Consider the following 70,229-nt stretch of genomic DNA (forward strand, 5'->3'; position numbering starts at 1 on the left):
TGTCAGGTCAGTTCTTTACTGCTCACTCAAACCTGAGCTTTAACTGATCATTATAATAACCCAGAGCAAATGATCTTGTGTTTGTCAGGTCAGGTTCTGTGTTTTAAAGTGATCGGCTGCTCTGGAGGGAGTGTGATGTTCAAGTGCATGAAGACAAACAAGAGAGAGTCTTCTGATCAGCTTAAAGGAAAGTATTTCTGCAGAAACAGAGACTGTACGACAGGAATCAGTACTGAGATTCAGCACCGCTGGGTTTATAATGAGAGATTCGCTCTGTATGACGATGAAAAGAGAGGATTCTTCTCAGTGTTCATCAGGAAGCTCAGCAGAGAGGATGATGGGAAATACACATGTGGAAACAATCAGGAATGGAGTCGTGATGTTGATTTAGTGGTGAACAGAAGTACATATGATACTTTATAACTGACTACTTTATTAACCTTGTATTATAATAAAACTTATTTAAAGGTGTACTACAGAAAAATCAGTTATTGTTCAAAATCATAACTCATCATCACTATTATAATAATTCACAACAGTATAATAATGATTTATAATTTGAGCTGACTGAAATGTCACTTTAACATCAGTCATATTTGTGAGGACACAGAAAGAAGAGCGTCTAAATGTCACTTATTCATTTGACATCTTATTCTGGACTTTTGACATTGTTTGATGTATATGACAGATCTCTCTCATGTTTAGATCACAGGTGACCATACACGACATAAACCTAAACACATACACAACACACGCTCATTTAAATAACTCTGCAAGAAACATGACACTGTATCTGTCACACAGAGATGGAGATAGAGAGACTGAAGTTCCCTGTAGTGCATCTTTAATAATGCTAATAATATTTTAATATTTCTGTGCATGTCACAATGATTTATTGAAATCATTTTCAGACTCTTCTTCTTGTGGGACGTCTGTTATCCGATCTGCATATAAAGGTCAAACAATCACTTTCAGCTGTGAATATGATCCCAAGTTTGAAACACACACCAAAGTCTTGTACAGAGTGAATGGAGATCCTGTGTTTGTGCTGAAGATCTCTCAATCATCACAATCATCTGAAGAGAAGTTCATCCTGTCTGACAATCAGAGAAATCACTTTACTGTGACCATCAGAGACATTTCTGAAGAGGAGCGTGGAGTTTATTTATGTGGAGTGGAGAGAGACGGAGGAGATACACCACCTTCAGAAACATCAGTTACTCACATAACCTTCATTAAAGAGATTCAGCTGAAGGTTAAAAGTGAGTTTTGATTCATTTTTAATGTTAAAATCTTTATAAATTATCTAAATAAGTAATGTAAATCTCTCCTGACTGTTAAAAATGCAATAAATCTTGTCTTGCAGGTCAGATAACTTCTGTCCAGGTTGAGGCCTACATCAGTAAATCAGTCTTCATCAAGTGTGAATTTCCAGAAGAATTCAAAGAAAACCAGAAATTCATCCAGATACATTCATCACAGGAGATCTCTGATGAACAGAATCAGTGGATTCATCATGATAGAGTTCATATGTATGATGATAGGAGTTCAGGAGTCTTGAAGGTTTTTATCAGTGATTTAACTGAAGCTGATGAAGGAACGTACAGATGTGGAGTGAAAACTGTTAATGATCATCTGTTCACTGAGATCAGACTGAAGATTAATCAAGGTAAAGAGTTTCTGTCTGAGTCTGTTTTTGGACAATTTCTATCAGTTAAAATGAGAAAATAAGATTGAAAATTCAGTTTTTTTATTGTTTTTGTGTATAGTTGATCATTTCCCTGAATCAAGTGAATCAGCTGCTGTTATTGGTGAAAGTGTGAAACTCAGCTGTAATTCCCCTGAGAAACAGCAGTCCATCAAACACATCTGTAAAGAGAACGAGCAGAAGATCTGTCAGAGCATCAGTTCATCAGAGAAGCAGCGCTTTGAGTTTTCTGACAGTACAGCAGGAGTTTTTACAGCGAGCATCAGTAATGTGAGCCTGAGAGATGCTGGAGTTTACTGGTGTGGAGCAGAAACCAGACACCAGCATCTGACTTCTGTTTCTCTCACCAATAAACATCAACTGACTTTAACCAGTATGTACAGACACCACAAACCATGCAGTTCAGTCATAGATGCATGTATTTCACAGTGAATAAATACATCTCTGTTCTCTTTGACTATCAGTGCCTCCAGTGATCGGACGTGAAGGAGATTCAGTCCAGATCCAATGCCCTTATGATGAAAAACACAATGAAGAAATGTGTCTGCGCAGAGGAAAGTGTTTGAGTAAAGTAGTAAAGTATCTGTGTAAAGGAAAGTGTTTCACTGAAGATGCTCAAATTATCATTCATTCAGATGAAGATCATGTTAAAAACCCAAGGATTTCAGTAAAGGACGACACTGAACTCAATCTCTTCACTGTGACCATGACTGAGCTGAGAGCAGTGGATGCTGGGAAATACTGGTGTGCAGTGAAAGATGTGTTTAATCTTCCCATTGAGCTCATGATCATCAGGAAGGACGGTGAGGATTAATCTCAATGTTTCTGTCCATTCTGTTCTCAGACTCATCATATTTAATGTTGTTTTCTTCAGCGGTCGCTCATGAAGCGTCTGTCGGAGGATCAGTGTCCATCAGCTGTAAACACATGCGGTGTTTCTGCAGAGGATATCAGCCCAATATCTGCTTCAGAGACGGAGTTCATGTTTCATCAGATAACAGCAGATTCTCTCTGCCTGAAGAAACCTTTTCTGTGAAGATCAGCGATCTGAGAGCAGAGGATTCTGGGAAATACTGGTGTGCAGAGGAGAGCTCTGGGTCCTTCATAATCACTGAAGTTCAGCTAAACGTGATCAGAGGTAAAACACTCTTAAACTAAAAATTAATACTGAATTACTTGGTAACGTACCAAAACTGAACAGAAAAATATACTGCAATCTTCTCAAAATTAGAATAAAAACAGATTGTTTGAAAATATATATTTAATATATATATTAAATATTTTGTGTGGAGCACAAAATGTCTTCTTTTGTGCTCCAGTGAAGAAATAAATTCAGACAAGAGTCATATAAAGTCATGATGCTGAGCAAACGATGACAGAATTGTATGTTTGTAGTGTACTGTCTCTTTAAATCAGCATGTTGTGTAAAGTCTGCGTCATCAGTCTGATATGTGTGAACATGTGTGTGAACAGTTTTCACACTAGTTTTACACCACAGACCACTGTTTGTGTGTTTAAGTAAAGCAGAAATGAAAGCTGGCTGTTTTTTTGTGTTTTACTTCTGTAAGGTTCAGAAAGCATTTGTAATACAGATATGTTTCATAGCACTCATTTTATCAAAAAATGATACCTTCCGATCATTCCCGATCAGTTGGACCTGATGTTGCATGTTTTTGTGGAGCATAAATTGAGTTTTTTCTTTTCTTTTTTTTTTTCTTTGACACAGCTGTTTTCCTTAAAATGAAAATACATACTCAATCTAAATATAAATCTTTTTAGCTCTTCTGTTATTGCACATATCATATTCAGACAGGTTTGACACTGATGAAGCAAAACAGCACATTTTCTCTGTAATAATGATCATCACACATTATCATACAGCTTAGGAAGACTTCAAATGTTTCTTCAAAAATTTTCTAGAAACATTTAGTTTTTTCACAGAAGAGCTGAATAAATGAAGACATTTTTGACACCATTCGACTTACCTGTTTCCTGGGTTGTTTCCCTTTTGGTGTAATGAGTTAAAAGTGATATTATGACACATCAGGTGTATGTAAGAGCATGAATGTTTGTCAGTGAATGTCATGGACTGGCCTTATTTCTCAGTGACAATCCCTTTTTTGTTTGATTTTAGAATTCTGTCTGCCTCCAGGAGCATGAAGAGTCTCTCAGTGATGCTACGGTCTCCTCTTTGACTTTCTCACCATTGCCATTTCATAAATATCTGGTGTCAGAAATCAGAATTAGATTTTTGCTTTTATATCTAAAGATTTTGTTATAAAACTTGTCATGTCACAGAAAAACTGCAAAAAAAGTAAAATAAAATAATAATAAAATAATAATAATAATAATAATAATAATAATAATAATGAAGGTACCAAGCAGATGTTAACACAGCTGAAATATTTCTTAAAGTGACCCTGTTGTGATTGTACAGCTTTCTAAAAAAATACAAATTTGATTTCTTTTGCTGAAAGATGTCAGCAAGCTATAATGTTTAAGTGTTTTAGTTTGTTTGAAACCTGAATTTGTTTCTTTAGTTTGTAAAATGTGTGCAAGAATATATTTCGAATGGTGGACATTTTCTTTTAATAAATAAATTTGATGTCATACATGTCAGTTTACTTTATTCATTTAATCAGGAAGTCTCACAGACAAAATAAATAAAATTCTACGAGAGAGAGAGAGAGAGAGTCATGCAAACTAACAACAGAGGAATAGATGTAAAATAGCCGGTACAGCATAATTGAGATATTTATACTACAGGGCTGTTGAATGCTTGAATCTGATTGGCTGATGAATGTTTTAAGTGTTCATTTATTTTCAGAGAAACGCACGGCGAAAGTAGTTCTTGACCGCATAACATATACATATCAGTTTTGCAGTGTGTCTTGTAGCTGTATGTGAACATAAATCTCCAAGGTTGTGAAGCCGACAGTGCACGACAAAAAAATAAATGTTTTGTCTATAAAAAAAAAAAAGAGTAGCTAACAATTGCTTAAATGAATCGTCAGGAATTCGAATATTATTCTGTTATAGCTGTACATCAAAAAGTAACACATGCATAATGTCTGCACACATCCTACATAGCCAACTTGCCTTCCCACAAACAGTAAAACTTCCACGTGGTTAACATTAAATTAAATTAAATTTGTTTTATCACATCTTATACTTAGCACAAACTTGTTAACACAACACGTACCACTAAGAAATGTCCTGCTTGTGAATCAGTCTCTTGTAGATCAGCCAGTACAAAGATTTATACAGCAGACTCTGGCTCAAATTGGTAAGGGAAAAACTTCTCTATGTACTGACAAGTCTCCAGGGCAGTCTTTACATTTCTTTTCTGACATGCCCTGTACATGGTAGACCAATCCAGAGCCAAACTCTCTACAGCTCTAGACTAATCACAAAGGACTGTGTCATCTGGCCAATCACAGCAGTGAGGGCTCACGGATAGCCTCAATTATATACAGTATATACAAAAAATAACGAAAACTTTGATGTGAGCGATCCAGAGTGATTTTCTAAGCCCTTTTCCTCGCTCAGGCAGGAGAGCACCAATAATCCTTTCAGCAGTCCGAACCGTACTTCTTCTGATGTCTGATTTTGTCATGCCATGTTCCTCTCTCCTGTGGTGTGCCACAAGGTTCTGTGCTTGGCCCTCTGCTGTTTAGTGTGTATATGCTTTCTCTTGGCAAGATTATTAGTAGTTTTAAAAAATTGTATCATTGTTATGCCGATGTCATCCAATTATATATTTATTTTAGTCTGGTAAACTAGACAAACTGTCCCTTCTTAAAAAAAATTTGGCCTCCTTTAAAAAAGGGATGTCAGACAATTTTCTGCAACTAAATAATGATAAAACTGAGGTGATGATTATTGCCCCTGACAACATTACTTCTAAAATTAGGCAGGCTATTGGGGGTTTATTATCCTCTGATAGCAGAGACATAAGAAATGGGTGTCATTTTTGACAAATCTGTTTGTTTGAACATTCATGTAAAATCTGTAGTTAATTCATGTTTTTTCCATATAAGGAACATTGCTAAGATTAGATCTATGGTTTCAATAAAAGAAGAGATGGAGATGATTGTTTATGCATTGATCTCTACATGGTAAGAGTATTGCAATGTTTTGTACACTTGTTTGAACAAATATTCAATTGATCGATTGCAAGTTGTACAGAAAGCGGCTGCAAGGCTTTTGACTAGGACCAGCAGGAGGTTGCTTATCACTCCTGTGTTTAAAACCCTGCATTGGCTTCCCATAGGTTTTAGAGTGCATTTTAAAATTTTTGGTCATTACTAAAGCCCCTTTCACACTGCACGTCGGATCCGCAATATTTCCGGAACATTGCCGGGTCGCCTTCTGTGTGAAAGCAACCACGTCCCGGGATTGATTACCGCATTGAACCCGGGTCGGGGACCTAGTAACATTGGGGGGTTCGACCCGGGACGAGCGCTGTGTGAACAAAAGCCAGATCTAATTCCGTGTCGAAGTGATGACGCGTGTTATCGCACGACTCTTTTACCGGCTGTTTTGAAGGAAGATCAACGTTCTCGACGAAAACATGTGCAAACTGTAATGAAGCAGAGATCAGTTAGTTCCTCACTTTCCGCACTGACGCAGAGATCGTTCGCTTGCTTCAGTGAAAGTATAACGTGCCTAGCGTTGTCGACTCGTACATTACACGCCACGCGCTGATGTCACGTGTAGTTACGGGATCTTCAAGGGGTTGTGTGTGAAAGCACGCACATATACCGGGTCATCACTGGCAGTGTGAAAGTGCAAAATCTAGCGACCCGGGAACAATTGCAGGAACACTTTACCTGTGTGTTTGCTGGAATGGCAGTGTGAAAGGGTCTTTATGGAGCCCTGCATGGTCAGGCACCCGCTTATATCCAGCATCTATTACATGCACACTCCGCTGGCTGGTCTTTGAGGTCTTCTGGCATAAACATTTGAACTATTCCCAAAACAAGGAGACCCTTAAGACAAGGGGTGACCATGCTTTCTGTGTCGTGGCTCCAAGGCTTTGGAACGGTCTACCCTTATCATCGAGAACTATGGGTTCTGTAGAATCTTTTTAGAAACACTTAAAGATATATCTTTTCGGACAAGATTTTAACTAACAATATGGTCTGATTAAAATTGTATTGTAAAGGACTTTGTGACTCCTTAGCTGTGAAAGATGCTATATAAATACGTTTTGCTACAAATACATTGTTTTTACATAAATAATAAAACATAACCCTAAGAAAACCTTCTGATAATTATAATAAAGTAAATAATCTAAATAAAATAAATAATACAGCATAGACTGATAAAAAATATTAGAATGCTAGATCAGAAAACATGCTAGAACAGATAAAAAATGCTGAAAAGAGAAAGAAGTAATTTGTGTGTGTAATTGTAAGTACATTGGTTTTTAGGGTTGTGGAGTGGTTGAGTGTTTGTGAAAGATCTTCATCACAGCTGGAGTTTGGCTCATTCCAGCAGAGATGAACAGAGAAGGCAATTATTTATGCCTTATCGTAAAATAAAAATAAAGTGGCAGTAATTTAGTGATTGTAGCTGATGTCACATGGACCATTTTCTACATTTCTGAGCCTTGATTGTGGTGGTAGTAATGCTGCTGTCTATGGAGGGTCAAAGAGCTCTCGGAATGCATCGAAAATATCTTAATTTGTGTCCTGAGGATAACCAACGAATTACAAAGAAACACTGTGAAACAATTAAATAATTATTACATTTTTTTAAGTAAAATAAAATAAATAAAAACTATTATTTACATAATATAAATTATGTATAAATTATTTACAACTTCATTTTTTATATTTATTAAAAAAAATAATTAAGGCAAAGAATCCTGGGATGTCATGATTTCGTGCTGTGTTCAAGTCCTCACTGGAAGTTTGAAATAGCAAGTCCTAACTATAAGAAGTGTTCAGGTCACCCTGCAGCCCCAGACCGGTGTCCCACTGAAGCTCAGCAGGGTTGAGCTGGTCAGTACCTGGATGTGGACTCCTGGGAACACTGGGTCACTGCTGGAAGAGGTGCTAGTGAGTCCAGCAGGGGGCGCTCACCTGAGGTCTGTGTGGGTCCTAGCGCCCCAGTGTAGTGATGGGGACACTATACTGTCAACAAGCACCGTCCTTCAGATGAGATGTTAATCAGAGGCCAGTGAAAATACCAGAATGTCTTCCACTTTGACATTATTAATGGATTTTTTCTTCATTCATTATTATCATTATTACTCATGATTCAGCATTCACTCATTATTTGAACAGACTAATCGAAATCAGATAAAACTACATGAAAAACAACAAACAACTTGCCAGATCAATGCTATTCCAGATGAACAACCATTAGATCATGTGACATCAATATACAGTAGCACACTACTGTTAGGAATAATGCTTACTATTTCACACACTACTTAAAAAGAATAAAAATAGGCATTTTGAAAATTTGCATTACAGCACTTTACATGTTTTTATTCATAGTTTTCAATAATCAGAAATTCATTAATCAGAATTTGTTCTCAGTACATTAGAACTTACCACAATCCTGTGAAAATATCTGGAAGGAAGCTTTGTTTTGCCTCCAGGCTGGTCTTACATAACGTCAAAACTATGAATTGTTTTGTGCTGAGTCATGTCTTATTACTCATTTATAACTCACTTTTGTTTGAAGTGTCTTCTAAAAAAAATAAATAGATTCAGTAGGTATTGAGCTAGTGGGTCTGTCCAAACAGCCATGGAGTTGCAGATCTGATATGGATCGTGCAGACTCTGGGTTTGTGTCCGAGTGAGTCACGAGTGAAGTCCTGTCTGACTCACTGCTCAAGTTCTTATGAACTTAATCCAGTGACAGAAGAGGGGAAACCAGCCAAAAACTCTGGTGGAGCTCCCGTTTGACTCCCTGGGATTAGCACACAGCCAATTTAACAATACAGATCACCCAGCGACAAGATCTGAGCACATTTAACAGTAATGAGCAGATCGCAGTTACCAGAGGCTGGATACCTGACTGAACAGATTGAACAGCTCAAAGAATATAAATCAGTGGCTTTATGAAGTTCACCTGCTCATGCATGCATGTTCGTGTCTGTATACGCTGCAGCAGCTCAATGCATCAAGTCATACAGACATGCAAATAAGGATGTGAGCGATGTGACTTCACTGGTGTCCGAAACGGCCGATTCCTTGGGATTTTGAAGCTCTATCAATATCTATCCATCCATCCATCCATCTATGTGTCTGTCTATCTCAGACTGAATACCACACACATTGAGTAATATTAACACCTGCATTATTTTGAGGGCAGGTTAGCAGTTTCCCACAAATCTATCACACATGTGTTGCCCTCCGCCTCTTCCTTTCAGTGAGTCTATCTGTGATAACTGGAGTTCCCCGATTGTTCCCTCTGTAGTTAAACTTATGAGTTTGCTATGTGGTCTAAATGTCACTACATCTTACTCCCTTTTCCTTTGAGGAACATTTTTTGACATAAAAAGGCTGTGATTAGCTGCACCTGGCAGGCAGGATATCCTCATAAGTGCTTTGTACTGTAGGAGTCTTTCCAAAACGTGACATTCTTTTAACATTAACAACGATTGATAAACTACTTTCACTGTTCTGCTATCAATAATAGCATTGTAGTGATGTTATTTGTGTTTTCCAGTGGTTGTTTTGCACACTCGGGTGACTTTTAGTGTCACAAATGCACACAGTAAATGACTCAAATTGGCAGCTTTAATCATTCAGCTCGAGGGACTTGCAGTTTAATATCTGCAACCCATGAACACGACCTAACACACAGCCAGAGAGGAAGGACAGGAGACGTGATGAAGCACAAGCACATTCAGCATAACTCAACACACCCACATCACTTTGTTTTTTTTACATTAGTGTCGGGACAGATTTCAACATAAATACACAATTGTGAAATCTGGAAGTGGTTTCCTGACAAGTTTACTCCTTTCAGTCGGACCAAAATGAATGTCAGATGCTCTGATTGGTCAGTGTGTTGCATGACTCCGCTGTTACATCACATTTTGGATAAATCTGGGCCTAAGGGCGGTTTATCCAGTTTTTTGGTATACTCACTGCCTCATGTACGTGTGCTGATGGTGCCATATGACGGACCTAAAAATAGCAGCACTAAGTGTGGAATGTTTTCCACCCACACTTGACTAAACTGTTTCTACTCGCCCACTGATTTCCCCAAAATGTGCAACATCTCCTAACATCCTCATGTTCATACACATTAGCAACTTAACAGGATGTATAACTTTCACAATTTTTTTTTTTTTTTTTGCATTTTACATTTATCAGCAATTATCACAATACTATATCTGATGTCATATACAATGCAATTGCAAGAGGAAAAGAGGAACCAAAGCTCGTGTTTGAAGTTCGGACTGCTTTGAAGTCTGTTTTTGTGAAACTAACTTCCACATTCTGAGACGAAGCCCTACGAAATCCCAAAAAACGCATGACGTAAGTGATCGGCAGTGTGTGTGAACTTCAGGTTGAAACTCTGACTTCCCCTGACTCTGACCGTCAGCCTAAATACTGGCTAATTCATACCCAGAGCGCTTCATGCCTGGAACAGAGTATAATCTGATCTCATTTAAACTAGCATGACTTTAGTGGAAGTGTTCCAGCGGTGTAAATGATGAGTGACTCAAGACGTTTTACACAATAAATATAGATTTTAGAACTGCGATTTTACCGTAATTTTCACATCACATGAGCACTGCTCTTTATTTGTACTCTAATCCCTGATCAAACGCGGCTAAACCACTGTAGCTCGCCGTAAACTATTGTAATGTTGAAGACAAGTACCATGTGATGTCATAAAATAGTTTGAAATAGACTGAAATTGTATTTAATCTGAACACTTGTTCAATAAAAAGACATTTTAAGTTTAATTATAACAAAACAAGCCAACAATTTTTCAAAGCTACACATTACACACTGAGCAAGGGAAGTGGTGGCCTAGTGGTTACAGAGTTTGGCTCCTAATCCTAAAGTTGTGGGTTTGAGTCTCGGGCTGGCAATACCACGACTGAGGTGCTCACCGAACCCCAAACTGTGTGTGTGTGTGTGTGCGCGCGTGTATGTGTGTGTGTGTGTATCATATCAGGACACAGCTCTGTATAATGACATGGGTATGACACAGGTATTACAAGGAGAGGGTGACTTATGAGGACATAACCCATGTCCCCATTTTTCAATACACTTATAAATCATACAGAATGAGTTTTTTTGAGAAAGTAAAAATGCACAAAGTTTCCTGTGAGGGTTAGGGTTAGGTGTAGGGTTGGTGAAGGGACATAGAATATACAGTTTGTACACACTTTACACAGAAACAAACGTGTGTGTGTGTGTGTGTGTGTGTGTTAATTGCAGAGTGTGAATTCTGGCTATACTTGTATGTCACTTTCAAAGGAAGAACATTAGGCTTTCAATGTGCAAGTGTAAGCAGTTATTGTGTCTGAAGAATGAATCTCGTATTTACATCACATGTACTTCTGCACTTTGTTGTTTCAGAAGAGAGAAGGCGCCAAAGTGCAGAGTCTGTGCACTGACCAAACATTCGGTCGGTCTGCAATTTACTCAACTCCCCCTAAATAAGATAACGATTAATGATTAAAAATCTTGAACTAAAATCACCAAAATATATTGGTTCTCATATAACTCTGTTGTTCTTAGGAAAACCTTTCCTTGTGTAGAGTTGAATAAGAGACAATGGAGATCAAATGCATGGATGGTTGTCAAGCCAATGTAACCAAAAAAACAGATAAGACTGAGATGGGAAAAAAAAGTATTCACATGAACTCCCAAACTGATGACTGAGCTTTGAAAATCCTGCTTACTGTAAAAACCATTGAACTGCAACTCGTAGTTTCTGATGGACAGACGGATGTATGTCTGTTTTTTATTTTAGAGCTGGGTTTTCCACAATGATTCTTTTTTTACTTTTCCCCAAAGTACAATCTGATCACGGGTGTGGAAAATATAAAACGAAAAGACCCATCCACATTCAGGAAGCGCTGCAGAGTCACTTTCAAAAGGGAAGCTGCCAGAAATCAAGGATACTGAAGTCCTCATGTGACAACTGTAGAGAGACAGATTAAAGAACTAACTAAAGCACACAATAAAGAGCGCAGTAATATTTGTTTTGTCTACAAACACCCACACTTAGAGCTATGAAGATAAGAAAACCAGTACTGTCGAACAGGTCAGTGATGTCATACAGGATGTGACAGGAATAAACAAGACTCTGAGAAAGTGACTTCCTGTAGGTGTAGACCTGCTCCTGCACCTGTGTGGATGACATCACTTCCTGTAGACGCCCAGGGGCATAGCTTTTCACAAAATTCAAAAGCTAAATCATGTTGAATCAACTTTCATATGCCGAAAATACGTCATCACACAAATGGAGATCAGGGAATGATAAAAATTAAATGTGCCTCTTGGGACCACTTTAAACATTGTTTAAGGAGGAACATGTGCTTTTAATGAAACATCTGTTCAAAATTTATGCTACACATTAGAACTAACCCTAAAATTAAACTAACCCTTTGTGGAGTCTAAAGGACAGACTAATGCTGCGTTCACACCAAACGCCAACGTCTAGCTTGCTGCTTGAAAACTTTGAATGCATTCGTAGAAAGCAAAAGTTTGAAGCGAAATTGACATGCGCCAGAGGCGAAATCCGCTTCTTGTGGGAGGGGCAAGTGCTAGCGGTTGTCTGTTTGCAAGATGGCTGATGTTGATCGAGCACTCGGGGCTTTTCCACTTTTTCCTGCACACGTCCTCTGAATAAACACATTATCTTGTTAGCGAAAAGTAGCTGTAGGCTATATTAGGGGGAAAATAGGGAGGCTGCGGGTCGATAAACGTGTATGTGATTCAAACATTAAAGGGGGGATGAAATGCTCGTTTTCACTCAATCTCCTGTTAATCTTGAGTACCTATAGAGTAGTACTGCATCCTTCATAACTCCAAAAAGTCTTTAGATTTATCATATTCATAAGAGAAAGATAGTCTGTACCTTCCCAGAAAAACACAAACGGCTGAAAGCGTGACGTGTGGGCGGGGCTAAAGAATCACGAGCGCCAGTAGGCTTTTGCGTTGAGAGCGTTTGGAAACTGTGAGATTACCGTGAGGGAAAAAACATCATCCAAAACAAACCATATTTAACAAGCCGTATATTTATGATCCAGAATCAGATCCCGAGGCTGAAATTGAACAAGAGCAGCGGCAGCAACGACTAAAGCAGGACGTCTCTATGTAGTATGTATTGAAACTGTATATATTTGCTTAGCGGTTTTGTAAAATGACTAAGTTCCACTTTACTCACCGCATGCGGTTCCAACACACGATCGTGACCCTTTTTCGTTGGGATTGCATCATCCTTAAGAAATAGACGATGTGCAAATCCGGCGTCAAACTGGGCCTTGTTTGTAAAACAAGCATCTTCGAAATGCAGGGAACAAACACAAACACTTGCACATCTCCGTTGATGCTCTGTAAAAATAAACTCCATCCACTGGTCCCTTAATGCTGTTTCTCTTTTGGTAATCTGTGCAGGGTTGTCTTGCCCTGGCAACCAAAAACACACTCCTTTTGTGACATTTCGCGACGCTCTCGCTCTGATCAGTGAAGTCTGTTGTGCTCTCAGTGCTCTGCTATACGGGAGCGCGCTCTTCCGGCAGAAGTGCCTCAGGACCCATATAAGGAAATTCTGCTCCATCTAACGTCACACAGAGCCATACTCGAAAAAAACTTTCCGAAACTTGTGACAAACCGGAAGGAGTATTTTTGGAACAGAAATACTCCTTCAAACGTACAACTTAATTTTTGAAACTTTGTCCATGTTTAGCATGGGAATCCAACTCTTTAACAGTGTAAAAAACTCAGTATGCATAAAATAGCATTTCACCCCCCCTTTAAATGTGTATTTACAACACACTCTTCCAAGCGAGTAGGGCTGTCAACGAATATTCTAAATTCGAATATGTATTCGAATAGTAAAAAAAAAAAAAACGAATTTCGAGGGTGAAAATTAATATTCGAATAAAAAAGAAGTAGAAGAGGCGTGGTTGTCTGCTTTGCAAGTGGGCAAGCTAGCGAGCCTGAGGGTTCAGGGACAGGTCACAGGAGTCGCACTGTCTGGCACAGCATCACTGCTGAAAGTTGACGCGTCTTCATGGAAGATGCCAGCAAGTATACAGCCCAACTCAACCGCAGCAGAGAAAGTGAGGTAAAAATGTTGACCCGCAAGATAAAAGTTGTATGCAAGCTATTTAAGATACAGTTAGCATACCATTCGACCACTAGCAACATGAGGTCACATCTCAAAAATGTGCACCCAAATGAGCATGGCATAATGTGTGGAACTCCAGCTAAACAGTCACGTCTTGACACGTTACTTTGCATCGTCCGCCACAAGCTCTTTGTCTGCAACACAACAACAGGCCATAACGGACAAAATAATTTCGTTCATTTGTAAGGACATGAAACCGATCAGTAGCCTATCGCGGATGGGGCAGGCTTCAGGGAGTTCTGTCAAGCAATGGATCCGAGGTTTGATTATTTATCGTTTCATGTCAAGGAAAAGTTCCATATTCACCATAGCACTGCTCTCTCAAAGCATTCAATGTCTTTTCTATATGCTGTAAAACTTCAATTAATATTAATAATATTTGTTTCAATCACTGAATGAAGCCTGCTATATTTGGGACAACAGTCGCGACCTTAAATTGCTTTCACAAAAATGTGTTTGTTCATTTAAACCATTATGCGCAGAGAACGTGAGGGTGAGAGCGTGAGGTCTGCAGTCTTGGCCATTAGTTGATTTCCTTGTTTTTGTGTAGGTAATACGTTGTCATATATGTTTAAACTTAAATAGACTATCTATACAAGTAGTTAAATCTCTTTGTATTATTTTGTACTGTTATTGACGTAATGCGCGTCATTGACAACATGCGCAACCAGATGTTCGAATAGTTCGAATATTCGTGTATTTTTTAGAGGGAATATTCGAACGTCATTTTTGAGCAATTTTGACAGGCCTACAAGCAAGGTCCTTTTTATTCCTGAAATATGTACTTGCGTGTGATACTTGTGTCATATAGCTCCAGTTGACTGCTCACTGCAGTCGTTCCTCCATGTTGAATGAGTGACTCCTGAGCAGGCTCCTGATTGGTTTACGGGCACGAGTTGATGCCAAAGTTCAAATTTTTCAACTCGGGCGGTTTCACGTCAAACGCTAAATGCACAAAAAGCACCATTCGCGCATAACGCACGTATCGCACCAGACGCTTCAAAACCTTAAAAAATAACACTTTAACTTTATTAAAAACAACATTCGTTCATCCATATAAAAAAAATCTCACTATCTGTGGTTCAACGATAAAAAGACCAAATATATTGGTGGTGAAGTAGTGGGCCTCGGCCGTGGGGGCAGGAGAGCGGCCAGAAGGAGTATTGAAGATACTGCACATTGTGCTTCAGCTCTTGGATTTTTTTCGAATCCTACCCATAATCTATTATTATATCGGTTGGAAATGACAGCTGATTAACAAGGGTGTAGAAGCACCTAATCCTGATTGTAAATCTAAAACTGACATTTCTAGATTTGCTCTAAGGCTGCGAGAGAAACCCGCTTCGAGCGATCACGGACTGCGAGAAAACACCGGCTCCAACACTCAAATAAATAACTTTCACTTAGCTCTCATGCTTATGATGTCAGACTTTTCTTAGAATCAGGTCCCAAACTAATACTTGAATGTCGAAATGCTAAACATCAATTACTTTATTAGAAATCAGTTACTATATTGAGCTCATTTCAGAGTTCTGTTGATGTGAATGAGTTTAGCATCTCTTGTATAATGTAGGCTACTTTAGGCCCTTGGCAGCTTCAGTCCGTGCTACGTTCTGTGAACAAAATCCAAATCTAATGTAAGTGTGCACACTAATATAACTTGTAGACACATGTCTGACTTTTACAAAAAAGAAAGCAACGGACTTTGTGAAGGAGGTGTTCTGGTATTGAGTGTCAGTGGGGGGACACATCAAATAACGAGCGGAATACAGAGCCAGTCACAGAAACTCACACTTCACTCTCCTCCCGCTTTCCATCTCCGTTTGCGCAAGAAACGGAAAGTCGATCGGTTTTTCTCTAAACGCCCCTCTCTCCGCGTCCGGGTCTCTATCTCTCTCTCTCTCTCCCCCCCTTGGGCGGAGGAGGAGGTGACAAGGGAAACCCGTTAGTTCCTCCTCTGTTGCGTCTATATAACCCTCTGATGTCTCCCCTCGAGCAGAGCTGCACCTGCCGTGGATGTATAGCGCTTTAATCACATGCCGTTCCTCGAGATGTCCGCGTCCGCAGATGTTGAGAGCCAGTCGCCCGCCGCGCGCTCTCGAGGCCGGTGTCTGGACACCTTCCTCACCGTGTCCGTGATCGCGCTCTTCATCCTGTTCGTGGGAGCGGGAGTGGGAGCGCTGTGCTTCGCCCAACACATCGAGAAAAAGATCGACGCGCGGCCGACGCGAGACTTAGACGGATCTGCTGACGCGTTGGTCGCGTCGACCGGAAACGCGTATAAGGTGAGTCGGCTGGATTTAAATTAATTTATACCATAATATTGTGACATGTGTGCCATGGCTTTACCACAATTGGAAGAGTTTAGTTATTCAAAATAGATTTAAATAAATTGCAAATACCATCAGATATTTACGTTTATCTGTATAGCGCATTTTGCATAAATTTAATATGATTAAGTAACGTTTATCAGTTGACAATAACAGTTGTTGATATAACGTTAGATAAAGGTTCCAATTAGAGCGACTCTTTGATTAAAGATTGTTTCTACCCAAATTTGGGTTATGGACTAACCCAACTTTTAGGTTAAAAATTGAATTTAAAAATGTAACAACAGCTCGGTTAGTCCATATTTTATCCAAAATTGGATTGAACAACTCAGCATTTTTTATAGAGTAACAACAATACAATTTTTTTTAAAGTGTCATTTTTTTTAAATTACATAAAGCAAACAGATTGATGCCAAAGGTGTTCAACAAAGCATTTTTTTTAAAGAAGAAAAAACTGCATCTGTGTTGTGGTGTTTAAACCAAGCAGCCAAAACACTGATCTGAAGAACATGTAGCTGATGTTTTCTTTCCTCTGTCTTCTTTTTTCTAGATGCAGAATTTTGTTTACCTGAGGGCCACTGAAAGTAAGTTTCACGCCATTATATTTCACATTTTGAACTTTAAGAATGCTAGAAAAAATCTTGGAGTCTCATACACAGTGAACTCGTATTGAACCCGGAAAAAACCTTAGCACATCGACTTCCTCTGTTAAAGTCCTGGGACTGAGCGTGTCTCTTTGTCTCCGCCCTGCAGGTGAACTCAAATCAGGTGTGATGGCGTGGGAAACTTTCGCTTATGGAAAGGGTCAAACCATTGGCTCTCTCTACAGCTATGACATAAAACAGAATGTGCTGAACATCAAGGGAAAAGGAAGCTACTTCCTGTACGTCCAGCTCAACTTTACTTGCACTGGACAATGTACATCTGGCAAGTTCACGGTCAGTTTTTACAATAAGCACAACAGCGAGGAGCTCAGCTGCACCGTCTCGCTGCCTGAGTGGAAGAAAGAAACGCCTCACAGTCAGACGTGTTGGCGAGTCGCAACCTTTCCAGAAAGTGAAAGCCGCCTCATGGCCAAATCACGGATTGAAGGCACACTAAACAACTGGAAACTGGTGATGAATGACTCTGGCTTTGGGATGTTTCTGGTGGACGGATTAGGAGCGCTGCTTCACACATGATCCGCAGAAGCCCGACCGAACTGCTTTGAGGCTGCTCGCGTCACTTCCTTCTACTCAGGACTTGTTTCTAATGCTCTAACAGACAGGACTCCACTAATGTCCACAGACTCTATTGGCTAATTTGGCAATGCCTTCAGCTACCAAAAAGAGTGTCTCTTTCACCTTTTAGCTACAATATTCAAATGCATTCTGCCAAATTTTGCAGATTTTACTCTACAACAAAAGCTCAGAAAATGCAACGACTTCTAGAGACTTTGACTGGGCTTGAACTTATAAGCAATGCTTCTTAAGCACTATTTATAATTTAAATGTATTTATATGTGTAACGTAAAATATTTGCAATATTTATATTTGTATTTTGTGTATACTGTACATAGTGTGTATATCCACATCTGTAGACATCACTACGTGTGCGAGGCGTCTGACCGAACCCTTTCCTTCACTGATTGCATGTACTGTATTATTCTACTGATGTTTAGGTGCATCACAGAAATGATGAGTGAACTTTGACCCGCACATCAACACTAGTGCCTCGGTTGGGTCTGTACCCTTCGCCGTATGTTCAAGAACTCAAAAAGCTGCATGTGTGAATGTACATGAACATCTCTTCATGTGTTGTGCGTCTGGTGTGAAGGAAAGCACTGTATGAATGCTAACAAACTCAGGAACTCTAGAGATGAATGTAATGATGATTGTGTGAAATGCTTTATTTTGTAAACGGAGGATATAATAAAAATGCAAAAAGTTCATTTTACATAACTGTGGGCTGTTTGTTGAGGTGAGATGATGCTGCCGCTCTTCGGTGTTACTTATGTTGCAGTTTTATTTGAGCATCACCGGATGTTTCTTCCTAAAATAAAACAGTAGAACAGACACAGATGACTCAGAAGCTGGCATCCGGTATTGGTTGCAAAATTAAAATAAATATGTGTGTGTCCCTGCAGCACAAAAGCAGTCATGAGTAGCACAGGTATATTTGCAGCAATGGCCAACAATACATTGCATGGGACAAAAATAGCAATTTTTTTCTTTCATGCCCAAAATCAGTAGGATATTAAGTAAAGATCATGTTCCATGAAGATATTTAGTACATTTCTTACTATAAATATATCAAAACTTAATTTTCAGTTAGTAACATGCATTGCCAAGAACTTCATTTGCACAACTTTAAAGATAATTTTCTCAATGTTTTGAATTTTTTTTCAGATTCCAGATGTTTTTTTAGTATTTTATAAGTAGCTTATTTATTCAGCTTTAAGATGATGTATAAATGGGTTTGACTACTTTTGGATCACATGGATTTCACGCGGGCCAAATGTGGGCCGGATCTGGGCCAGAATTGCTTGCTGTCTGGGATTCAGGTCATTTGATGAGAAATGTTGGAGATCCCATATAAGAAATTCTGGGATTCCAGCTAATTTAATTGGAACATGAGGACAGAAATCTTCATTTGACTGCGTTTGATGTCTGAGATGCTACTGAGATCTGATGTGTGACTTTCCTATGACTAGATCTGATCAGACCCTGTGGGAGGAAAGTTCTGCTCTAAATCCAGGCCACTTCGCTCACGTCACTTTCTGTCAGAGGCGACAGAACAGGTTTCAGTCCTCACCACATACTGACACATCCGCTCGACACACAAACAAACAAACAGCCCGAGTTTGCTTGAGACCACATATATGTTTTCAGCAGATAGTGTAGAAGTACAAAATGACTAAAGTTCCAGAGATGAAACAATGCATGTGTGTCAAGTTCTTCCAAATAAAACTTGCAGACACACTTCACGCTATGACATCATTGCTTTGTTTCTCTCTACCGGATGTAAAAGATTTGGGCATAGAGGACAGAGCATCCGGAAATGCCATTAGTCAGTGTGATATATATGACTGTAAGGCAGCAAAAGTGCAAGACTTCATGACACTGAATGTGCAGGAAAGGCTCCACCGAAGACATGCTCCACATGAGTCAAAACTGACTTTCCCAATCCACGCTCCTGATCTCGCTATCAGTGATTCGTCACTGCACACTGTTCCAAAGAGCAAAGAGTCTCTGCTTCTGATACAGCTATGATTTCTGTCTGATACCACTGATATCTTGTCCTGTTTCATCTGAAAAATGAGTGGTGAATGTAGAATGAGCTGTAAGTGACACTTCTCGTCAAGTGATTCTTCATAATGCTGACTGTTTGTAGTTGGTTTTTCTTTTCTAGTTAGTTAGGGTTGTGTTGTGGTTAGTTAAGAAATGTTTGCATCCTTTTAAAAAAAATAGTATTTTTCTCTGGCGCCTTCTTTTTAACGCCTCCAGGTAGCTGTTTCTGGAAACCCTAGAAGAACTGTTTGACAAATTCACATGACTCAAACAAGAATGAAATCGGACATGGGCCATCTCATAAATGTTGTTTCAAAGTGTTAAAATGCCTATACATCAGGCTGGACCAGTCTTGTGCAGTCTTTCTCCCATTGGGCTAATATAATTGAACCGTATTAGTACTAGATGACTACCATCTTTGCTCAAGTTCACTCTGCAGTCAACTTAGTAGGAAAATAGAGGAAAATAAATAAAACATTATTTGAGCTTGTTTTTCAATAATACATTTATAAAATGACCCATATTAAATCTGCCAGCTATCAGATCTGGCCCATCTCCAGCATCTCCAGTTTCTCTGGAAATTGTTACAAGGCAGGAGAAGATCTGCATGACTAAAGACGTTGAGAAAGAGCCCAACCGCACATCTACTGTAACCACGTCCAGTAGTCTTCCTGTCAGAAGGGCCACGCTTCTCATCAGGCGCACACTTTGAGGAGGATTTCACTCTTTTTCGGCACAGTTACTGAGACTCATGACACATAATAAACAGTGCATGCACACGTAACATGATGATTTAAGAGATGTTTCACTGGATGTTTAGGTGGAGCCAGTGAATGTTAGATGTCGAGACCAAGAGAAGATGAGCCAGCTGGATTGAAACACCAGAGATTCTGCTTCCAAACAAATCTGCTCCAGCAGACGTCCTTGTCCTGCTATGACCTGCTTCAGAAATTAAAAACAGCTGAAAAATGTTGATGCATATTTGAACAGATCTGCAGCTGAGTCTCAGTGGTTCTCTTCTGCCATCTGTTGATGGATGTGGACAAGTGAAGCATTGGCTTGGTATTTTCAGCTCAGGAAACCTGCTGCATCTTTGACTGTCTTCTCAACAGGACCGGGACCTGCACTCTTAAAAATAAACCCAGCTAAAACTTTTTAATGTTCTGGGAATGTTTTCAGCGGCATGTTCTATTTTAGTTCCCAGAATGTTCTGCTAAAAGTTAGGATAACATTCTCCAAAAACATTCTAAAAATGTCTATTGATAACATTGTTACAACATTATTCTCTAACATTCTAATAAAGCTTCCCATCACACTAGATGTGGACATGACATCGCTCAGAAGTCAAATGTTGGTTGAAAGTGAAAACCCAACCTCTGTTTGGTGTCAAACTCTAGCGTAAATAACTCCAGAAACAGTATTACCAACTTCACTTATTAAAAACAAGATTTATTTCTGTCATAAATGTAAAAAAGTTCTTATTGAGATTAACAGAGGTGTTGATGGTTTATTGAAAATAATAGTTTAGTTTGATGTCACCATTATGGTGATCAGTACTTAGGCAGTATGACTCTTTCAGTTACGGTTCATTTAACTGCTGTAATTATGTTTGTTACAGCAAAAACAGTGAGAGATAAATGTCATCAGATGAAGTTGGTTACTTGCTGATGTTACAAATGTTCAATTTGCAAAGCATTCTGGGTGCCATGTATGAGTTTTGTATGATGTACCCAGAATGCATTGCAGCATGAAGCACGTCACCATTGTTGAGATTCATACACTGAATCTTGATGTTTGTGTGCCAAAGAAAGGTTTTTTTTTTTCTTTAAACCCTTGAAATTATCTGCTTTAAATTCAGCAGGGTCTCAGGCTGTTGACCCATTGAGTCACTTTCATAAATATTATGCAACTGACACCTTTCATTAGATTGGGTGACCAAATCACATAGGTAATGAAATATTAATCATCAGCCAGCAACCAGCGTTATCTAACCTGATGTTCTCCTGTTGTTTTTGCCTGAACAAAGATTAGAGCAGTTAAAGAATGACTGTGACGAACCAAGTGTCAAATTGCACAACTAAAGCCAACACTTATCACCATTATGGTGACCTTAAAGCAAACTATTACTTTTAAACAGACATCCAAGTCTAACTCTGCTTAAATCTTTATTAGGATGTTAGGGGATAATGTTCTAATAATGTTATTAATAAACATATTTAGAATGTTTTTAGAGAACGTTATCGTATCTTTTGAGAGAACATTCTGGGAACAAAAATAAAACTACCCGCTAAAAACATTGTTAGAACAATCCATAGTAATGTTCTTAGAACATTTTTACAACAACAAAACAAAATTCTAGCTGGGTTAAGGTTCCTAAAGAACTTTGAAGGTGAAGATCATTTTAATCCTCTAAAGAACCCCTTTCCACTGTGAAGAAGCTTTTGTGGAACCGTAAAAGGTTTCCATGGATGGTAAAGGTTCTTTTGTGGAACCACTGATGCCAAAAAAAAAAAAAAACTATTTTTAAGAGTGTGCTCCAGATCTTTTAACCACTAGACCATCACTGTTTGTTTCACAGTGTTCAGTGATGAATCTTCAGTGTTTTCTCAGTGCAGACTCTCCAAAGCCTGTTCACAGCTGGTTTCAGTGAGAAGAACGTGCTGATGTTTAACATGCATGATCAGCCCAGCATCCCTCTGTTGTTAGGTCTGGGTAAAGGTTCTCTGATCATGGTCTTTAGTGGAACAGAGGCTGATACTTGGAAAGAAACGAGCGGCTCATTTTTCTTTCTTTCTCATGCCACTCGTTGCTCTCTCTCTTTCACTCTTTCTTTCTGAGTAATGGGAAGGAATTAGAAGAGAGAACGGCTGGTTGCATGTAAAGGCAGAAAGTTTCTGGAAACTTCCACCAAGATGCTAGAAAAGTGCTGAATCAGAAGCGCAGGCTCCACCGCCCCCGTCTCTCACTCTCAGTCTCTCGTTCTCTCACTCATGCTCAAAGCTTCCCACAGAACAACAGCAAACACTGTGACAGCCACAACACACAGATCCAAGAGATAGCTATCTCTCTGTCTATCTATCTATGTACCTATCTATCTATCTATCTATATGAATATCTGTCTATCTATCTACAAACCTGATTCCAAAAAAGTTGGGACACTGTACAAATTGTGAATAAAAACAATGCAATGATGTGGAAGTTTCACATTTCTATATTTTATTCCAAATACTACATAGATGACATATCAAATGTTTAAACTGAGAAAATTGATAATTTTAAGGGAAAAATAAGTGGATTTTAAATTTCATGGCATCAACACAAATCAAAAAAGTTTGGACAAGGCCATGTTTATCACTGTGTGCATCTCCTCTTCTTTTTATAACAGTCTGCAAATTTCTGGGGACTGAGGAGACAAGTGTCTCAAGTTTAGGAATAGGAATGTTGTCCCATTCTTGTCTAATACAGGCTTCTAGTTGCTCAACTGTCTTAGGTCTTCTTTGTCACATCTTCCTCTTTATGATGCACCAAATGTTTTCTATGGGAAAGATCCGGACCGCAGGCTGGCCATTTTAGTACCCGGATCCTTCTTCTACACAGCCATGATGTTGTAATTGATGCAGTATGTGGTCTGGGATTGTCATGATGGAAAATGCAAGGTCTTCCCTGAAAGAGACGATGTCTGTATGGGAGCATATTTTGTTCTGTAACTTGGATATATCTTTCAGCATTGATGGAGCTCATCTTTCCAGATGTGTAAGCTGCCCATGCCACACACACTCATGCAACCCCATACCATCAGAGATGCAGCTTCTGAACTGAGCAACGATAACAACTTGGGTTGTCCTTGTCCTTGTCCTCTTTATTCCGAATCACATGGCGTCTCAGTTTTTCATAAAGAACTTCAAATTTTGATTAGTCTGACCACAGAACAGTTTTCCACTTTACCACAGTGCATTTTAAATGAGCCTTGGCCCAGAGAAAATGCCTGCGCTTCTGGATCATGTTTAGATATGGCTTCTTTTTTGACCTATAGAGTTTTAGTCGGCAACAGTGAATGGCACGGTGGATTGTGTTCACCGACAATGTTTTCTGGAAGTATTCCTGAGCCCATGCTGTGATTCTCATTACAGTAGCGTTTCTGTATGTGATGCAGTGCTGTCTAAGAGCTGAAGATCACGGGCATCCAGTATGGTTTTCAGGCCTTGATCCTTACACACAGAGATTGTTCCAGATTCTCTGAATCTTTGGATGATATTATGCACTGTAGATGATGATAACTTCAACTATTTTTCCTCTGAGAAACTCCTTTCTGGTATTGCGCCAGTATTTTTTGCCGCAGCATTGGGGGAATTGGTGATCCTCTGCCCATCTTGACTTCTGATTAGGTCAACTTATTAGGTCAATTGCCAATTTAATTTATATATCTGTCTGTCTGTCTGTCTGTTTATCTATCTATCTATCTATCTATCTATCTTTAAATGACATGCATGGCTGTTGGAGGAAGTGACATCAGACTCAGAGTTCTTCTTCCTGTCATGCTCAGGTGTAGTGTGAGCAGCTGTGGAAGGAAACCACCAGGTGTATCAAATGCCATGTCACCAAGACTGCACAGTGTGCTAATGAGTGTACGAGAGCATCTAGTGTGTAGGCGTCTAGACCTTACACTCCTTCTATAGCCACATTCAGTCCAGGAGCCCTCAAATAGTTAACTCCTGCTCTCAAGGGACTTTCTGTTGGCACTTATGTTTGAGATTTCTGCACATGATAAGACACAGAAAGAAACATAATCTCGACGTAGATCATTGTCTTCCAAATGCTTGAGTGAACTGAAGCCCTGAGATCTAGTTGAAGAAAATCCTGCGAGATCGAGTAATGCTCACACATATTAAGACGTCTCATATTGTAATTCAAGGTTCGTATCGATATGTTTGTAAACGTGAAGTGGAAGTCCCTACGGTAGTGAAACCCTGCAAGTGTTTGTCCAGCACCTTCAAGCTGAAGTGTGCACTTTATACACACTAAGGCACTTTTCTCACTTCTCTTTTTGCTACATTCTTGTGACTGAGCTGACGTCAAAAGGAGAAACTCGTGTTAAATTGTTTCTTTTCTCCTGGTAAAGCATCTAGTATAATGACGCAAGTTTTACAGGACACCACAAATGGCATCTTGAAAAACATTTTTTTTTTCAAAGTTGTAAATAAAAAATGAATATATCATGATCCCCTTTATATATTCCATTTAACTATATTTATTTCACTATTATTATTATTATTATTATTATTATCTATATAGCTTGCGTCTAGTATGTGTATTCAGTATTGTGTCTTGTATTGTGAAGCATTTTTGTCAACATCAGTTTTTTTGTGCTTTATAAATAAAATGTGTTGATTGAGTACATTGTACAAGAGAATGCTATTTGCATCTTTCTACATCAAACATTTGTGTTTAATTCGATGTGTTACCATGCCTTTGTAATTATTTGTGAAACATACTAGGCAATTTTTTTCAGTGTGCAAATATAACATCTCACCCAGAATGCATGTGTTTCTGACAGATATTAATAACTGAACGATCATCTTCAGCAGTTTCAGCAGTTTAGCAGTTGTGTCAATTGCAATGCAAATCAACTCGTCAGATTGATGCATGTGCACTTAGTTTCTTGTGCAAATTGTAGACAGGTGGATTTACTCTTTTGCATGAGCAGTTTGCTTAAATGAATTAGAAATTCACATTTGGTGTGAACAGGAAATGTATTATTTTATGGAGGAAAATTAGCCAAAGCTATTGAGAAACTCAGTTCTTTTGTAATACCAGTATCTGCCAGTGGGGGCGAATGGACCCTCACACACCAGCCAAACAAGACCCCCCCAATCTGACCTGTGGGTCACAGAGTAACATCAGCTTGACTCACAAATGTGGGCAGAATACATTAGCAGGGATTTTCTACTCTCTATCTGAACGCGGAAAGAAAATCGAAAAGAAACTACACAGCCATTCGTTTGTGGGCGCCTGCAGGTTTTTTTGGAAACTTCCGTTGTGAATGCAGAAATGCGCTGAGTCAGGAAAAAACAACCGCTGCCCCCCCTCCAAAAAACCCGTTTGTTCCTGTGCTCGGTCTTATTCCAGCGCGCACCGCCACATCCTGCCTGTCCCCACACATCTCCTGCTTATCTGTGCTTCCCTCCATCTCTCTGTCTCTATCTGTGAAGCACACTGAGGCTGAACCGAGAGATGGAAGAGAGGAAGATACCCGTCGTTGAGCAAGACTCTTGTGACTCGCAAGAGAAGACTCTGACAATGCAATATTTTATTATTATGATTTACATTTAATCAATATGACATTACAGTATGCACTTTTATAAATAACAACAAATAATGTCACACCCCCACTCCTCGCCAGAAGCTGAACGCACAGCTGAACGTTTGATCGATTCAAGTGCACGTTGAACGCACTTAAAGGAGGAGTTCAGCCATACATTTAAACTTAACATTACAGTGAATGAGAACCAAACAGCTGATAAAAACATCACAATAATCCACAGCACTCCAGTCCATCAGTTCACATCTGGAGAAGACAAAAGATGAAACACATCCAAATATGAAAATATGAGTCCGTAATTCATAATAACACTTCTGCCAAAAGTGTTCTGGTCTGAATCAGGAGAGAAATCTGCACAGATCCAGCAGCGTTTAAACAGCTCTAAACTAATACGTGTCTGGATGTTGATGTGAGAGACAACAGGAGAAGCACTTTTTCACCGGAGGAAGTGTTATTATGTATTATACACTGGAGAGCCTATGGTTTATAATCATACATATATATTCATCTTATAATAGATAAAATATGGATAACAAAAATTGTCTGAAACATGTTTTCTTAAATAAGAATAAGAATAAAAATAAAACATGATTACATGATTAAAGGAGAAATAGCATTTGATCTGTCGGTCAGAATTCAAATATATTTTATTCACCTGAGAAGTCAAAAAAATAAAAAAGCACAATTCTAATATTGCAAAGATTGATCAAACATGTAAAATATACTCTATAAACTGGAATGAGAACCCGTGTGTGATTTTCTCACAGCAGTATGTCAGTAATTAGACCATGAAGGCCCCAAAGAAGTTCTCGTAGACTTCTCCATACACCAGCGAGCTGTTATTGACCTTCACGAACACACTGTCTCCTTCAAACAGCTGGAAGACGCCTCCCAGGTAGCTGTTGCCCCTCCACTGGGATTTACTGGGCACGCAGATGAACCTACAGAAGAGACACGATGAGCTTTACTCTTGCGGCTGTGGTCTGAGGAGATCTGTGTGTGCTGTGGAGTACCTGGAGCTCTGCATCAGCTCGATGGCCTTGGAGCTGTACCTCTCTGTCCACTGCATCACCTGGTGCTTGAAGAAGCTGCAGTTCTCCATGTGAGAGATCTTGGAGAAGATGTAATAGTAGCCGTCCTGCTGGACGTACAGGCTGTTGTTCTTGTACTGCAGACCCCTCATGAAGACGGGGAAGCTGTCGGCCCTCCAGTGCAGGACGCCGTTCCCACCGGACACGGGCGAGGCGACTACACACACACACACGTCATGCAGGAACCACTTTTAAATCTACTTTTAGAAATATAATGGCTGATGCATATGAAGAAAAATACTCGGCTGTGTGTGGAAGGTGTTTACGTACTTTGCAGAAATGCTGCAGGTTTGCTCTCAGCTTTGGGAGGCTTTGCAGGCAAGACCTCATTAAAATCTGTTGAGAAAACAAGCCGAATGAACACTGAACACATTGTGAAGAGCAGCACTTCAGTGACGGTGTGTGTGTGTGTGTGTTTACCAACCATGAGAGCTTCTGGGAAACGAGGACTTCTCTCCCTGCGGATAAATATTTACAGCAGCGTTAATACGATAGACAAACACACGTTCATGTACGCACTTGTGTAAAAAATATACTCACTTTACTATATTCCAGTATCTGGACATCTGATGTTGGCTAGAAAGAGAAAAGAAAGAAAATATTTGATGTTTTTCACATATTTTTCCTATAGCGTCTTGGCATTTCAGATGGGAATATATAAAGTAAATAGAGGCCTGTTCACAGCCGTTTGAACGAATGGCTTTTAATGCATTCAGACTGACGCAAATATTTGTGTGTCATCAGTGCATCTGATCTTCAAGTGTGCTAATCTCTTCTCAGTCGCACCGCTAAATAAAATCAGCCAATGCCGAAGGCAAGGCTGTTCAATACTGAAATGTTTGGAATCGAGTCTTGAATTGAGAATCGATTCCCATTGTTGTTTTCAACTCTTTTTTTGATTCTTGTTTTTAAGATTGAAGGAACCTTTCCCCAGATGCACCACTGATCTGTGCTCAAGACATTTTCTTTCAGAATTATCATTGGCTGGAAGAAAAGTAAAAAAAACTGCATTTTATTAAAGTTGCGTGCAGAGCTTAAAATTGTGAACAACATAAGCCAGCTCTACTGTAATAAATAACCTCTCAATTTTTTTTTTTAAACTAGTTCATTAGAAATATCTATCCGAAAGAACCTTTTCGTGGAAACGAATCAGTCTTCTTAACACTTTTAGTGAACATTTGTTGAATTAATGAGTGCTTCTTGATGGGACTGATTCCAATCTGTGGAAGAGAGTCTCGATTCCCAACGCCTCAGAATTCAATCTTTTTGGAATCAGAGTTTTATAAACATCGTAACGAATGAATGAACGGCTGTTTGGAAACATGCAAATGATGTTGAACATCCTGCGTGTCAGAAAAGGAACATCAAGTCCAACTTCGGTTAAATTCTGTATCTACAGTGTGGGTGATGCTAATTTTGTCACCGTTTGTAACCACTCACATTTGTAACGACGCATACTTCGCACACACAGATCACACATGTGCACTGAATTTGCTTTGCACTAATCATTTGTTCCACGAGGTGGCAGCACTGGAAGAAAGCGAAACGCAAGAGACGGAAAACCAACAACAAAGAGACGCCTGTGTTCATGTGTGCTATCAAATGGATTATACTTTGAAAAGCAATGCATTTGAGTGTTGCTAGTGTACGTGTATAAATTACTTAGTGCTTTACATAGTGGTTTATGTCCTGGAGTAGAGGGCTGTTCAATACCAACATTTTTGGGATCGAGTCCGATTCTGATTCCTGGTTCCCGATTCAGTGAGATTTGATTCCAAGAATTGATTCCCCACTGTTGTTTTCAATTCTTTTATTAAAAGCCTCCCAGTCCTATAAGATCAGTAAGGATGTATGGAAAGTAATAGTCCTCCAGTTCATGCACTTAAGTCTTTTCCAGGACCGTAACACACTGTAATTAGTTTTGATGGAGGATATTACGCTCTTTACCAGAATGAACACCAACTGATTTCAGTACATGGAGCTGAAACCTGTATTTCCAATGCCCTTTACTGCGTGTTATGACTGTATAAGGTTGGTGTTTTTTTTTTTTTGGGTTTTGAAAATGTCACAGTGGCTTATGTGTCTGACCTGGGTGTGAGTGTGCAAACCCTTATATATGTTTACAGGAAATCTACACAGTGATCCAAAACCATCAGCAATAATCTGTGGGGGTTGTGCAACCTAGCGGTTAGCAATCAGGGCTAGTTACCCAATGATTCAAACCCTCAGCACTTGGAAAACCTCAGGGCTACTGGTGAACTAGACCTGCCACTGACCAAAAGATGGGTTATCCAGTCATTACTGACTCTAGAACAGCAGAGGAGTGCCTTATTTAACAGAAGACGCTGATTCCTCTGATCAGGGGTCAAAGAAGACAACGCAGAGTGAGATTATGAGACGTTTGGCAGCACCCAAACAGAGAAAGATGGGAGCATTCCCTGCAGTGTAAGAGGAAGTGATGTCTGCAGTCATTGCACACGCGTGTTTCATGAGCTCTTGTATTATCTGAGACACACTCTATGATCACAGAAAAGATTAGAAGCACTGTGAAGTACACGCGTCCCTTCAGACCAGATCAGTCAGCAGCACGAGAGCATCTCCATCTTCAGTCCGAGTGCCGTCATCAGGGATCTCTGTGCTCTTCTGGAGCTCGTGTACACACTCAGGACTCTAGATGTTGAAGGAGACTTCATGTCATGTGTTCATCTCCGTTTTAAGGGTCACACTTGTGATCCTCGGGGCTCAAAACTGGTCAAAGATTACTGACACTAATGTTGTTCCACGTGTTTCTTTCTTCACACTCACACACTCTCTCACACACACACTCACTCACACACACACACACGCACACACACACATACACACTCACACACACACACACACACACACACACACACACACACACACACACACACACACACACACATACACATGTTTGTTTTTGTGTAAAGTGTGTTCATCCCATAGGCGTAATGGTTTTTATACTGTACAAACTGTATATTCTATGTCCCTACACCTAACCCTAACCCTCACAGGAAACACACTCTCACACACACACACACACACACACACACACACACACACATATATATGTTCTAACTGAGACTTGTTATAGTCCTTGCATATCATTGCTCTTTTGTTGACCTGACTGCTTCTATTGTCCTCGTCTGTAAGTACTGTAGCTTTGGATAAAAGTGTCTGCTAAATGACTAAATGTAAATGAATGCACTTTATTTTATTCAATAACATTGCTTCATTAATATTCTGTATTTTGAAGGAATTTAATGGTCCTATATACTTTTCTCTGATAATTGTTGTATAGACACGTAAAGCTGTGTTTAGATTTTAATTTAAATTATTGTCAGATGTACTTTTATGAAGTTTTGCATTTGGATATATTTGGGCATAATTGAAGACTGGCAGATTTTCTGTTTTCTAACCAGGTTTGCATCCTTTCTTGTTTTAGTTTTTCCGTATGTGTGCATGTGCAAAAGTGCAAACATTTAGCAAATGAAAAGCAGAGTATTTTGCTCTAACATGAGTGTTAACTGAGCAGACGTACAGTAGTAACTGATGAGGAGCACGTGCACGAGGACTCACCGTAGACCTGCTGTACAGATGCCAGATGAAGCCAGCCTCGATGAAGACCCCCAGCAGAGCCACGGCCAGCAGCAGGTAGATGATGAAGAGCGCCGGGCCGTCCCTCCTCACAGACACCGGGGGCGCGAGCGCCTGGCTGTCCACCACAAACACCTTCATGTCTTTATTCACACTCTCAGCTGTGTCCACCATGATGCTGCTCCTGTACGACTGACCTCACAGCTTCAGACGCCAAACCTGCCTTCACTGCAGTGTGTGGGAGTCCATCCTCACCGCTAGCACATCATCTGAGCTGCTAAGAGAGACCTGACATCCTCTGACCCTGAGCCTCACTGAGACACAGACACAGACACAGAGAGAGAGAGATGACCGCCCACTGCTGAGAGAGGAAGGGTGTGTGTCTCAGAGACAGAGCGAGAGAGAGAGAGACAAAGAGAGAGAGAGAGAGAGGGAGGGAGGGAGAGAGACAAACACACACACACACTGAGAGAGAGAGAGAGAGAGACAGAGAGAGAGACACACACACGCACACACACACTGAGAGAGAGAGAGAGAGAGACAGAGAGAGAGACACACACACGCACACACACACGGAGAGAGAGAGAGAGAACTAGGGAGGGGTTCAAGAAACTAAAATAAGGAAGTTTCGGCTGTAAGATGATATATATCTGTCACTACATATTTACATCTGTCTTCTGAAACCTTTTGTTTGGTTCTTTTGTTCTTTATGTCATTGTTATTAAAAAGTGACAATATCTTTCTTACTGCATACAAAGTAACTTTTTATTATTGTTACTTATAAAGTAATATTATCCTACTTAACACATAAAATGTAACTGTTTATTATTAAGATATTACTGCTTAAAACAATACTGTGTAATCTCATAGAAAGGGACTTAAAGTAACAATGTTGTGCTGTCATGAAAAATAGCTTTTTATTACTTAAAATGTAGCAGTCATACTTGTTGACTAACAAAAAAAAATTGTAGTTGTTTAAATTAACAATATTTTGTTATATGAATAGAAAAGTAACTTTTTATAAAAATAATATCCTACTTGCACTTTAAAAAGTGACTTTTATTATGTTGCTGAAAAGTAGCAATATCCAATTAAATAAAAACTAACGTTTTTATAATTATTAAAGTAACAATGTTGTGCTTATTCCATAAAAAGTAACTTTTTTTACATCATAATATCCAACTTATTATAAAAAAGTCACTTTTTTTCTTTTTTCTTAATGTAACAATATTGTTCTAATATTCTAAAAATTTAACTTTTAGAATTATTGTTAATTAAAGTAACAAAATCCCAATTATTGAATAAAAGTATCCCTAAGAATATTAGGTTCCTAAAGTAACAATATTGTGCTAATTTCATAAAAAGTAACTTAAATTGTAACAATGTTCTACTTAAAAAAATGTTACATAACTGTTACTTTACATGAAAAGTAACAATGTCTTAGTTATAATATCAAATGACAGCTAGTAAAGTATGAAAGGGGAAGTAACTGATGTTATGTAATTTCATTTCTGTAAATGTGTGATGAAATGTTAAACAGGTTTGTTTGAAGTTTCCTCACTGCAGTCCTGAAATCCTGTTACGTTTGTGTTAGTGTGCGTGCAGACGATGCATCAAGAACTGCACAAATATATAGTCATCCGGAAAAAGCATCTAACAAGAGAGGTGACCACAGGTGCTCTCGCTTATCTGATGACCTAGAGACTAGTGCATTCATGCACCTATATAAACCCACGCACACACACACACACACACAGGTCTGTGATCTGCAGTGAGGCAGGAAGCCGTCGGCGTCTCTCATGATGCGCGTCTGCACTGACCGTGAATCATCTCTGCACACACACTCTCACACACCTGCACTCATGAAAGCGGACCAGCGTCTGATCTCTGCTCAGCTCTGAATCTGTATTTTCACTCGCTCTGTGTGTGTTCAGAGTTCACCAGCTCAGTTTAGTGTTTTCAATCACATTTCCCAGGGTTTTCTCCCCTCCCTCACAGCGACGCCTGTACTGTACACTGTACACCTGCACTTATTTGTTTTTGTGTACCGGTAGTTTCATTTGCAGTTGAAGCTTTTATGTGTGTGATGTAGAATACTCTTTAGGTTTTTTTTTTCAACTGCTTACAAATCTAAGAATTGCACACACAAAATGAAAATCTCTTGCAAAATGAAGCACATCTCAATAGCAAACAGTTGCAAACACCTTTGATTTTAGTGTCGTACATCAAAAACTGTGTGCTGTTTAAAAAAAAAAAAAAAAAAAACACACCAAAATCAGAGCCGATGGCTGAGAGAAGGTGTATGGTTTTGCAGATTTGGTGTGTGCCTTCAGAAATTGTTTGACAAATGAAGATTATGAGTAAGCAGTTGAAAAAACTGCTATAATAAAGACAAGCATGAGCAATATAATGATGCTTACATAATGACAATAATAATAGTTGTAGCAATAATTATAATAATAATAATAATAATTCAACGAATTGTCTGTCATTTTATTGACAGTAGTCAACATCTGAAGTGGATTAGAAAAAAGTTAATCAGAGACAAGAACGCATTTTGGTTTCAGGACAACTTTGATGAAAGGTTTTGATCCACTACAGATGTTGATCAAATCTCTCTCTCTCTCTCTCTCTCTCTCTCTCACTCACACACACACACACACACACACACACACCAGCAGGAGTCTGGTTTGGTTGTGCTGCCATCTAGCGAGATGACATCCTATCAGCGCACTAAACAAGATCCCCTGATGCTCTGAAGGAATTACTCTTTAGAGATGTGACTGACAGTATCAAGTAATTATAGCTTATATTATCCCGGTTTAAATCTAGTTATATATGTTATCTCATATACGTTTATAGATGTTCTTATCCTTACATCTATAAAGTGTCTTGTCGATAATTGCTTCACGCTTCAGAGTATTTCATGTGTCTTTGACCTGGGATGCGTTCAGCTCTGACAAAACAATATGTGCAAACAATGCTCTTTGTGAAGTGATGTTGATTACGTAGTGCATCTGTCTCTTTAACACCGCGTGCTTTATAAACATGCTGATTGGGCTGAACTGTTTGACACACCCACCGAACAAGAGAAAACATCTCAATCCCCGTTGCACACCTTTTCTATGATGATTTCGTTCAAACCGGAAACCGTAACATCGGTGCACACGGTTTCAAACTGGTCTGATGTGTAACACGCGTACTGCGCGCTGATTGGCTGCAGCGCGGACACTCGGTGTGCTCTGATTGGCTGAGCGCCGCAGCGAAAGTTGAGCTACGGAAGCGGAACACGTCCGTCGCTGGACGGAGGCGTTTAACGGAGTTACACACGCCGTTCAAAGAGGCTCTTTCTGCGCGTTACAGCATGGATGGCGTGTCTCTGCTGGGATGCGTCGCGTTGTTTGTGTTCTCCGTCAGCGCGTTCAGTCCCGCGGACAGCGAGTTCACGTTCCTGCTGCCAGCTGCCAGTAAAGAGTGCTTCTACCAGAGCACCGTTCAGAACGGCAGCTTCGAGGTCGAGTACCAGGTAACGACGTTACGAACACACACAGCGAACGGAGAGCGTTACGAGCACACATCCTCCCGGTAACGGCGTGAGGACGCTCAAGAAGAGTGGCGTGGTTTTCAAAACGATTCCTACATCACTCATTGAGCGTTCAGTTCCTGAAACATTTCGAACGTTACTCTAACATTTTTCGAACGTTCAGAGAACATTCAAAAGTAGCACTCCCATAATACTTGCAGAATTACAAAATGTACTGAAAAATACTATAGTGTTTTTAACCATACTGTAGTAAAGTGTATTGTACTGTATAGTATTACAGCATACAGTAATATTAACTGTAGTGAACTGTGTATAAAGTAATTTGTTTATATTACTACAGTTGTTATATTACCAAAGCAACTATAGAATAATCACAACAAAACAATTCAAGTATTTTATTATAGTATGGTTCAAAAATTCTGTAGTATTTAATACAATTCAATTTAGGCTACTATACATGACTGTAGTATTTTTTCATGTGGGGTTATGTTAGAAAGCCCAGCTGTAGCAGAGTTTGTGTGTGTGTGTGTGTGTGTGTGTGTGTGTGTGTGTGTGTGAAGGGTGTGAGGTGTTTGTTTATGGTGTATCCTGGCTCAGTTCCGTGATGACACGTTCAGACAGCATCCACAGATGTTATACCAGTTTTTAAGTGAATGATGCTGTGTGTGGTTGCTAGGGTGCTGTGCGTGGTTGCTAGGGCGCTCAGAGTAATATGTTGTGCTGTGTTTGTGCAGGTGATCGCTGGAGCAGGTATGGATGTGGATTTCTCAATCCTCTCTCCTCAGGGGATCCACCTGGTGTCGGAGTTTCGTCGCTCGGACGGCGTTCACATGTGAGTGTTCACTTCTGTCTCAGTCACCAGGTCATTTGGGGATTGATCTATTGTATGTTAATGTGGTAATTAATTAGCTAGTGCACAATTGGCACTGTTTTTCTCACAGATCCTAGTTCTAAACTCAATTTAATAAATGTATCAATTATTATTTACTCGCGTGTGATTGGCTGCCGCTCTGGCGGTCTGCGGTAACTCGCGTGTGATTGGCTGCCGCTCTGGCGGTCTGCGGTTACTCGCGTGTGGTTGGCTGCCGCTCTGGCGGTCTGCGGTTACTCGCGTGTGATTGGTCTGCTGTTTTCAGGGTGGAGCCCACGGAGGCGGGAGACTATCAGATCTGCTTCGACAACAGCTTCAGCAGGTTCTCTGAGAAGATGGTCTTCTTCGAGGTCATCCTGGACAGCTCAGCCAATGACGCGGGGGCAGATGATGAGTGGGCGGGGCTTGGGGAGCCAGAGAACCTATTAGAGTACAAGCTGGAGGACATAAAGGTGAGTGGATGTGTAGATATTCTGGATGGATGCTGTCTGACTTCCTCAGAAACACAAACTCAGTTCCTCAGTTTGTTAAGACCTGCACATCAAGTCTTTGGGGCTTCAAACTAGATAGTAGATATACTAAAATCTCAAAATGTAAAACATCTTAAAGGCTTTGACTTTAAGTGGTGTTATTTTGGCATTGTTTATACTACATAGTATATATTAATATTTCTATTAACATTATTTGTTAATATCATTTTATGTGCTTTTGTCATTTTCATTAGTTTTTTTATATATATATATATATACCTATATATATATAGATATATTAATATCTATATATTTATTTTCTCTATTATTTTCTCGATTTCGATTACCAAAACAGTTTTGATAAATTCAGTGTTGTTATTGTTAATTAAAACTAAATTTAAGCAAAATATGTGCATATAAAACTGGATAATAATTAGAGGGAAATGTGTTTATTTAATTAAAATAATCTCACAATGCAATACATTAATCAAAGTTTTATTTACTTTCAGCGGCGTTAATATTAATTATATACTATTATAATATTTATTAATATTTAAATTAACATTTCTCTTTCTGTTTTTTTATGCATTCATCATTTTTATTACATCTATTTAGCATTCATTTTTCATTTCAATTTTAATTTTTAAATGCATTAAATTTTGCCAAGGTAACATTTCTAATTATCAAGCTTCAGTTTTAAATTTAATATTTGTTTAAATTTGGCTCTAATTCAGTTTTCTACTATATATATATATATATATATATATATATATATATATATATATATATATATATATATAACTAGGGCTGTACGATTAATCGCATGCGATTGTCATGCGTGTCTTGTCAGTGAAGCCGGTTCTGTGATTAGCAGTAAATGTCCATGAGCTGGTTTCAAATGGAGAGGCACTTTCCAGCTATATTTTTTTTTTGTCCTAACAATGTTCTAAGAACATTACCATGATTGTTCTAACAATGTTTTCAGTGGGTAGTTTTATTTTTGTTCCCAGAACATTCTAAAAATGTTTATTAATAACATTATTAGAACATTATCCCCTAACATTCTAATTAAGATTTAAGCAGATGTTTAGATGTTCATATCTGTTTAAAAGTAATAGTTTGGTTTGATGTCACCATAATGGTGATAAGTGTTGGCTTTAGTTTTGCAATTTGACACTTGACTTTTCAGTGTTGTTCTTTAACTGCTTTAATCTTTATTATGGCAAACAGCAAGAGAACGTGTTGGTTGCTTGCTGATGAGTAACATATCATCACACATGTTGTCTGGTTACCAGTTTTCACCCCGAGCTTATGTCTGATGTTAGTTAAGTATTAATTATTAAAGTGACTCAACAGTGGGTCAACAGCCTGAGACGCAGCTGAATTTATACCAGGTAATTTCAAGGATTAATAAATATATATTTCCCTTGGTCACACAAACACCAAGATTCAGTGAATGAATCTCAACAATGGTGATGTGCTTCATGCTGCAATGCATTCTGGGTACATCATGCAAAACTCATACATGGCACCCAGAATGCTTTGCGGCTTGAAGCATGTCACCATTGTTGAGATTCATACACTAATTCTTGAAGTCTCTGTGTGTCTAATCATTCTGAGGTTCAGAGTGATTCGTGAAAAATGTAATTTAAAAAGAACAAACAAAAATATGACACAAATCTGTAGATCTTGTGTATTGCAACATAGTTTCACTTGTTCCCACGCTCCTCGTATGACTGGGAGGGGTGCAGGTACTGGTCTCCTTATATCAAAAGAATGGAAATTTGATCTTCAGCCATCACCTACAGGTAACGGTTCTTTTGAATCACATGCCATTATGCCACACGCCACTTCCTGCACTCTCTCAATTTTTTAGCTCTGGACACGAACAGTGCTACGGACACTCTTTGCTCCACTTTAACATCTTGCTTGGACAACTTAATTAACTATTCTAGCAGACAGGTCAAGCAAGTGACTTATTCTAGCTGATGGACATTTACTGCTAATCACAGAACCATCTTTACTGATGAGACACGCATGACAATCGTATGCAATGAATCGTGCATTCCCTAAATAAAACATTTAGCATATTTAAACTATAAACATATTACAAACAAAATTATATATTTAAAAAAAAAAATTAAGATCTAGTTTGTTTTTCGTCTGATATTAATGTTTTAATTTCTATTTGTCATGTTTTAATCAATGAAAAACCTGACAGTTTGTAAATCTAAAGATCTGAAGCTGAAGGAGCCGTCTCTGTTTCTCTCTCTGTCAGGAGTCGATGGAGACGGTTCACCGGCGGCTGGAGCGCAGTCGTCAGATGCAGACGGTCCTGAGGGCCTTCGAGGCACGCGACAGGAACCTGCTGGAGGATAACCTGTGGCGGGTCTCCTTCTGGTCCTGTGTGAACCTGCTGGTGATGCTGAGCGTGGCTCTGACGCAGGTGTACACCGTCCGCCGGCTGTTCGACGACAGGAGGAGAGTCTGCTCCTGAGACCAGATGATGAGAGACTGCTGAAGAACGCTTCATCTGGTGCGAGGATGCAGGACTTCACCTGTCTGTCCGATTCATGTCGCCTGAATGTTCATAGTCTTGTCTTTTTTTAGTCCTGTGAGATGATGCTGTTTTGGGAAAATGTGCTGTTATCGTCAACAAAGGCAATCTTCGGTACAGCTGTGGGCTTTTTTAAAAGAGTTTTACACATTAAATCTAATAAAAGGGGTGTATGTTTGTACACGGCGTCTCTGGTGTTTAACTGTTTACGGTTTTCTTCTTTTGTGTTGAATCTGGGATCAACAAGGTGTGTGGACTGTGCTATAGCTGCAGCTGACCACTAGACGTCTCTGGCAGGGTCTGTCCTCTGATGCTTCCAAGCGCTTTTGGTACAATCAGGAAAAAAGCCTTTTTCTGCATCGGATGACATTAAACGCTCTTATTTATACAGAGATCTTAAAACGCAAACACTTTGCCTTTAGATTAATCCATAGATATGAAAATCCTGTTTCACCTGGCAATACATCGTATTCCAAAAAGGTAGTTTTTAATATAAAAATTAAAATAAAATGCTAACTAATAATTAAATCATGAATATACAATAAATTTAAATATAAAAAAACACTACAAATAAAAAAAAAAAAAAAAATTTACTATAAAACAAATCAAAATGTAAAACTAAAATAAATTATAAAAACCATAACATTTCATTAATAATAAAATATTTGGGTTGCAGACCAAGAAAAAGATAAAATCTTTAGCTAAACAAATTGACCTTTTATTGGTAATAATAATCATCATTACATTTTGGTTAAGCATGCTTTTGTTCGCAGTTCTTGCGAAGTGTCTTGAAAAACAAAACGAGCGACAGAGACAATAAATGAAGAGCGATGAACAGATGAAAGAAAGATCTCATGTTAGACATACACAATATAAAATCATTCCCTAATGAGTTAAAACTATCTAAACATCTATGAACCAAATCAATGTAGTAAGCGAAGCTGAACAAGACGGTTTAACTGCGAGAAATAAACCTCTCTGAAAACAAGCCTCACTTCTACAATTACTTAATAAAATGGTCAAATATTGAGAAGTGTATTAAATAAGATCAAAGTACATTGTGTTAATGAACACAGTATTCTGTGTTTGTATTAAGACAAGGTTTCTGTAGTTAGTGTCGTTTATACTATAATAAGTGTTCAAAATGATAAAACTGACAATACTGTCTGCTGTCTTCGTTGGGAATGTTAATAAAGTGTTTCCTTAGTGCGGTCAGTCAAGGTTTAGTCTGTAAACATGATTGTGTGTTAATGACACGTGTGTGAAATGAACAGACCTGTGCTTCACTATATGACGTCTGAATCACACGTTCACTCCCAAACAAATCCCCTGAAATCATCATCTCATAATACATATGTGAAAATGCTTAACTCAATCTTTATATGTCTTGTTAGTATTACTACTTGGAAAAAAAGCTCGGAAGAGTATCAGATATCATGTGTCAATGAAGCAATGAGTAGCCCTTTTTGAACTATGACACTTGTGTGTGTGTTGTAGTTGTCTTTGGCGCTCTCTGCTAAAGCTGCTGTGTTCTGGATCCTCTTCAGTCCAGCAGAGACGGCTCCGACGGTCTGATTATAGTGGGCCGGTTCGGAGCCGCTGGAGGCCTCCTGCTAAACACAGACACATGACGAGCATCTCCATACACCTAACAAAAACTGCAGCTAGAAGATCATTACCAGCAACTCAGCTGGCACTCTTACAATTAAAGTTAACAAAAATTAAACATTCATTTATAAAAATGAGAAATAGACACATTTTACTACAAAAATAAAATGCTTGCTTTAAATAAAATGTCAATCTGATAAAAATAAAACATAAAAATGTGAACGTGAATTTCAATATAAAACAAAACATTCAAGATAAAACTATGCAAGAAGTTGAAGGCCAAGCAATAATAAAAATATTTGTATATATATATATATATATATATATATAATGATTTAAGTCATTATATGTAAAGTTGAAAGAAATGTATCATTAAATTCAGAGAAAAAAAAAAGTTGTTACATTTAGAGGAAAAAAAAAGTCTAAAAATGTTGAGAATAAACTTGGGACGTTTTTTTTATTCGTTGGCATCTTTGTCATGCGGTGTGCCCCAAGGCTCTATTTTAGGAACTCTCACGTTGTCACTGTAAAACAAAGGGTGTTCGAGCTTCTTCAGCTGCAGCTCCTAAACTCTGGAAGTTTATCTGTAAATACAAGACTTTTCTCCTTCACTAGCCAGTTTAAAGTCTGTTCTCAAATCTGATTGGTTGAGGCTGACGTTGTTTCTTTTTGACATCTTTGACAACTATTTTATGAATATCTTTTTGTGTGCTTTCATCCTGACAGACTTAATGAATCATACTTATTGGCTCATGAATATTAAATACATTCAGTAAGTTGAAAAAATGATTTGTTGAAATGCATGAAAGGATGTCATCTTCTGCTAGCCAGCCAATCAGGGAATCCTACTACGAATAATCTGTGGCTCATGACTATTTATTCGCTTAAAGGCCTGGATATATGATCTAATTAATATTCATAAGCATTTACAATAGTAGGAATTGTAATGTCACTGCTGATTTCTTTTGTAAAATGGGTTATTTGTTTCAAGTTTCAGTGAATAATTCAGGCAGTGTGAGAGAGTTTGAGGGTTTTGGTCGTACCTGGGTATGCCGGGCGGCAGAGCGGGCGGCACGCGGGCAGGGCGAGATGGCACCTGAGGGGGCGGAGCCTCCAGCGAGCCACTCCCAAACACATTAGCACTGACTGGAGGAGGGCTGGGCCTGAATGGAACAGGCGGAGCTACGAATGCAGGGGAGGGGTTAAGAGGAGGAGGAGCTGGAGGACCGGGGGTGGGGCCTCGCACTGCAGGGGGGCGGCCAGGGGGCGGAGCTGAGCCTGAGGATGGTTTACGTTGCGATGGAGGACTGACATAGAGAGAGACACACGACTTAAACATCTTAAATAAGGGCAAAATGCACTTCTGTAATTACTATTTTATTAAAATCAAGAGATCAAGTGTTTAACAAAAATCATTTTATAATGCAAATATTAAAATAAAAACATTCACTCGGAATTCTTAAAACTGCACGGGTATTATACATTATATTTACCTGTATGTATATATATATGTGTGTGTGTGTACCTGGGGTCATTCTGGATCCAGGTGTCGTCCACAGGTGGAGGCACAGGTACAGATACGGTGCTGGTGCTGATGTCTCCGATGATGTGCAGCGCCTCTTTGAGAGCGTGATACATGCGGAGCGTCTCGTCACGCCGCTGCGCTTGTTCAGTAGACTCCTCCATCAGACTGCTCTGATCACCAGACGAGTACAGAAACGCCAGCAGCTCCGAGTAGATGAACTCCTTCGCCTAACACACAGATCAGATCAGACTGAGAGAGAGCTTCGTAGAAACACTGCACGCTGACCCCACAACAACAAACTGAGACAGCAAAACTCCACCGCAGACGGACAGAGAGAGAGATAGAAACAAACAAAATCGATAAACCCCGAAACAGATATAAATAAACCACTCACCAATAAGTAAATCAATAAATAAACAAATAAATGAATGTAAAAAAGTAAGTAAATAATAAATGTATCCCACAAATCCTCAGTGATTGACAGCTGATCAGTGTGACTGAATCATGCCCCGCCCACACTCACGCTGTTGATCATCAGGTGCATGATGGTCTTGGGCATCAGGTCTCGGATGCTCTTGTTGACGATGCCGATGTAGGAGTCCACCAGGTTCCTGATGGTCTCCACCTGCCGCTCCAGCTGAGGATCCATGGAGAGAGAGTCGGCGGGAACACCTTCCTCGTTCTCCGGCTGAGAAAACAACGAGACCGTCACCTCAGGCTCACAACACTGAGAGGGTATTATGAGATGATTCAGATCTTCTGGAGGGATTCAGAATCAGTGAGAGTGATGGGAGATTCACTCATGTTTACAGGAGATCTGTGTGTGCTTGTAGTGAGATTTAGATGAGAATCAAGTGAGATTATTTCAGATGAGGTTGTGATGAGATTTACACAAGCTTGACAGATTCAAGTGAAATTCATGCGTGTCTGCTGTGAGATATATTTAAGACTCAGTGAGTTGCATGTGAGATGAGGTTGTGTCTGGATTCAGGAGTCGATGGATGTGAGCTTTACACTAGATCTGTGCTCGTGCTGATATTCAGGGGAGACGGTTACCTGGTCTTTCTCAGGATAGACTCCCGCCCGCAGGAAGGAGGCTTTCCAGCTGTCCACCTCCTCCTGAGAGTCGCAGGCCAGCTCGATCTGCCGCAGGTCTTTATACACGTTCCTGAACACACAGAACAGCACCACATCAGACTGAGAGATGAGCGTGAGGGACCGGGGCAGAGCGACACACACCTCTGCTCGGTGTTGAAGATGGCGAAGGTGGGTTTGGTGGACATGAAGCCCTTCTCAGCGTCTCTGAGCTTCAGGTTATCCAGAGGAAGCATGAACTTCTTCTCTTTCTCCTGGAAAAACACACACAGAGGCATGGGCTTGACTTTCACACAAAGTGAGGAATAAACGTCCCTCCTGCACACACACACACACACCTCCTCATCCTTGTACCAGGACAGAGACTCTGCGGTCAGGATGAACCAGTAGTCCTTGGATCCGCCCTTCATTATGCTGATGTTGATGGTGAGCCAACCGCGTCTGATCACCTGAACCGAGGGGGCGGGGATATGATAATGAGCAGCAGGGACAGACCAATCAGCTCTCGGCTCAGTTTGTGAATGTGTGTGTTGTACCTGGTTGGGCATGGCTCTCTTCTTAGTGACGGCGGCGCTCCGCTGCTGCGCGCTGAAACACACACACACACACACACACGTGTCCACTACAGTTACCCTCGTGTGACTGAAATCAAAGTCAAAGGTCAGTAGAGGTCAGAGGTCACTCACTTGGCAAAGCCGATGAAGTCCTCGTGGTTTGTGTTGATGTAGGAGAGCTCGATGTCAATCAGCAGCATCACCTGAAACACAGATTCATCATGTTCAGATAATCCCCAAACATGCTGCGTGACCAGATAATGAACATATATATATATATATATTAGGGGTGTAACGATACGCGTATTCGTATTGAACCGTTCGGTACGACGCTTTCGGTTCGGTACGCGGTACGCATTATGTATACCGAACGGTTCGTTGGAGTATTTAATTATATTTGAAAAAAAAAAAAAAAAAGAGAGAGAGAGAAATATAATGATATGCGTTCAACAAGGTAGCCCAATAACCCAAACAACGTAACAGGCAACGCCCCTGACACTCCCGAAGAAGAAAAAAACACCATCTTATATGTTTATGTTAGGCTACTCAGCAGGCGCTCGCTCACTCAGTACGCGCTGAAGGCTCGTTGCAAAATAGCCAATGCGTTTAACAGACTAGAAATGAGAAGATCCCTCCAATAACCAACAGGTCTGGTGTTTGGGTGCACTTTGGATTCCCTTTAAGCTATAATGGTGATGGCAAGAGAGTGGTGGATAAAAAAACAACGGTATGTCGCATCTGCAACATGACAGGGTACACTTATATTTCTGGTCTGTTAAATGCATTCGACATTTTGCAACGAGCCTTCAGCGCGTGCTGAGTGAGCGAGCGCCTTAGGGGCCGTTCACATATCGTGCCTAAAAACGCATGGAAAACGCTAAGCGCGTCTTTCTCCTCCTTTCCAAAGCGCTCGGGCAGAAGCGCTCATGAGGCGTCTGTCTTTGCTAAGCAGCAATGACGTGCTCTCTCCATGAGACGCGGAAATTTCAGCGAAGGATAAATGGATTTGCAGCTCTAAAAATCGCTTGCAGTAGCTCTGCTACTAAATTTATTTCAAAATTGCAATCCATATACAACTATGATCAGCTGATCCTTCATCTTGGCTGAGCTCTCAACGTTGTTACGGGAAAGGATGAAGCTGATTGGTTGGTTCTTGTCACATGACCCGCGGTGCGCTTGCGGCATTCTGAAAAGTTGAGATGTTTTTACATTTTGCTGTATCTAAAATGTACCGAACCGAACCGTGACATCAGTGTATCGTATCGAACCGAACCGTGAATTTTGTGAACCGTTACACCCCTAATATATATAGTGCCTAAATCTCCCTTAGCTTATATAAACTCACTGTAAACTACGGCTTCACGAGGCTTATTGCTTTTATAAAACTCTTATTCTATATACATAGCAAGGTTTCACCAAATAATACAAAGCAAATAAAATGCAATCAGGACATTTTGAACATGCAACATCAGGCCCAACTGATCGGGAATGACCGGAAGGTATCATTTCTTGATAAAATGACTGCTATGAAACATTTACATTTATTCATTTAGCAGACGCTTTTATCCAAAGCGACTTACAGAGGACAGTGGAAGCAATCCAAAACAACAAAAAGAGCAATGATATATAAGAGCTATAACAAGTCTCAGTTAGCTTAACACAGTGCACGTAGCATGGGATTTTAACTAATATAATAAATAAAAGGAAAACAGATAGAATAAAAAAAAGAATAGAGCAAGCTAGTGTCTTTTTCTAGAGGTCTTTTTTTATAACTGTATAATAAATGAAAAGAAAATAGAATACAAAAAGATTAGAAAGGTAGTTAGATTTTTTTTAAGAATAGAATTAGAATAGTGAGTGTTAAAGTTCGAGGGTCAAATAAAGATGGAAGAGATGTGTTTTAAGCCGATTCTTGAAGATGGCTAAGGACTCAGCTGCTCGGATTGAGTCGGGGAGGTCATTCCACCAGGAGGAACATTTCAGTTTTAGCAATGTGGTCTGAGAAAGTCAGCTGATCATCAATCATAACTCCAAGGCTTCTAGCTGTTTTTGAAGGAGTTATGGTTGATGTGCCTAACTTGATGGTGAAATTGAGATGAAACGATGGGTTTGCTGGAACCACAAGCAGTTCTGTCTTGGCAAGGTTGAGATAAAGGTGATGGTCCATCATCCAGCAAGAAATGTCTGTTAGACAAGCTGAGATGTGAATAGCTACCGTCGGATCATCAGGATGGAATGAGAGGTAGAGTTGAGTGTCATCAGCATAGCAGTGGTATGAAAAGCAATGTTTCTGAATGACAGAACCTAATGATGCCATGTAGACAGAGAAGAGAAGTGGTCCAAGAACTGAGCCCTGAGGCACCCCAGTAGTTAGATGTTGAGACTTGGACACCTCACCTCTCCAAGATACTTTGAAGGACCTATCTGATAGGTAAGACTCAAACCAGTGAAGTGTGGTTCCTGAGATGCCCTTTACCAGTAGGGTTGACAGGAGGATCTAGTGGTTAACCGTGTCAACAGGAGCGGACAGATCAAGCAGGATAAGTACTGAAGATTTGAGAGGAAACACACCTGGTCTTTGGTTTTGCTTTCTCTCTCTCTGATGTAGGTGGTGACGATTCTCTCCGTCTCTTCTCTCAAAAGAGGATATGAGTTCAACTACAACACAAACACACACTGAGAACTGCAGCAGAAACACACACAATGATTATGATTGTCCCTTGACATAATTTTATCACCTGCATACTTTAATAAAGACTGAAATAAACACAGAGAAGTAAGATAGCATGCAAATCCGAAACCAATGTGTGTTTTACACTGACGGTGAATGTGACTGTGATTAGTATATCAGTGTGATTAGTAAATATAATCACCACAAAACAAACAAGCTGAGCTCATCCCCCGCAGACAAACACTGAACTCTTTAAAGAATGATATCACACACTGTTATGAAAATTAAGAGGAAATTTACTTCACTGGATCTGATTGGTTACAGGATCTATCAATCAAAGTGGGTTTAGTTACAGGACTGGATCTGATTGGTTACGGGATCTGTCAGTCAGAAATGGTCTTGTTTTACCTTCTCTGCACACTTGTGGATGAGCGTGGCGAGTTCAGACACCACCAGATCCACACACTTGAGGCTCGGCTCCTTCAGTTTAACTATCTGCTTTTTCACGATGGCCTCAAAGGCCAGGTCAGGGGTAAAGAGCCCCGTCCTGGAGGATCATGGGACAGTGTTACTTGGGGTGAGGGGGGCACAATATTGGGAAAAAGCGGACGGATTGGATGAAAACAGAAACAAGTAAAAGCACACGACCCATTCATTCTGTACTTCCTCTTTCCTAAACGAGACTCAGGTCATTACTTGCAGTCGCAGCACTTTAACCTTTGAATCATTGATTTTAACGCCAAAATATTATATTCATAATAACGCCTCAATATTGATGATCTTTAAAAATATATTGTTGCTCTTTATTTATCTAAAAGGCTAAAAATTATATTCTAATGCCATGAAAGCGTAAAAACAATATATATATATATATATATATATATACAGTATTGTTCAAAATAATAGCAGTAAAATGTGACTAACCAGAATAATCAAGGTTTTTAGTATATTTTTTATTGCTACGTGGCAAACAAGTTACCAGTAGGTTCAGTAGATTGTCAGAAAACAAACAAGACCCAGCATTCATGATATGCACGCTCTTAAGGCTGTGCAATTGGGCAATTAGTTGAATTAGTTGAAAGGGGTGTGTTCAAAAAAATAGCAGTGTCTACCTTTGACTGTACAAACTCAAAACTATTTTGTACAAACATTTTTTTTTCTGGGATTTAGCAATCCTGTGAATCACTAAACTAATATTTAGCTGTATGACCACAGTTTTTTAAAACTGCTTGACATCTGTGTGGCATGGAGTCAACCAACTTGTGGCACCTCTCAGCTGTTATTCCACTCCATGATTCTTTAACAACATTCCACAATTCATTCACATTTCTTGGTTTTGCTTCAGAAACAGCATTTTTGATATCACCCCACAAGTTCTCAATTGGATTAAGGTCTGGAGATTGGGCTGGCCACTCCATAACATTAATTTTGTTGGTTTGGAACCAAGACTTTGCCCGTTTACTAGTGTGTTTTGGGTCATTGTCTTGTTGAAACAACCATTTCAAGGGCATGTCCTCTTCAGCATAGGGCAACATGACCTCTTCAAGTATTTTAACATATGCAAACTGATCCATGATCCCTGGTATGCGATAAATAGGCCCAACACCATAGTAGGAGAAACATGCCCATATCATGATGCTTGCACCTCCATGCTTCACTGTCTTCACTGTGTACTGTGGCTTGAATTCAGAGTTTGGGGGTCGTCTCACAAACTGTGGCCCTTGGACCCAAAAAGAACAATTTTACTCTCATCAGTCCACAAAATGTTCCTCCATTTCTCTTTAGGCCAGTTGATGTGTTCTTTGGCAAATTGTAACCTCTTCTGCACATGCCTTTTTTTTAACAGAGGGACTTTGCGGGGGATTCTTGAAAATAGATTAGCTTCACACAGACGTCTTCTAACTGTCACAGTACTTACAGGTAACTCCAGACTGTCTTTGATCATCCTGGAGGTGATCATTGGCTGAGCCTTTGCCATTCTGGTTATTCTTCTATCCATTTTGATGGTTGTCTTCCGTTTTCTTCCACGTCTCTCTGGTTTTGCTCTCCATTTTAAGGCATTGGAGATCATTTTAGCTGAACAGCCTATCATTTTTTGCACCTCTTTATAGGTTTTCCCCTCTCTAATCAACTTTTTAATCAAAGTACGCTGTTCTTCTGAACAATGTCTTGAACGACCCATTTTCCTCAGCTTTCAAATGCATGTTCAACAAGTGTTGGCTTCATCCTTAAATAGGGGCCACCTGATTGACACCTGTTTCTTCACAAAATTGATGACCTCAGTGATTGAATGCCACACTGCTATTTTTTTGAACACACCCCTTTCAACTAATTGCCCAATTGCACAGCCTTAAGAGCGTGCATATCATGAATGCTGGGTCTTGTTTGTTTTCTGAGAATCTACTGAACCTACTGGTAACTTGTTTGCCACGTAGCAATAAAAAAATATACGAAAAACCTTGATTATTCTGGTTAGTCACATTGTACTGCTATTATTTTGAACAATACTGTATATATAATTAAAAAAAATTTTTTATAAATTTAAAATGTTAAATTTTAAAATAATTTGAAATAATGACTTAAAATAAGTTAAATGTTGAGTTTGTCCATCAGTTTTCAGTCTTTGCTCACTGAAGCGGACAGGATGGTGAGACTGAAACCGCTCAGGACACAATCATTGGAGTGTTTTTGTTTTGCGGAGCCGTTAGCGGAGTGAGTCGGGTCAGATGTTAGCGTGCGGACATGCGTGTTGACGTCTCTCTCCGTCTACCTTCAGCGTGCACTGCCTGACCGTGTTGATGAGCTCCTGGATCACCAGGTCAATGCATTTGAGGCACGGCTCCTTCAGCTTTATCAGCTGCTTTTTCACAATGGCCTCGAAGGCCATGTCTGGGGTGAAGAGCCCCGTCCTGAGGTCACACACACACACACACACACACACACACAGAACGACTGAACAGAAAGCAGTGTGCACAACTACGACAGCGCCAGCCGTATTACACAAACTATGAATCCTTTATTTATAGTTATCTTTTTTACCCTCTACATTTTAAATGTTCTTTTAATCTTGGTTTTGTAAAATGCTGTTTGGAAATGCGGTGATGTTTTTATTTCTGTTTCTTGATTTGTGTGGCTGTTGTTTTCTCTTGCCTGACTCCATGAATGTTCTTGATGGCGTAACTGATCTCCCTCCTCAGCTCCTTCTCGTCAAACTCCATCTACACACACACACACACACACACACACACACAGTTCATGTGAAATGAAAGGAATCACTTAGCTAGAAATATAAATTGTGTCATTATTTCCAAAACATGCTGCCGGTTTGATTGCATTCTTTAAGATGAATTGATTCACACATAAAACCCATCCATGACCAGCATGAAGTCAGTGAGTGGACGAGGCTAACCGTACCTTAACGAGCTCGAACGGGAAGCGCTCGTGGAAGATGCGGTTGATCCTCGCTCCGCCGGAGAGCTCCAGAGTGTCCACCTGATCTCCAGAGCCCTCGATGCGCTTCTCGAAGTCCACGCCGAACTGCTGCACCATCCTAACAAAGTCTTCTTTCATTATAACTTCATACATGATGCACTAATAAAAGCGTAAGACGATAACGTCATGAGAATGTAAGGCTGGTTTGGGCTCACTGCAGCAGGGCTTTGGTTTTGCGCGCTGGATCGTCTGGTTTGAAGTTCTTGTACTCGTCCACCTCCTTCTCCAGCGACAGCAGCTGAGACTGCAGTTTACTGCGCAGCGCAGGCAGAGTGTCACGGATGTGATTCGTCAGTTGCTGAAAGAGTCGACGGAACGCCACTGAGACGGGGTCATGAGGCAAAGGAACTGTACGGTGTGTGTGTGTGTACCTGGTTAAGTGTCTTCTGCAGGTACAGCGTGTGTGTGTGTGTGTGTACCTGGTTGAGGGTCTTCTGCAGATACAGTGTGTGTGTGTGTGTGTGTGTACCTGGTTGAGGGTCTTCTGCAGATACGGTGTGTGTGTGTGTGTGTACCTGGTTAAGTGTCTTCTGCAGATACAGTGTGTGTGTGTGTGTGTGTGTGTACCTGGTTGAGGGTCTTCTGCAGATACGGTGTGTGTGTGTGTGTGTACCTGGTTGAGGGTCTTCTGCAGATACGGTGTGTGTGTGTACCTGGTTGAGGGTCTTCTGCAGATACGGTGTGTATGTGTGTGTGTACCTGGTTAAGTGTCTTCTGCAGATACAGTGTGTGTGTGTGTGTGTGTGTACCTGGTTGAGGGTCTTCTGCAGGTACGGTGTGTGTGTGTGTGTGTGTACCTGGTTGAGGGTCTTCTGCAGGTACGGTGTGTGTGTGTGTGTGTGTACCTGGTTGAGGGTCTTCTGCAGGTACGGTGTGCCCATTCTCTCGGCCAGGTGTCTGTAGGCCGGATGGGACAGAAAGAACTTCCTCTCAGCAGCGAGTGCAGCTTTGATGTCCTTCCTGCCGTCGATGTCCTTCTGACTGCGGTTCACCACACCAATATAACCTACAAACACACACAGTATTCATCCGCCGGTGTCACTGAACTCTAACACCACAACACAATGTCTGTGTGTGTGTGTGTGTGTGTGTGTGTGTGTGTGTGCATTGTGAGCTCTACTTCCATACAAAAAGGTCAAAAAGTCAGTGGCATACAGTAAAAAAAAAAAAAAAAGGAACTGTTTCCATCCCCTGCAATCAAAAGGAAAGTTTTTGTGTTTTTGTATGTTTTAGATAACATTACTAGTTGTTTAGAATTTTTATTTATTCATTTACATTTATTACAGTACAGTTTAAGTTCTTTGAGTTCAGATAAAAGAAAATTGGCATTGTTTGTTGGAAATCAGTGGAGGTTTGTCTCCAGGTTCACCTCTGCGCAGAGGAAGCAGCTTGTTCTCCAGGATGTCTCTGGCGTCCGTCCCTTCGTCCATCAGATCCAGTTTGGTGATCACACCGATGGTGCGCAGACCTGCAGGGCAAAGGTTAAAGGTCAACCGCACGTCTGGTTTCTCAATCACATCCCAAGCGAACAAAAATACTCAGAACGTTCCCAGTAGAGGTTTCGGAATGTTCTCCAATCGTCCCGTTTTTAAAACCTTTTCTAGGTTATTCAGACATTCCATTTTATAATCTGTGAACAGTGCGAGACGATTACTTTTGAACGTTCTCTAACGTTCTGAAACACGAAGTAACATTTAGATAACATCCAACTGAAGAGCGCTTCGACACCAGCATAACTCTGAAGGAACATTCTCTCAATGTGTGTGTGTGTGTGTGTGTGTGTGTGTGTGTGTGTGTGTGACCGTACAGGTGCTGGTCATGTAATTAGAATATCAGAAAAAGGTTGAACTGAAGTGAAACTTGTATATTATATTCATCCATTACACACAGACTGATATATTTCAAATGTTTATTTCTTTTAATTTTGATGATTATAACTGACAACTAATGAAAATCCCAAATTCAGTATCTCAGAAAATTAGAATATAACTTAAGAGCAATACAAAGAAAGGATTTTTAGAAATCTTGGCCAACTGAACATGAAAAGTATGAGCATGTAAAGTATGAGCATGTACAGCACTCAGTACTTAGTTGTGTCTCTTTCCCCTGAATGACTGCAGCAATGCGGCGAGGCATGGAGTGGATCAGTCTGTGGCACTGCTCAGGTGTTATGAGAGACCAGGTGTCTCTGATAGTGGCCTTCAGCTCTTCTGCATTGTTGGGTCTGACATATCACATCTTCCTCTTCATAATAACACATAGATTTTCTATGAGGTTAAGGTCAGGCGAGTTTGCTGGCCAATTAAGAACAGGGATACCATGATCCTTAAACCAGGTACTGGTAGCTTTGGCACTGTGTGCAGGCGAGAGTCCTGTTGGAAAATTAAATCTGCATCTCCATATAGTTGGTCAGCAGCAGGAAGCATGAAGTGCTCTAAAACTTCCTGGTATACAGTTGTGTTGACCTTTGACTTCAGAAAACACAGTGGACTGGAAACTTTACACTGGACCTCAATTTACGTGGATTGTGTGCCTCTCCTCTCTTCCTCCAGACTCTGGGACCATGATACCACTCAGCAGCAGTCCAGTCCTTTCTGAAGCGAGACTCTTCTGAGGCTGTCTGTTGTTCAAGAGTGTCTTGACACAAGGAATGCGAAGCTGAAACCCATGTCTTGCATACGTCTGTGTGTAGTGGTTCTTGAAGCACTGACTCCAGCTGCAGTCCACTCTTTGTGAATCTCCCCCACATTTTTGAATAGGTTTTGTTTCACAATCCTCTCCAGGGGGCGGTTATCCCTATTGCATCTTTCTCCCACATCTTTTCCTTCCCTTTGCCTCTCTATTAATGTGCTTGGACACAGAGCTCTGTGAGCAGCCGGCCTCTTTAGCAGTGACCTTTTGTGTCTTGCCCTCCTTGTGCAAAGTGTCAATGGTCATTTTTTGGACAACTGTCAGGTCAGCAGTCTTCCCCATGATTGTGTAGCCTACAGAACTAGACTGAGAGACCATTTAAAGGCTTTGCAAGTGTTCTGAGTTAATTATCTCATTAGAGTGTGGCATTAGGTGTCTTCAGGATTGAACCTTTTCACAATATTCAAATTTTCTTTTAATTTGGGATTTTCCTTAGTTGTCAGTTATAATCATCAAAATTAAAAGAAATAAACATTTGAAATATATGTGCGTATGTGTGTGTGTATGTGTGTCTGTCTGTGTGTGTGTGTGTGTGTGTGTGTGCATCACTCACCCTGAGGGTCCACCTCTTTGCTGATCTTCAGCGCGTCAGAGTTGGCGAGGTCGGAGTTGGCCGGCGTGACAGCGAGGATCAGGCAGCTCTCTTTGCAGATGAACTGCAGCAGCATGTCTCTGATGGCAGACGGAGAAGAGCCGTCAGTGTCTCACTCGGGTCCTGTACCTGAGCAAAGCAACAGCTCTTACCGGATCTGGTACTCGATGTCCACCGGCTGGTCTCCCACAGCCACCTTCGTCATCCCGGGCAGATCGATCAGCGTCAGGTTCAACACTGAGAGAGAGATGGAGAGAGAGAGAGAGAGAGATGGAGAGAGAGAGAGACAGAGAGAGAGAGAGAGAGAGCACACAGCTGTAGCAGGTTTGTCCTCTCATGAGAAAGCTGCAGTCTTTCACTGTGTGATCATCTACCGGTGTGTTTGGGTCTGAGTTACCGTTTGGAGAGTACACACGCAGGTTGATGGGCACCGGAGAGATTCCTTTATTAGATCCGGTGAGTCGGTCCGTCTCGGCCTCGATCTCCTGACGAACCTCATCAAAGTCCAGGAACTTACGGCCCTTACAGTGCAGGAACTCTGCGTATTCTGGACACACACAGAGACGGAGACCGGTTCAGAATCACAGACTGTGTGAGAATCACTAACACCACAGAAGAGTCCTCACTGAGATTTAATCAGAGGGTACTTTTACAATTTACACATTCATTTTATTATTAAAGTTTCAGTAATTATGTGGTTTTTAATTTATAAAGTTCAGTTTATTTTATTTTATTACTTCATCTTGATATTTTTATTCAGTTCTAAATCTTAGATATAGAAATATGTGATGAAGAACTTGCATACAAGTCAACACAAATGCATGTTTTGTTAAAAAAAAATGTAAATTTACTTTGTATAAAAACAATTATTTCAAATCATATTTAGATAATCAACTACTTTTTTAATTATTTATCTCAATGCTCTTTTCAAATGTCTGACAGACCTGCATTTACGGTGCTCTTTATAGTTTTTATTAATATTTTACATTTGCCTATATTTATGTCTTTTCATTTCAATTTGATAATGTCTTAGCATTTTTTTGTGCATGTTTTGTTTTTGTGTCCTTTTAATATTATTATTTTTAATACAGTTTTTATTAATTTCTTACTTCAGGTAAAATTAAATGAACAACAACAACAAAAAACTACAGGTTTAGGCTTTTCTTTTTAGTTAAGTTATTGCTTATAAGCTTATTAACTATAATAACCCTGCTGTGCTCAGAAGTCAAAAGGACTCATAAATATTCGGCTTCAATAAATCACTTTTCTATAAAAATATGTGTACTATTACCCCTCCAGATGCCAGTGACTAAACCTTGAATTAAAGGAATATTTATCCTCCGAGGCGCTGTGGAAGGCATCTGAAGCATGTGATGAAAGCCACAGATGATCATTTCCACTCCGAGCTCAGTCTGAACACGTCTTCACCAGATCAGAGGAAGAAACGAGAGTTTACCTGCTTTACTGTTCACCAGCTGCAGAATCAGAGGCCTGCGAGTGACGATGCCCGATCCTCTCGGCAGGAAGTCCCTGAACACACACACAGCTTTTTGACTGCTTGTGAATTAATGCCATGCCAGCAACTTTAATACAAGAAATATAACAAAATACAATAAAGTGTACAGCAGACACTGAACAGAAGTTTTCCACTAAAACTGAATTAAGTCTATCTGATCAGTTGTTTCTCAGAGAAGGCTGGATTTGTCTATTAAATGATTTGTTTCCTGGTTCATCAAACTACACGAAAAACTGAGATTAGCCAAACACACCCTCAAAGACAGACAAGAGAGGAGTTCACTTTCCAGACTCATCTCCATTAACTGAACTGACAAGTGTGTGTGTGTGTGTGTGTGCTCTTCCTGTCGCTCTAGCAGGAATCCTGAAGATGTCAAGTCAGCACATGCTGATCTCTCCATCTCTGTTTCATGAGATCTGTTCCTAAAACACTGTTCGAGTCTTTGAGGATATAGGAAGCTGCTACTCTGAGTCAGTTCATGACTCACTCAAGGCTTTCAGAGTTTGCCAGATGGGTGACCAGTGCATTACAAGTTATACAAGTTAAGCAATCAGATCAGTTATTTTTAAGTGACTAGCAAGTTGCTAAGTTGCTTTATTACTTTGTTTTCCCAAGTACCTAATATAAACTAGTTACTTTAACCAATACTGTACTACGTTTTCTACAACTATAGTTTATATTATATTAAAACACACTACAGTTTATTGTAATAAAAACTAAAGTATACTACAGTGTTTATTAGTTCACTATAGTTAATACTACAGTATGCTGTAATGTTGTAAATGCTTATATATATACAGTATACTTTAGTATAGTATGATTTAAAAACACTACAGTATTTACTTCAGCATTTATAACAGACCCAAACTGTTACTTTTAAGGGAGTAACGCGATCTTGTAACGCAATAGCGACCGAATACAAAGTAACTTTCCCCAACACTGTGCAGCTGTATGAAAACAAAAAAAAATAACTAATTACTTTGTGATGCCTAGAAACACAGGTGTGTAAGGACATGACTAAATAACCATGAAATGTTAATGTTGAGTTTCGAGCGAGCGGTCCCTTTAAGAACACATCAACACTTCAGCAGGAGACCGTTAATGTTTGCCAGAGACAATTTAAGGACTTTGTGTTTGCCCAGCAGTGACTGTCTGACCTGCCCACGAAGTTCTCCAGCACCGAGCTCTTCCCGGCGCTCTGGCCGCCCACCACCGCGATCTGCGGCAGCTCCAGGTGACAGCTCTGGCCGATGGAGCTGAAGGCGTCCTGCAGTCTGTTGATGAGGGGGATCAGCTCCTCCATCCCGCGGTTCCCCATGATGATGATGATGACTCACTTTCTTCACTACAAACTCCTGAGAAACTCCGCCGATCACTTCATCACGCACTTACCGCGCGCTCGGCCAAAAATAAAGCGCCTGGACGCAAAAAAAACGACCCAAGAACTCAAACTCCGGTTGTCACACAGAGACAGAGAAAAGCTCATGGAGAAAGTTTTTCCATCCGGTCAGCAGACCATCATAAACTTCTGAAGAACGACCCTTGTCTGCAAATCGCGCGTTTCTATTGGTCACTGCCGATGTCTGTCAAGTTCATCAAGAGCGGGATTGGCTGACAGCGGGCGGTCTTAGGAAAATGGGAAGGCGATTACTAGTTTTCTAGTTTAATTAATTACTAGTTTAACCCGTTTCCCTTTCATATGTGAAATACAAGTCACTTTCGATTCCTGTAGTCTTTGGTAATACTTAGGAGCCGATATATAGAAATGTATATGTGTATCATGTACGTGAGTTTAGGAAATTGTTGGTGTTAGCATTAATGAAAATCATTTATCACAGTTGTCCGGGTTATAATACGTCCACCATCAAAAGTAAACATACATATAGGCTAGGCTATAGTGCTAAAGAATGTCTAATTTACGACCATAAGATCGATGCTTCTTGACAATAACCGCCTTTCTGAAGCCCCGCCTAAAAATCCGTTAATGACCGTTCTGATAGTGAGTGTCTGTTACTACTAGATTATCTTTTGCTCTTCTAATATATGTCTGTTTAAAGTGTATAATTATTATGAGAAGTCAAATATACAGAAGCCTACATGTGTAGGGTGTATTTGATTTGAAAACAAAAACAAAAAGTTCCTAAAGATTGGATTCATTTACTTACAACATAATATTATTGACCGATTTCGTAAGACGCATCCAATCATCTGCTTCTCCACAACAGAACAATTGTGAGTACAATATTTATGCAAAAGTTCTACTTATTTATTATTTCTATTAACAAACAGGTAATTTTGAGTACATCAGACTTTTTGATGATAAAGTCAATTTTTCTGTAATAATAAAAAAAAAGTATAAGAGGAAAATCTCTCTTAGGAATGCTATACCATAACACCTCATGTACCTAAAAAAGCTGGAAGATCAAGGGTTCATTCCAGAAAATGGGTTTTGTTGGAAACTCAGAGTTTGCTAACCTCAGAAAAGGTAAACTCTGGGTTTTCGGTTCTAGTAAAAGACAAACTAAATCTCTCAGTAATGGCAATGGCAATTTTATTTATATAGCACTATTTACTACAACCAGAGTTGACCAATGTGCTTTACAATAGAATAACTACAAACATCAATAGCCCAAAGAAAAAGAAAAACAGTAAAACCAAAAACAAGGAGAGAGAAAGAAAAGAAATACATCATAACATGCAGCAATATAGAACAAGGATCAAAAGAGTGCTTCGATCAGAATTAAAAGCCTCATTGAACAAATAGGTTTTTCTATTTAGACTTAAAAATGGCCACAGATGAAGCCATTCTGATAAAAAATTGCCAGATCATTCCAGAGTCTTGGTGCAACTGAAGCAAAAACGCGATCACCCCTGCACTTCAGCCTCGTCTTGAGGATAACCAAGAGTCTCTGGTTAGAGCACCATAAAGATCTAGAAACATTGTGCTTAATTAATAACTCAGATGATGGAGCCATACCACATGGTGACTTATAGACAATTTGTAACATTTTAAAATCTACTCTGTAATGCACAAGCAGCCAGTGTAAAAATTGTAGAACTGACTGTAGAAAGAAAAGTATTTGCTTTAGACAGGAGCCGCAACTGAAAAAAAGGATGATTTGACCACAGAATTGGTCTGCCTATCAAACTTCAGATGTTCATCAAATACCACACCCAAATTTTTTACATATTGCTTAACACATGATGATAACCCACCAAGGTTTGGATTGGCAGTCAATGAATCTGAGGGTTTAAAAACAATAATTTCATTTTTTTCCCCATTGAATTTCAGAAAGTTTAGTGACAACCATGCCTTAACATCTGTCAAACTGGCCAAAAGAGGATCCAATCCATCCAAATTCAATTTCATAGGCAGATAAATTTGTGTATCGTCAGCATAACAATGGAAAGACATCCCATATTTTCTAAAAATGGAACCAAGTGGAATCAAATATAAAGAAAAAAGGATGGGAGCCAAAATTGATCCTTGGGGAACCCCACAGGTTACTACAGCTTTACTAGAGGTATGATCTCCTATCTTAACTGAAAAAGTTCTATTGGTAACATAAGATTTAAACACTCCAATGCACTGCCTGTAATACCTGCACAGTGTTCCAATCGGTCAATAAGGACAGCATGATCAACAGCATCAAATGCGGCAATAAGATCCAAAAGCACAAGAACAGCATATTGCTTGAGTTAGGGTTAGGGTAAGTTACCTAACCTGGTCAGTAGCAGGTTTTCTTCTGTAAACCCAGAGTTTATTACGTTCTCAACCACTTTTTAAAGTGTAAGCGATGTTTATCTTATTTCAAGTACAAATATCGAAAAATTCTAGTCAAGATGCATTTTCTACATAAAATGTTTAATATAATACAGGGTCTCTAGTCACTCAATGTTTGGAAACAGCTGAGCTACCGGGTGACAAAATGTCTAATGATTGCAGGAAGCAATTACTGTCTACAAAAACAGGTTGCGCTTGCAGGGCTACCACATTTGATGAAGTCATCACCTGATTTTCCTGCACATTGCCACGAAACGATGTCTAAATGCTCGATCAGGCCACAGCCCATGACAGTGGGTGCTTTGAAGGCTATCATAAACATGCCGCGCATGCATGACCCTAGAGCTTTCTTTTGGACTCTGAAGACTATAAAGTGCAAAGTATCTGAGGAAGAGCTTGTTGTGAAGACTCAACCTAAGACCTTCCAGGGACGGCTAAGATCTGAGCTGGGAGGCCACAATGAGAGAGGAAAATATGCTTTTGCTGTTCGTCCAAACTCTGCAAAGACAGGCCTGGCTTCCGAAGATGATCAAAGGGATCAGGAACTACTACTAGGAGCCTGAGAACTAGTGGCTTTGGCCGTCAAACTTAGGTCTATCCGTTTAAGTTGGCATGGGTGAGCCAAGATGGAGAACACATCTTCCTCTAACAACTCACATTCGAAAGAAATCAAACTTATCACTCCTTTAAAGCAGGGAAATACACAGCATAAATTAACTCTGTGGTTTAATGAGCATATTCATACATTCCATACTTCCATTCTAGGCTAAAATCATGGAGAAGAGTGTTTTCACCCAACTTCATTCATTTGTTGATGTAAATGAGATCTGTGAAGTGTTTCAATCAGGGTTTAAAAAACATCACAGCACTGGATCAGCTTTGCTGAGTTTTTAATAATATTTTTTTTGCGATTGATTTCGTCAATTTTACTGTACTTTTATTTTTAGATCTAATGGCAGCGTTTGATACGATTGACCATCAAATACTTATATCTCATCTTGAAACACCTGTGGGTATCTGTGTAAATGCTTAAGATGGATAAAGTCTTATTTTCAGTCCGGATGGGAGAATTTGTATCAGGACCCGCAAGGCTCTATTTTAGCACATTTTTTTCTTTTCTCTGTATATGATACTTTTAGGATTGATTTTGGATAAATATGGTGTGTCACTTCATTCTTATGGTAATGACACTCAGTTGTATTTGTCTTTTAACTCTGATTCTTCCAATGTTTGAGGCGTCTCTTGGCCTGTTTAGATGAGATGAAGTCTTGGATCTCTGCTAACTTTTTCAGTCTTAATGAATTGAAAACCGAAATCATATTTGGTCCCTCTGAAATGAGCGATACAGCTGGAGTTAACTTGGGAATACTAAGCCCTTTTAGGAAAAAACTTAAAAAATGTGGGTGTGATCTGTGATAGTGCTTTAAAATAGTAATGTTCTCAAAGTAAGCTTCTACCAATTAAAAATAATTATTTAGATGAAGTCTTTCTTAGCATGTATAGACTTGGAGAAGCTTGTTCATGTTTTTATTTTTATGTTCCTTGATCAAAATTAAAGTTAAGAGTTGACCGTGCATTGCCCCAAAGCATTGAAACAGTTTGCCAGTGTCTTCGCAACAATTATCATCTCTGAACAGCTTAAGAAGCAGTTAAAAATATATTAGCCTTTGATCAGGAAAGAATGCTGAGGTATTGTTGCTGTACAGTAGTTACCCTTTGGTCTGTCTTGTATGTTCTGTATTGATGATTTTATTATTAGTTATTATATTCTTTTAATTTAACTTATTGTACAGCACTTTGGTCAACTTGGTTGTTTTATTAGGTGCTTTATAAATGAAGTTGGACTTGGAGTACAGCAACTCTCTGTTACCATTATAGACAATCTTTTGATTTTCTGTTTAAGCCTGTTTTAAAATATTAAGGTATAATATACAGTATATGAATAGAATATGGGGGAAATATAATTAAAGTTGTCGCATGCCAAAAATAACAAAAACAAAAAAACCTTGATGGTCCTACATACTGGCTTTATTTACTTTTACAACATGGACATTCTTTGTAGATTTCACCAGAATCACTCAAGTAAACAGAGAAACAGCTGTACTGGAAGGAAGATATACATTTTTTTGGAACATATTAAACAAATAACGCCATGACTTCAAATTTAAGACTTTCTCCTGTGATTTGCATGCTGATATTTTCCACATCAGGAAAATTGTGTATACAACAATAGTTTGAGTTATTACATTGCTCTGTGGAGTGCTTGATTCTGATTGGTCAGTCACCACATTCCAATCTATGTTATTCCATTATAACAACCGGTGAAAGCTAATAACACAGACATCATTCTGGTATCACGTTTCAATTCAACTTTTGCATAATAAATGGTTTATGTTTTAAATTGAAATCATCATGTTTGTGATTGTTACTGTCATATATCTCATGGCATGAATGATGAAAGCATCAACAGAAATAAAGCCTTTACTGACAGACCAAGACATGAAAAGTCACTCTGATGATTCTGGAGCAGTTTGTTCTTTAGCGTGTTTGTTTTGGTGGGCCTGAAAACTACCTAAATAAGCGAATCTCTCGCTGCAGATGGAGCAGGAGTAAGGTTTATCTCCTGTATGGACTCGCTGATGGACCTTAAGGATGTCTGATCGAGCAAACGTCTTGTCACATTGTGAGCATTTGTATGGTCTTTCTCCAGTATGAGTCCTCTTGTGGTTTTGTAATGTAATGTGTTTACTGAAACTCTTCCCACAGAAACTGCAGTGATACGGTTTTTCTCCAGTATGGATTCTCTGATGAATTGCAAATAGAATTGGACTAGAAAAGCTCTTCCCGCAGTAGGAGCACAGATATGGTTTCTCTCCGGTGTGAGTCCTCTCATGATAGTTCCGATAGGATTTGTGAAGGAATCGCTTGTCACAGTGTTTGCATTGAAACGGTTTCTCACCTGAGTGCATTTTTTGGTGTGACTTTAGACTAAACAACTGCCTAAAGGCTTTCCCACATTCACTGCACTGATACGGTCTCTCATTGGTGTGCAAACGCATATGTGTCTTCAGATGAGATGCATACATTATTCTTTTCTCGCAGTGAGGACACTTGTATGGTCTTTCTCCCGTGTGGATTCGCTTATGAGCAACAAGATTTCCTTTGGTGGTGAAATACTTGTCACATTCACTGCAGTGGAAAGACTTTTCGCTGTGTGTTTTTATATGAGATTTCATATTAGGAGCAGTGGTGAAAAAATCCTTCCCGCACAGTTCGCAGTGAAACGCTTTCTTCCGGCTGTGCTCTTTTGAATGAAGTCTCTTCTCTTCTGCGGTAGGAAAGCTGATTTTGCATCTCCTACAGCTGAAATCTTTCTGTTCTGTGTGTGTTCTCTCATGTCTCTTTAAATTACCCTCTGAACTCAGTGTTTTTCCACAGGTGCTGCAGGAGAAAGTCTTGACCATCAGCTGCTCTTTTGAAGTCGAGACGGTTTCTTCACCTCCATCAGAAGATGAACCACAACTCATTTCTGAAAGGAACAAAACTTTTATTAAACGAACTTAAAAGGTAGTTGAATTGAGTAAGACAACATCCGCATTAATTTATTAACAAAATACACATCCAGGTCAAATCGACACTAATAAAATACAACTCTTGTTTTCCAAAGTTGGTGTGTAGTAAATGCTCCACACAAAAGCATACAGGTGCTTCTCAATGAAATAGAATGTTGAGGAAAAGTTCATTTATTTCAGTAATTCAACTCAAATTGTGAAACTCATGTATTAAATAAATTCAATGCACAAAGACTGAAGTAGTTTAAGTCTTTAGTTCTTTTAATTGTGATGATTTTGGCTCAAATTGAACAAAAACCCACCAATTCACATCTCAACAAATTAGAATACTTCATAAAACCAATTTAAAAGAAATTAGTAAATTGTTGGCCTTCTGGAAAGTATGTTCATTTACTGTACATGTACTCAATACTTGGTAGGGGCTCCTTTTGCTTTAATTACTGCCTCAGTTTGGCGTGGCATGGAGGTGATCAGTTTGTGGCTCTGCTGAGGTGGTCTGGAAGCCCAGCTTTCTTTAACAGTGGCCTTCAGCTCATCTGCATTGTTTGGTCTCTTGTTTCTCATCTTCCTCTTGACAATAGCCCATAGATTGTGCATCTTTTTCTTCCACACTTTTTCCTTCCACTCAACTTTCGGTCAACATGCTTGGATACAGCACTCTGTGAACAGCCAGCTTCTTTGGCAATGAATGTTTGTGTCTTACCCTCCTTGTGAAGGGTGTCAATGAATGTCTTCTGGACAACTGTCAGATCAGCTGTCTTCCCTATGATTGTGTAGCCTAGTGAACCATGCTGAGAGACTGTTTTGAAGTCTCAGGAAACCTTTGCAGGTGTTTTGGGTTGATTAGCTGATTGGCATGTCACCATATTCTAATTTTTTGAAATTGTGTATTGGTGGGTTTTTGTTAAATGTGAGCCAAAATCAATAATTAAAAGAACCCAAGACTTAAACTACTTCAGTCTGTGTGCATTGAATTTAATACATGAGTTTCACAATTTGAGTTGAATTACTGAAGTGAAATTTCCCTCGACATTCTAATTTATTGAGAAGCACCTGTATGTCTGCTCGATGCTCTGTTATTTTTACAATTAATTAATACATAATTATTATTATGCTACTCATATAAATGTCATTACAAGAACAACATTGGGACAACAATAACCTGTGATTAATTTTTTCTAATCACAGAACTTTTACATAAGTCTCTTATGTAACTGACAAAAGTACAAAGATCTCCAATAGTGTCACATTTTCTGTAAATCTAAACAAATTTTGAATTTGATGTTGTAGAGGAAAAGAAAAGGCCAGGATGTGAAGTGTGGTGTCCCATACTCAGAATTTGCTCCACACACACACACACACACACCTGGAGTGTGTGTGTTGTGTACCCAGTGAGCAGTTTTTTTTTGCTCTGGAACCCAGGGAGCAGCTGGGGGTTTGGTTCTTGCTCAAGGGTATCACCTCAGTCATGGTACTGAGAGAGGAAGAGAGCGCTGGTCAATTGACTCCCCCCACCTACAATTGCATATGTGGGAGTTTCCCTTTTAGACGCTCCATTTATGGTTGGAGAGTATTCAAATTAATCATGCACTGCGTTTTACTGAAGTTTGTGTTCATCGAATTATTTAACTCACCCCCAAAAAGGCATTTTAAACTATTTTGCACTTGAAAATGGCTGAAATTACTGTTGCTAGGAAGAGGCACAGCAGAGAACAGAGAGCGCGTGGCAGAAGGATTTCTTCCACATTAATTAATTTATTTGGAATGCCAGAACATTGCCAAGCCATGCTATTTTTTAACTGCTTCAGGAAATAAAAGACTATTTGGAACCCTCAACTAAGAATCACGTAATACCAGGTCTATCAAAACGTCTAGCAAGCCTTCATCATTTGGCCTCCAGTTCTTTTCAATATACTCTGGCTTCTTTATTCTTTAACTGTGCTGGGTAAATGCTGTTATCGCCATTTTCCATGTTTTTTGAGTATATATTGGTACATGGCTTATTAAAAAAAGCTAGGTAGCCTTTGTTTCGTATGTGTTTGGCCAATAAGCAAAGATTCACATTACTTGGAGAAGGGTGGAGGAGTCCACTCAAGATCAATCCTCTCAGCTGCCCAGATAAACATCAAATCATCTCCTTCTCTAAAAGGAGCCGTTTTCTCATTCTTCTACTTACAATATTTAAAAAGTAAATAAAAAAAAGTGAATGAATGATATACGGATTCATGTTGCACCTTTAGTTCCGTGTTTGACACATTATATTGATTATATATCAAACTTTACATATTTTATCAAGTAAAATAATGTATAAATGTCAGATTACATTTGTAATTCTGTCTGCTTACATAGAGATTATGTGTATTTTGACAAACTAAAAATTTATTTTTGCTATTACTTGTATTTAAATGTTTGAAACCTAAAATATGCATTATATGGTAATAACGAATTACTGTGCCTATTTACAAAATACAGATAACTTAAACAGTGAAAAGATTGGAAATCTTTTCTAGGTACTTTTGCCTTTTTTCAAAACGTAAAATTTTTTCTGATTTGTGAAAAACACTGTAAGGTCATAAAAGGAGAAACAAACCTGGAATGAAATCTTCATCATCATCATCCCCATTATTTGCAGTACAATCATCACCATCTTCATCATCCTCCCCATTATTCTCCTCCTCTTCCTCCTCATCAGTGTGCTGTTGTTGTTTCTCTGCAGTGGTTTCTTCTCCTCTGCTCTCGATCAGGTTCCTGCAGTCCACCAGTTTGACGGAGCACATCTTCAGCGGCGTCTGCAGCATCTGCTGTTCTCCAGCGTTACAGTCAGAGGTTTGATCAGTGGATTCATGATCCTGAGCGTCAGTATAACAGAGTAAAGTGAGGCTGAGCTCTGAGTCCTGTGTGTCTCTGGATCTCTGATCTCTGACGCTCCAGACTGAATCCTGAGCTTCTGTCCCATCAGTCTCACGCACCAAAACCTGCTCCACATCCTGACAAACACAATCAGTAATATATCTAGTGAGAGTATGATTAACAATAAGACATTGATTCACACAACAATCAGTCCATATTAGCAGCTAAAGATGAAATGAAGATCTGTTCAAACCTCTCTGTTCAGTTTGTCTCCTCTTTCTCTCAGCTTTGCCTCCAGTGAAGCCACCTCTTTCTTCAGCTGACAGATTTCTGTGATGAAATCCTCAATATCCAGCATGGACAGATCAGTTCCTACTGATTTACAGCAGACCACATCCACCTGCGCTTTCATGCTCAACATCTGAACACAAACACTTCATGGTTAATATAATATGCATTTTTTTATAAACTGAATGTCTGGGTTAAGAGAAAAACAGTCAAAACTAAACATAAAAAAACATTTGATAAAACGTTCCAAATACAAAATCTTTACATAACAGCACTTTTAACTAAAGTTTTACTATGTAAAATCTAGAGACAAAAGGGTGCTCAATAAATCATTTAATGCTAACGCTACTTTTGCTTTCTATCAGGAATACTATAATACAACAGACAAGTCACTTTTATACAACACATCTGTTCAGCTGCATGCTCGCTCTCTGTAAATATTAAATCATTTAAACCGTCCTGTACAAAACAGCGAGGTACGATAAAGTATCTCAGACGGCCATACATCCAAAAACCACATGTAAAAATCACAGAACCGACCTGAAACGCTAATAAAAATCAAACCTCTGCGCTACTTTGTCCTTTGAATCTCGGAAGAGTGTTTATTTGTATCAGGTTTAAGCAGAAACAGCTTTAGCTCCCAGAGCAGCGTGTTGAAGGCGGAGCTAATGAGTCCCGCGCACGCGCAGCTTTGGTGTAGCGATCCTCCGCAAGCGGTGACGTAAAACAGGAACTAAAACTTCGTCTTATCAAAATAAACTAAATGACTTACAATCGGATCCAGCCACACTTGATCCAGTTTAGGAGGGGTTTAAAAATTAACAAATTGACACTTATGGTGTTATAATACACCATAGCTGGGTGATATTTTATTCACTATGTGTTTATGTTGTTTAGAATAAACACTGGTATCAATCTGCAACAAAACAGACGTGATTTAATTTTACTCACCGACTGCGGGTTCGACTCTTGGATGGGATCTTTTATTTCTGGGATCGCTGCATCTTTCATTTTCAAACGATCTGCAAAGCCTGCGTCAAACTGGCCCTTGTTTTTTTTTTTTTTTTTTTATAATTGCAGTTTACATAAGCGTTCATCTCCATTATAAAAATAACATATTGTGCAGTTTCCAAGTATTTTAACATAAACAAAAATACTTACAATCATCACATTTTGCCAGGGGAAGTACCGACTTACAAAAATATATCAAATTGTTTACACACGTTCACAGTTTTTGTTGCCTTTTGATTAAGAGAATACTTAATCTTGTTGATATTGCTTGAACTCAATGTTAAAAGCAATAAAATATGTTTTGAAATGCGCAAACTAACATTTATGAATGTTAAATTTTGCCAAGAGAATAATGAGATTAATAATGAAAATTTCATTAGTCCTAGTCTTAGTTCTGTTGAAGTCATAAAGGCCAAAAAGAACATCCTTCCAAAACCACTTGAAATCTTTCTCAATTTTTTCTGCAATAAAATTACAAATGTCATACCATATAATCTGGACAAAAGGGCAGTGCCAAAACAAGTGGGTAACTGTTTCAATACTAATACAGCTGAAAGTGCAAATTACATTAAATTTTTTAACAATATAATCATTAGACGGGTAAAAACTGGGCCTTGTTTATAAAGCATTCATCACTGAAATAACGTGAACACACAAACACACGTGTGCAACTCCTTTGCTGTCCCGGTGTTACGGTTTAACTGGTTATCGTGTTATCTGCATAGACAGTAAAAGAAATGGACACAGCGACCCCATTGGAACTCAATTGAGACAAGTGAAGCCCATTTTTAGCGTTTTTTAGCACTTCCGTTTCTGGCGCGCAGACTCAAACGAAGCGTGATGACGTCAGCAACCTGTCTGCCAGATGTAAATCTTCTAGTAGCTGTGCGTGCAAACTGCCATCGTTAATCTTGCAGAGACGGCGAGCTTGAGCGGGGAGATCTTTGTCGTGAGTGAGCAGGAGTAAGTATTCTGATTAATTATTTTGTATAGTATTTTAAAATGTAATGCCAGTACGCCATATTAAGTTAATTGCCTGCGAGCTTCTCCTCCTGTCTGTACGGTAATGCGACAGAGAGACGAGTGGTTATGATGCAATCGTTAGCCTATTTTTTACAAAAACTGTTTATACGGGGCCATAATGTAACATAGAAGGTAATGTAGCCCTTTATACATTGTCGTGTATCTTTAGAAATAAATAATGGACAAACTGAGTCTTTAAACGCCTCAGATGTAAAGTTATTCGCTGTCAAAGTGACGCCAAAATGAATGGGAGTCAATGGGAATGCTAACGCAAGTGAAGTTTTGCTAAAAGATGGCAGCCCCCACCCGACTTCAACTTCCGGTCGAGTTCCTTGCCGCCTGGTTATCTGGTGACCAACTTCCTGTTTAGGTCTCCGCTGCAGATGTGCTGGAACGACGGCAGCAGATTCGCCGATTCTGAGGGCACAAACTGACGTGATATTAAGTGTCTAATAAACGCACACTTGCTCATTGCATGATTTTGATATTCTTGCAGAGATAACAAGTTATAGGTATGATCGCCGTAGCGGCTGAAGTAAGTAGGATAAACAAAAAATTAAATAAAGTAAATCTGTGTTGGCACGGGTTTCGAACACGCGCTAAAAGACGACGCGCGGTGAGACGACACTCACGAACCACCGAGCCACCCATCTTCACATAAGCAGCTCCAGATCTCTGGATTCAACACGGGGCTCTCGGCGTCACATCGTGAAACAGGCTGAATCAAGGAACTGTGACTGTGTTAACTTGTGACCTCTGTTTGCAAGCCAAAATCCAATTTTACTGTTGCTATAAGTTAACAATTCCAGCCAAAGTGCTTCTAATGCTGCTAAATGACTTGATACGATCTGAAAATTACTCATCGTCAAAAATTACTAATCCCATTAATGTAAACATGCATAACAACAGCCCAACGTTTAAGTAGCTTAAGCCGCGTTTCCACCGCAGGAACTTTACCCAGGAACTAGGGACTTTGGCCTGGTACTTGGTGTGTTTCCACCGCAGGAACCAGGAACTAAATAAAGTTCCTGGTAAAAAAAATGCCCCTCAGAAAGTCCCTTCTGGCGAGGTGGTACTTTTACAGAGTTCCGGAACTTTCGTTCTGGTAAAAATGTTATTTTATGTTTAACCACTAAAGACACATCAGAGCCAGCGGCACATATCAGAAGGTCTATCCAAGCTGAGGCTGCTCTCTGCGGATACATGAGGACTGAGCTCCCGCTGATTGCGTGGAGCTCACCGTCTCAGAGATCGGCGAAACACATTTTTAAATAGGCGCTGTCTTTATAAATAAACCACAGATTTGAGTTTTAAACAACTACATTCTCGCCTGAAATACTTTTAAAATTACATTTCATGACACAATAACAGTAATATTTTGAAAATGTTGATCCGAATAAATGGTGGTTGAACTCAACCAATGCTGCGTGAACTCAACCAATCAGAATGTTTAGCGCCAAAGTCACGCCCCCGAAAGTTCCGGAACTTTGAAAAAGTACCACCTCGCCAGCAGGGACTTTCGGAGGGGCATTTTTTTACCCGGAACTTTATTTAGTTCCTGGTTCCTGCGGTGGAAACACACCAAGTACCAGGCCAAAGTCCCTAGTTCCTGGGTAAAGTTCCTGCGATGGAAACGCGGCTAGATTTACTTTATTTTTATTTTTTGTTTATCCTACTTACTTCAGCCACTACGGGTGATCATATCTATAACTTGTTATCTCTGCAAGAATATCAAAATCATTCAATGAGCAAGTCTGCGTTTATTAGACACTTAATATCACGTCAGTTTGTGTTTTCAGAATCGGCGAATCTGCTGCCGTCGTTCCAGCACATCTGCAGCGGAGACCTAAACAGGAAGTTGGTCATCAGATAACACGGTAACCAGTTAAACCGTAACACCGGGAAAACAAACCGCATCCACTGTTCCCTTAAGGATAGGTTCTTTGTGAACCCGAACAAGCTTATCTTACCCTCGCAACCAAAGACACACCTTTTTGGTGACACTGTTGGTTTTGTAATCTACAAATCCAGCTGGAATCAGTCCTGTGCTCTTGCTTTAGCTTTGTTTTAAATGTGTGCCGCGCTTTTCAGGGAGATGTGCCCATACAAAGAGTCGCGCCCTTTATGACGTCATGGAGGTCCATACTGATAAAAACAACAACAACAACAACGTATAATTTATTAACTTTTTTTTTTGTTCTTGTGTTACATTTTTATGTTGATGGTTGTTTAATTTTATATATATATATATTTTAGCATTTATAAAAAATAAAATTTCAGAATATAAATTATTGCTTTAAAGAATGTTATCTTGTATAACGAAAACAAAACCACTACAGATCTATAATTTAATGTTAACCTTTTTTATTTTATAGGCAGAATTTCACATACATAAATAAAACAAAAATATCTTAATTCACCTCATTTCTTCAATAAGACTGTAAAAAATTGAAATCTGTGACATGTTTAAAATACCATGGTGCAATCTCAAATCCCCCTGGTATTTGTAATGCCATTGTTAAAACTTAATGTGCACTTTGCTTTTTTATATATATATATATAATTTTTTATTATTATTTGTGTCTTTTTCTGCATTAATAGGTAAAAACTTGTGTATTTTGCACAGAAATACTCTGTCATATATCCAGCAAGGTTTTTTTTTTTTTTTTTTTTTACTTGGGTCATATTTAGCATGAGCATCCAACTAAGTAAGAATGCACGAAATGGCATTAGACCCCCACATAAAAATGTGCGGCATTTGCAGACAGAGGGTGATTGTTGGAAAATGGGTAGGACACTGATAGACATAATGATATGTTTAATACACTTTCAGTAATAGTGAAGTAATACTTAAGAGCCAATATCATGTATATAGAGTTGTAGAGCCATATCTAAGATATCTGACCTGAGTTTAGGAAACTGCTGGTGTGTGGGGCGTATTTCCTCCAAATAAAATAAATAAATTAGTCAATGTAAACTCTGTTACTAATATATAGTGACAGTGTTGACAGTATGTAGCAGAATTAACAGTCATACGCAGAGAAACACACACATCATTTCTGTTACAAGCTGTTAATACTACCTCAGAAAATATGATTTTCAAAAATGTAACATTTAATATTAAAATGTATAAATGATTCTCAGGACTCACACAAAATAGAAATAATAAAGTGAAGTGACATTCAGCCAAGTATGGTGACCCAGACTCAGAATTCGTGCTCTGCATTTAACCCATCCGAAGTGCACACACACAGAGCAGTGAACACACACACACACACTGTGAACACACACCCGGAGCAGTGTTCATCATTTATGCTGCGGCGCCTGGGGAGCAGTTGGGGGTTCAATGCCTTGCTCAAGGACACCTCAGTCATGGTATTGAAGGTGGAGAGAGAGCTGTTCATGCACTACCCCACCTACAATTCCTGCCGGCCCGGGACTAGAACGCAGAACCTTTTGATTGGGAGTCCAACCCTCTAACCATTAGGCCAAAACTTCCACAAATCACACACCTTCGAGCCGGAATTGAACCAGCGACCTAAGGATAATGTTAAGATAAAGTGTCTAAAATATGTTAATAGTTATTTATCTGTTGCACAAAAGCAAAAAGAACAACTAATATTAAAATTAACATGACTGGTGTAAACTAGGCATAGTTTCTATTTTTAACATGTGTTTAAAGGGTTGCTCAACATACAGTTACCAATCACAGACTCAGCTGTTGATTTCTAAAATGCTATGGCCAATCAGAGGTGATTAAGTTAGAATCTATTCGCCACAGTGCTGAAATTACATGCTCACAAATGAAAGATTCATTGTGTATATATTTATTGTT

At 39.4% G+C, this 70,229-nt stretch overlaps 6 protein-coding genes across 14 annotated transcripts in view; 3 read left to right on the plus strand and 3 right to left on the minus strand.

Moving 5' to 3' along the window:
- LOC113082510 (polymeric immunoglobulin receptor-like) overlaps positions 1-4,294 on the plus strand; it is a 4,419-nt gene extending 125 nt beyond the window's left edge. Inside the window, exons 1-8 of the mRNA XM_026254148.1 lie at positions 1-6; positions 89-403; positions 912-1,262; positions 1,367-1,669; positions 1,770-2,081; positions 2,173-2,511; positions 2,583-2,846; positions 3,843-4,294. The exon at positions 1-6 is cut by the window's left edge and continues 125 nt beyond it. Of these exons, the coding sequence (XP_026109933.1) occupies positions 1-6; positions 89-403; positions 912-1,262; positions 1,367-1,669; positions 1,770-2,081; positions 2,173-2,511; positions 2,583-2,846; positions 3,843-3,868 (1,916 nt within the window). The 3' untranslated portion in view covers positions 3,869-4,294. The remainder of the gene's footprint in view (positions 7-88; positions 404-911; positions 1,263-1,366; positions 1,670-1,769; positions 2,082-2,172; positions 2,512-2,582; positions 2,847-3,842) is intronic.
- An 11,097-nt stretch (positions 4,295-15,391) lies between these two features.
- On the plus strand, positions 15,392-18,270 carry LOC113082505 (uncharacterized). The gene is made up of 3 exons (XM_026254138.1): positions 15,392-16,338; positions 16,934-16,967; positions 17,137-18,270. The coding sequence occupies exons 1-3, from the start codon at positions 16,090-16,092 to the stop codon at positions 17,562-17,564; spliced, it is 711 nt and encodes a 236-aa protein (XP_026109923.1). The 5' UTR covers positions 15,392-16,089; the 3' UTR covers positions 17,565-18,270.
- An 8,037-nt stretch (positions 18,271-26,307) lies between these two features.
- LOC113082506 (tumor necrosis factor ligand superfamily member 14-like) lies at positions 26,308-31,117 on the minus strand. Its single transcript, XM_026254139.1, has 6 exons — positions 30,663-31,117; positions 27,603-27,638; positions 27,487-27,520; positions 27,333-27,398; positions 26,985-27,219; positions 26,308-26,912 (listed from the first exon to the last, which is right to left on the minus strand). Exons 1-6 carry the CDS (start codon positions 30,852-30,854, stop codon positions 26,753-26,755), a joined length of 723 nt encoding a protein of 240 aa, XP_026109924.1. The 5' UTR covers positions 30,855-31,117; the 3' UTR covers positions 26,308-26,752.
- A 2,809-nt stretch (positions 31,118-33,926) lies between these two features.
- Positions 33,927-38,303, plus strand: LOC113082503 (transmembrane emp24 domain-containing protein 1-like). The gene is made up of 4 exons (XM_026254133.1): positions 33,927-34,206; positions 34,959-35,056; positions 35,361-35,547; positions 37,844-38,303. The coding sequence occupies exons 1-4, from the start codon at positions 34,045-34,047 to the stop codon at positions 38,060-38,062; spliced, it is 666 nt and encodes a 221-aa protein (XP_026109918.1). The 5' UTR covers positions 33,927-34,044; the 3' UTR covers positions 38,063-38,303.
- Positions 38,304-38,818: 515 nt separating this feature from the next.
- LOC113082509 (dynamin-2-like) lies at positions 38,819-55,503 on the minus strand. 6 transcript variants are annotated; one of them, XM_026254145.1, is made up of 21 exons: positions 55,024-55,486; positions 53,807-53,880; positions 52,748-52,897; positions 52,503-52,587; positions 52,312-52,430; positions 50,437-50,535; positions 49,913-50,073; positions 49,223-49,365; positions 48,990-49,125; positions 48,726-48,793; positions 45,984-46,122; positions 45,476-45,562; positions 43,037-43,107; positions 42,887-42,938; positions 42,689-42,799; positions 42,495-42,604; positions 42,312-42,423; positions 41,779-41,943; positions 41,256-41,482; positions 40,774-41,037; positions 38,819-39,735 (listed from the first exon to the last, which is right to left on the minus strand). In XM_026254145.1, the coding sequence occupies exons 1-21, from the start codon at positions 55,182-55,184 to the stop codon at positions 39,666-39,668; spliced, it is 2,604 nt and encodes an 867-aa protein (XP_026109930.1). In that variant the 5' UTR covers positions 55,185-55,486; the 3' UTR covers positions 38,819-39,665. The 6 variants fall into 6 exon arrangements, with proteins under 6 accessions (XP_026109930.1, XP_026109929.1, XP_026109932.1 ...); XM_026254144.1 differs by lacking the exon at positions 45,984-46,122 and adding an exon at positions 48,346-48,484 and having other exon boundaries at positions 55,024-55,472; XM_026254147.1 differs by having other exon boundaries at positions 38,819-39,732; positions 55,024-55,469.
- Positions 55,504-59,641: 4,138 nt separating this feature from the next.
- LOC113082504 (zinc finger protein OZF-like) lies at positions 59,642-65,400 on the minus strand. Of its 4 annotated transcripts, none has more exons than XM_026254134.1 (4): positions 65,312-65,400; positions 64,326-64,493; positions 63,813-64,209; positions 59,642-61,179 (listed from the first exon to the last, which is right to left on the minus strand). In XM_026254134.1, exons 1-4 carry the CDS (start codon positions 65,369-65,371, stop codon positions 60,158-60,160), a joined length of 1,647 nt encoding a protein of 548 aa, XP_026109919.1. In that variant the 5' UTR covers positions 65,372-65,400; the 3' UTR covers positions 59,642-60,157. The 4 variants fall into 4 exon arrangements, with proteins under 4 accessions (XP_026109919.1, XP_026109920.1, XP_026109921.1 ...); XM_026254135.1 differs by lacking the exon at positions 65,312-65,400 and adding an exon at positions 64,901-65,036; XM_026254136.1 differs by lacking the exon at positions 65,312-65,400 and adding an exon at positions 64,925-65,035.
- Positions 65,401-70,229: the final 4,829 nt, after the last annotated feature.

This window comes from Carassius auratus, unplaced genomic scaffold (genome assembly GCF_003368295.1).
Source record: "Carassius auratus strain Wakin unplaced genomic scaffold, ASM336829v1 scaf_tig00036401, whole genome shotgun sequence".
NCBI classification, from domain to species: domain Eukaryota; kingdom Metazoa; phylum Chordata; class Actinopteri; order Cypriniformes; family Cyprinidae; genus Carassius; species Carassius auratus.

Coding starts and splice junctions, on each gene's coding strand:
- LOC113082504 (XM_026254134.1), bottom strand. CDS start 65,371: ATGAAAGATGCAGCGATCCCAGAAATAAAAGATCCCATCCAAGAGTCG. Junction 64,494..65,311: donor AAGAGTCGAACCCGCAGTCG/GTGAGTAAAATT, acceptor GTTTGTGTTCAG/ATGTTGAGCATGAAAGCGCA. Junction 61,180..63,812: donor TGATGAAGATTTCATTCCAG/GTTTGTTTCTCC, acceptor TGTTCCTTTCAG/AAATGAGTTGTGGTTCATCT.
- LOC113082506 (XM_026254139.1), bottom strand. CDS start 30,854: ATGGTGGACACAGCTGAGAGTGTGAATAAAGACATGAAGGTGTTTGTG. Junction 27,521..27,602: donor AGATACTGGAATATAGTAAA/GTGAGTATATTT, acceptor ATTTATCCGCAG/GGAGAGAAGTCCTCGTTTCC. Junction 27,220..27,332: donor ACCTGCAGCATTTCTGCAAA/GTACGTAAACAC, acceptor GTGTGTGTGTAG/TCGCCTCGCCCGTGTCCGGT.
- LOC113082509 (XM_026254142.1), bottom strand. CDS start 55,184: ATGGGGAACCGCGGGATGGAGGAGCTGATCCCCCTCATCAACAGACTG. Junction 52,898..53,806: donor GCTGGTGAACAGTAAAGCAG/GTAAACTCTCGT, acceptor GTGTGTGTCCAG/AATACGCAGAGTTCCTGCAC. Junction 42,605..42,688: donor CCTGGTACAAGGATGAGGAG/GTGTGTGTGTGT, acceptor GTGTTTTTCCAG/GAGAAAGAGAAGAAGTTCAT.
- LOC113082503 (XM_026254133.1), top strand. CDS start 34,045: ATGGATGGCGTGTCTCTGCTGGGATGCGTCGCGTTGTTTGTGTTCTCC. Junction 35,057..35,360: donor CGCTCGGACGGCGTTCACAT/GTGAGTGTTCAC, acceptor TGCTGTTTTCAG/GGTGGAGCCCACGGAGGCGG. Junction 35,548..37,843: donor ACAAGCTGGAGGACATAAAG/GTGAGTGGATGT, acceptor TCTCTCTGTCAG/GAGTCGATGGAGACGGTTCA.
- LOC113082505 (XM_026254138.1), top strand. CDS start 16,090: ATGCCGTTCCTCGAGATGTCCGCGTCCGCAGATGTTGAGAGCCAGTCG. Junction 16,339..16,933: donor CGACCGGAAACGCGTATAAG/GTGAGTCGGCTG, acceptor TCTTTTTTCTAG/ATGCAGAATTTTGTTTACCT. Junction 16,968..17,136: donor TTACCTGAGGGCCACTGAAA/GTAAGTTTCACG, acceptor TCCGCCCTGCAG/GTGAACTCAAATCAGGTGTG.